This window comes from Pan paniscus, chromosome 20 (assembly GCF_029289425.2).
Source record: "Pan paniscus chromosome 20, NHGRI_mPanPan1-v2.0_pri, whole genome shotgun sequence".
In the NCBI taxonomy this organism is placed as follows: domain Eukaryota; kingdom Metazoa; phylum Chordata; class Mammalia; order Primates; family Hominidae; genus Pan; species Pan paniscus.
This window is the reverse complement of record NC_073269.2, coordinates 26,139,794-26,211,882: the sequence shown is the minus strand read 5'-3', so window position 1 is coordinate 26,211,882 and position 72,089 is coordinate 26,139,794. Positions and strand designations below refer to the sequence as shown.

At 41.0% G+C, this 72,089-nt stretch overlaps 1 protein-coding gene and 2 long non-coding RNA genes across 6 annotated transcripts; 1 reads left to right on the top strand and 2 right to left on the bottom strand.

Annotated features, from left to right (window-relative positions):
• Positions 1 to 12,342: 12,342 nt before the first annotated feature.
• Positions 12,343 to 16,548, bottom strand: LOC134729615 (uncharacterized). Its single transcript, XR_010110866.1, has 2 exons — positions 16,421 to 16,548; positions 12,343 to 15,464 (listed from the first exon to the last, which is right to left on the bottom strand). It is a non-coding gene; the product is annotated as an uncharacterized LOC134729615 (long non-coding RNA).
• A 2,200-nt stretch (positions 16,549 to 18,748) lies between these two features.
• Positions 18,749 to 30,851, top strand: LOC129394786 (uncharacterized). Its single transcript, XR_008622153.2, has 2 exons — positions 18,749 to 18,853; positions 27,134 to 30,851. It is a non-coding gene; the product is annotated as an uncharacterized LOC129394786 (long non-coding RNA).
• Positions 29,789 to 67,830, bottom strand: ZNF429 (zinc finger protein 429). 4 transcript variants are annotated; one of them, XM_034945659.3, is made up of 4 exons: positions 67,555 to 67,828; positions 43,466 to 43,592; positions 42,566 to 42,661; positions 29,789 to 34,169 (listed from the first exon to the last, which is right to left on the bottom strand). In XM_034945659.3, exons 1-4 carry the CDS (start codon positions 67,555 to 67,557, stop codon positions 32,371 to 32,373), a joined length of 2,025 nt encoding a protein of 674 aa, XP_034801550.2. In that variant the 5' UTR covers positions 67,558 to 67,828; the 3' UTR covers positions 29,789 to 32,370. The 4 variants fall into 4 exon arrangements, with proteins under 4 accessions (XP_034801550.2, XP_063456141.1, XP_034801551.2 ...); XM_063600071.1 differs by lacking the exon at positions 67,555 to 67,828 and adding an exon at positions 67,249 to 67,338; XM_063600072.1 differs by lacking the exon at positions 29,789 to 34,169 and adding an exon at positions 37,088 to 37,439 and having other exon boundaries at positions 67,555 to 67,823.
• Between the last annotated feature and the right edge of the window lie 4,259 nt (positions 67,831 to 72,089).

Sequence of the window (72,089 nt, the reverse complement as noted above, 5' to 3'; positions counted from 1 at the left end):
TGGCCAAGAACGCACCCCTCTGTGCAGAACTAAAATTGCTTTGCTAGGAATCCTTTGTTCGAGTGTTCAATTTCCTTAGGATTTTGAGCGTTATTCCTAACAGGAAGAAAAGGGATATTCAGGCCTTTCACAGACCTGACAACAGAGCTGCACTTCAATGTGGCAGGTATTGACCATGTGTGGCTCCTGGGTGCCTGGAATGTGGCTGGTCTGAGCTGCAATTTGCAAGAAAGGTAAAATGCAGAGTTAGTTTCAAAGATTTAGTTCCATAAATATAAATATATACAACATATAGATAAAAATATATATAATATGGATAAAAATACATAGTATAATGCAATATATAGATACATAATTATATGTTATATATAAATATATAACTCATAATTATACATTGCTCACATATTAAAATAATATTTTGGATATATTGCTTTAATTAAATTGTTACAACAGACGGATGCGGTGTCTCACGCTTGTAATCTCAACACTTTGGGGGGCCGAGGTGGGCGTATCATGAGGTCAGGAGATCCAGCCATCCTGGCTAACACGGTGAAACGTTTCTCTACGAAAAATACAAAACATTAGCCAGGCATGGTGGCGGGCGCCTGTAGTCCCAGCTACTCGGGGGACTGAAGCAGGAGAATGGCGTGAACTTGGGAGGCGGAGCTTTCAGTCAGCCGAGATCGCGTCACTGCACTCCAGCCTGGTCGACAGAGCGACTCCGTATCAAAAAACAAAAACAAAGACAAAAAATCTCATGCTGCCTTCTCAAAGCCAGGAAGGTTATAAAACCTGAAATTTCAAAATCGTTATTATTATATTATTTTCATTTGTGAATAGCCATACAGTATATTATTTATAAATGCATATAACCTTATACACAAGATTACATGCAAACACCCTCTGGGGTGGGCCTGGCTCAGCTCAGGGAGGAAGCCCTTTCTGAGCGGGCTGCTGCTTAGGCGGTCACTCTTTCTTCATTCAGCCCAGCGTTTGGTCACATCTTCTGTCAATCACGATCTGAGGAGGCGGGGATTTAAGCGTTATCCAATCAGCAACACTGGGCTGGAAACCCTCCAATCAGGCAGGCAGCTGGATCGGGCAGGACAGCTTCCGGAATATGGGGGCCTTTGTCTCCGGCTGCAGCTGGAGCTCTACATCTAGTCTTCAGAGGCCCAGTCTCCGTGACTTTGTGACCTGCAGGTATTGGGAGATCCACAGCTAAGATGCCAGGACCCCCTGGAAGCCTAGAAATGGTGAGAGTGCCGGGTCCGACATCCTGAGAAAAGGGAAGGAGTTGATTGGAACTGGTGGCAAGCGGCTGTGTTGGGACTCGGGTCTCCCGTCAGTCAGCTCCACAGTCTGCGCCCCGAGTTCTCCTTGCCCAACTCAGCCTTAGTCCTCTTCAGCCATAGCATGGTGGCTGTGCTGACAGCAGGACCCTGGGCTGAAGGGGTGGGTTGCCCCTCCACACCTGTGGGTGTTTCTTGTTAGGTGGAACAAGAGACTTGGAAAAGAAAAAGACACAGAGACAAAGTATAGAGAAAGAAATAAGGGGACCCAGGGAACCAGCGTTCAGCATATGGAGGATCCCGCCAGCCTCTGAGTTCCCTTAGTAGTTATTGATCATTCGTGGGTGTTTCTCCAAGAGGGGGATGTGTCAGGGTCAGAAGACAATAGTGGGGAGAGGGTCAGCAGACAAACACGTGAACAAAGGTCTTTGCATCATAGACAAGGTAAAGGATTAAGTGCTGTGCTTTTAGATATGCATACACATAAACATCTCAATGCTTTACAAAGCAATATTGCTGCCCCCATGTCCCACCTCCAGCCCTAAGGCGGTTTTTCCCTATCTCAGTAGATGGAACGTACAATTGGGTTTTATACCGAGGCATTCCATTGTCCAGGGACGGGCAGGAGACAGATGCCTTCCTCTTGTCTCAACTGCAAGAGGCATGCCTTCCTCTTATACTAATCCTCCTCAGCACAGACCCTTTATTGGTGTCGGGCCGGGGGTCGGTCAGGTCTTTCCCTTCCCACGAGGCCATATTTCAGACTATCACATGGGGAGAAACCTTGGACAATACCTGGCTTTCCTAGGCAGAGGTCCCTGCGGCCTTCCGCAGTGTTTGTGTCCCTGGGTACTTGAGATTAGGGAGTGGTGATGACTCTTATCTGTTTAACAAAGCACATCTTGCACAACCCTTAATCCATTTAACCCTGAGTTTGACACAGCACATGTTCCAGAGAGCACAGGGTTGGGGGTAAGATTATAGATTAACAGCATCTCAAGGCAGAAGAATTTGTCTTAGTACAGAACAAAATGGAGTCTCCTATGTCTACTTTCTACACAGACACAGTAACAATCTGATCTCTCTTGCTTTTCCCCACACTGGGCGTCCTGTCTTTTCCCCACACTGCGTCCAGGCGCAGTGACCCAGTGACGGTCCCCTGGCCTGGAGGCCTCTCTGGGCAGCTCTGCAGCCACAGCGCCTTGTCTCTGGCCAATTGTGCAGGGACCACAGGAGGGTAGTTAGGGGAGAATCCCGACTCGGGTGAGGGTTCATGAATGGGAAGAGTTTTGGTCGGTGGGGTTCCTAGTCCCTCTTTTCATCTATTAAAAATTTATGGAGTCACCGCAAAAATATTAAAGAATTTAATCAAAGAGTGGCTCAAAAATTGTAGAGTACCCAGCTATGGGTTTTAGTTTGTGGTTCATGGGAGGAACTTGAAGGAAAGACTTTTTTATAAGGTCCATGTTAAAAAAAAAAAAAAATTCAATAATCGGTTAGGTACAGTTACGTACTTTTTTTTGTTTTTTTTTTGAGACAGTTTTGCTCTGTCACCCAGGCTGAAGTGCAGTGGCGCGATCTCGGCTCACTGCAACCTCTCGGTGTCAAGCGATTCTCCTGCCTCAACCTCCCGAGTAGCTGGGACTACAGGCAGTCACGTACTTTCTTAATTTCCACTTTGAGTGTGTAAATTTTCTGGTTATGTAATCAGAGCTTAATTGGCCATTTATAGTTAGTTGGTTAAGCCTAAATTTTGTTTTCCCCAATGCAATTTACAAACATTTACAAAAAAAATATATACGTTTGAGCATACACACTCCACAGGAGACTGATTTTTTTTTCCCCTGAATTTTTTAAATGTGTCCCAAGTGCGGTCTCAAGTCTACCCCTCATCCCCCATTCCTCCAGCCTAACTTGGGCTTGAAGTAAAATACTAAATTTCCAGTTCCTTCTGACAATCCCAAATGCCAGCCTCCTTTCCCTAGTGCACATTGTCATCTATTTGTCCTCTAGTGTATATTTTCAATACTGTATTTTTTTTTACAAACCATTGGATGGCACATTTTAAAAGATTCGTTTTCTGTTTGTAAATATTTCCCATGAGAAGAAAGCAAAGAATAACCCCTGACACTGTGTTGTGTAAAATCTCTGTGCCTCTTTTCCTTTTACCTTCCCTAGGCAGAGAGATCTTACCAGAATGCTTTGGGGTAAAGGTTTTTTTTTGGTGGGGGGAAGCTTTATTGGGTGATGTGTCCTCAACCACCCTTTAGTTTTTTCTTGGTCATCGGTTTCAGTACTGTCTGTGAATAAACCATTATATCAGCCATGGCTATGTCTGCTAGAGTGTCTAGGGAATCTCAGGTCCTGGGTCATTTTCTTTCATAGGACAGCCTGACGTATGGAGTGTAGCCTCTCAAGGAAGCAGATGGATGCACTGGGGCTGAGAGAAATCTCCTGGTGTGCTCTTCCTTTAAAAAAGTAACCCCTTGAGACATTAACATTGTTTTCACCCAACCCAGCTTTCATATCTTGGTGACACATTGCTTGTCAGCCAATCAGAGGCTGGTATTAAGGGGAAAACAGAAATAATTTCTGTCCCCTAGATTCTCTAAGATTTGTGAAAGAAAAAATAGTATCCCCCCTAAAAAAAAACAAAAGAAAACCTGACCCCAGAGAGATGCTGCAAAAATTTCCGAAAGTAAAACCTGGGACACTCACTGGAACATAGTGCAGTGTCTCCTGAGAGGTTAGTCATTGAGCAGTTAAGTGAGCAGGCTGGGGTGGGAGAATCTCTCACGTGATTGGATGACCTGACTTGACACATGAGTCAGACATATCTGTTTTTTAATCAGCACTGCTACTCCCTGGGTTCGTCACCTTGAAAAGATTTGTTCACTTATATTGATTTCAATTTCTTAAACTGTAAATTGCATTTTATTAGTAGAGCTTGAAAGGTTCAAAAACATTTACAAAGGGCATAAAAGTGGTGGGTTTCAAAAAATATTAATATCTAATCATATATTTCGTATGTTAAAAATTCTTACTTACCTTTTTCTTTCCCAGAGAGAGTTTAGGAATTTTCTCAGGTGTGTTTTCTGTAGGTGATTTCAAACAGAATTCCAAGGCTCAGCTTTTAGAATGCTACCAAGGAAAATAATAGGGAAAATCTCCTTCGATTTTGGCTGTAGAAAATGAATACATTTCCACGAGGAAATATTGTAGATAATTGGTGAGTTACATAAATTTATAAAACATTAGTTACTCTTTCTGCAGGGTAAATTTCTGAGAGTGAATATCTCTGTTCTGTATCCTGTTATCTTGATTTCTGAGTTTCATACTAAATTTCATGAGATGAAACTTGGTACCTCCTAGAAGTTTTTCCCTATGACTAATTGTTTACTACATTATTTTTAATAGAAATAATACAATAATAAATTTATTATCTGAAAGAAATAGATACTTTTGCTGTTCTTATTGAGGTATAAAATGTAGGCCAGGTGCGATGGCTCATGCCTGTAATCCCAGCACTTTGAGAGGCCAAGGCGGGCAGATCACGAGGTCAGGAGTTCGAGACCAGCCTGGCCAACATAGTGAAACCCGTCTCTACGTAAAATACAAAGTTAGCCAAGTGTGGTGGCATGCACCTGTAGTCCCAGCTACTCAGGAGGCTGAGGAGGCAGGAGAATCACTTGAACCCAGGAGGCAGAGTTTGCGTTGAGCCAAGACTGTGCCATTGCACTACAGCCTGGGTGACAAAGTGAGACTCTGTCTCAAAAAAAAAAAAAAAAAAATGTAAGCACCTTATAATTTATTTTCCATATGTGAACACTGTGTTTGAGTAATTTTACTGAATTTTTCAAACACTTAGTTTCAAAAATCAAGTGTATAACTCTGACATGGAAATTAAAGCCTGAGCCCAGTGACTCCAAGAAAAAGCTAATATTGAGCCTGCAAAAGGAGGTTATTAAAGGCCCAGTTAGTTCTCTCTGGGGAACCTCCCCTTCAGAAGTCCCAGCCTGCTCAGCCCAGCTATAAAAGAAGACTTAATCCTGAGGGAAGCTACAGAGCCCTGGAAAGCTGGGGACCCACAGGCAGATGCTAGTAAGGTTAAGATAAAAGGAGACTGGGAGAATATTACCAAAGATGAACTTGTTACTGTTTTGAGGCAGTTTCTTGACTTTTAAAAATAAAGTTGGATTTATGTAAGAAAATTCAGTGTACAAAGGAGCATTGCAACAGGAGGAAGTACCAACTATAAGATCTTTAAGGATTGCAAAGTTTAGGCAGACAAGGGCTTTCTTCATAGGGAGGAGCAAACAAGATTAGAAAGAAGTTGGGAGGGCAATGGCAAGTGGAGGGTAAAAAAATCAGATTTTAGATCAGAGAATATTTTTCCCTGAAGTCAGCATGTTCTTAGGAGGGATATAAAATGAAGTTTTATGTTGACTCAAAGTGAAGGTAGCTCAAAGTTCAGGAATCTGTGGGAAGGAGATAAACTTAACTGAAGTTTGCTTTATAAGTGTTTTATTTTGACCACTGAGGACAAATTCGCCTCCTCTTTTTTTTTTTTTAAGATGGAGTTTTGCTCCTGTTGCCCAGGCTGGAAATGCTATCGCGTGATCTTGGCTCACTGCAACCTCCCCATCCCAGGTTCAAGCAATTCTCCTGCCTCAGCCTCCCGACTAGCTGGGATTACAGGCATGCGCCACCACGCCTGGCTAATTTTGTATTTTTAGTAGAGATGGGGATTCTCCATGTTGGCCAGGCTCATCTCAAACTCCCAACCTGAGGTGATCCACCCGCCTTGGCCTCCCAAAGTGCTGGGATTACAGGTGTGAGCCACTGTGTCTGGCACCTTTTTTTTGAGGACAAGAAGAAAATGTGCAGAGTCTGTGTCTGGCTATGTGATAGGTAAGAAAAGAGAGCACCATCTAAGTCATAATGGGAAGGCTGTTTCTTTCCATAAGCTGTTCCTGGAGCACACGATGGATGGATAATTTTATTAATCACAGCTATTTTCTAGGATTATGTATAAGCTTCATTTTTTCCCAGCTCTTTTTTTGGTCCTATATGTTTTTTCCATTTGACTTTTTCTGGGTTGTGGCTTTTACAATAAACTGGTAAACTTGCTGAGTTCTGTGAGTAGCTCTATCAAATTATTGAACTTCAGGGAGCTTATGGGAGTTCTGAATTTTTAAACAGTAGCTTACAAGCACAGATGGGCCCAAGGGGTTTGTGATTGGCATCTGCTGTGAGGTCAATGTATTGAGACTAAGCCTGGAATCAGGTTCTGCGCTGACTCTGGGTAGGGTCAGAATTCAAATGTTAGACAATTAGTTGGTGTTGCAGAATTGCTTGGTGTACAGCTAACTCTACAGATTTGGTGACAGAGAAAAGATATGGAATCCTGGCTTGGACTAATCGCTCGGTGTCTGGGAATGGGAGGCTCTGCTCTCCTGTACACAGGCTGTCACGCTGCCCATTGTCCTGTGATTCTAGGTCTCCTCCCAGAGTGAGAGAGGATGAAAACTTAAGGAGCTCTGATGACAGTCCCCCTTTTCCCACAGCTGCCACTACAGTATTCCCACCCACTCATAAACATACCCACTAGACATTGACATGTCCACACCCCTCCCCGGACTAGACACCACCATCACGAACTTCACCATGGCATTTTTCATTCTAGTGTTTCTTGCCAAAAACCCACAAAAGTGTCTATAAGTCTGGCATATCCCCACACCCAGACACTGAATCTGCAGCAGAAACCTGTTTTCTCCACCTAGGGTTCTGGGCCACCTGTTCATAACCTCATCAGTCTACATGGACCCAGAAATAGCACAAACCAGTTCTTCTACCTACATTAGACTCTCCCCACTAATGGAGTTTTTACTTTTTAATGTTTATTTTTGGTTCAGGGGTACATGTGCAAGTTTATTATATAGATAAAACTGTCATGGAAATTTGGTATAGATTATTTTATCACTGAAGTACTAAGCATAGTACCCAACAGGTATTTTTTCTGATCTTTATCCTTCCACTCTCTACTCCAAACTGGGCCTCAGTGTCTGTTCCTCTCTTTGTGTCCATGGTTTCCTTTTCTTTTTCTTTTTCTTTTTTTTTTTTTTTTAAGACAGATTCTTGCTCTGTCACCCAGGCTGGAGTGCAATGGTGCCATCTCGACTCACTGCAACCTTGGCCTCCTGGGTTCAAGTGATTATTCTGCCTCAGCCTCTCAAGTAGCTGGGATTACAGGCATGCACCACCATGCACGGCTAATTTTTGTATTTGTAGTAGAGATGAGGTTTTGCCATCTTGGCCAGGCTGGTCTTGAACTCCTGACCTCTGGTGATCTGCCCACTTTGGCCTCCCAAAGTGCTGGGATTACAGGTGTGAGCCACCGTGCCCAGCCTGTGTCCATGTTTCCTTTTCTTTTTTTTTTTCTTTTTCTTTTCTTTTTTTTTTGAGACAGAGTCTCACTCTGTCTCCCAGGCTGGAGTGCAGTGGCACGATGATCTCGGCTCACTGCAAGCTCCGCCCCCCGGGTTCACGCCATTCTCCTGCCTCAGCCTCCTGAATAGCCTCCCGAATAGGCGCCTGCCACCATGCCCAGCTATTTTTTTTTTTGTATTTTTTTTTAGTAGAGACGAGGTTTCACTGTGTTAGCCAGGTTGCTCTTGATCTCCTGACCTCGTGATCCACCTGCCTCAGCCTCCCAAAGTGCTGGGATTACAGGCGTGAGCCACCGCGCCTGGCCTCATGTTTTCTTGTTATTATCTCTTAACTTATAAATAAGAACATGCGTTTGGTTTTCTCTTTCTGTATTAGTTTTCTAAGGATAATGGGCTTCAGCTCTGTTCATGTTGCTGCAAATGACATAATCTTGTTCTTTTTTTATGGCCACATAGTATTCCATGATGTTTATGTACCATATTTTCTTTTAAATATTTTATTTTATTTTGAGGGGAGACCCAGGCTGGAGTCTGGGCGCCAACTGTCCTGTGATGGGCACAATCTTGGCTCACTGAAGCCTCAACATCTTGCATTTAAGCAATCCTCCTACCTCAGCTCTCCAACTAGCTGGGGCTACAGGTGCACGCCACCACGACTGGCTAATTTTTCTTTCTGTATTTTTTGTAGACCAACAAATGTTGCCTTGGTTGGTCTCAAACTCCAACTTAGGCAATCCATCTGTTTTGACCTCCCACATTCTGGAATTATAAGCATGAGCCACTTTGCCCAGCCATATCATATTTTCTTTATCCAGTCTGCCATTTTTGATGAGCATGTTGATTCCATGTCTTTGCTATTGTGAATAGTGCCACAGTGAACATGCATGTGCATGTGTCTATGACAGAATAACTTATATTTCTTTGGGCATATACCCAATTACGAGGTTGCTGGGTCAAATGGTAATTCTGTCTTTAATTCTGTGAGGAATCACCACACTGCTTTTCACGATGGTTGAACTAATTTACACTCCCACCAGCAGTGTATAAGCATTCCCTTTTCTCCACAACCTTGCCAGCATCTGTCATTTTTTAACTTTTGAGTAATAGCCATTCTGACTGGTGTGAGAAAGTATTTTGCTGTGGTTTTTCTTTGCGTATCTCTACTGATTGGTGATGAGCATTTTTTCATATGCTTTTAGCCACACACATGTCTTTTTTTAAAAAGCATCTGTTCAGGCCAGACGTGGTGGCTCATGCCTGTAATCCCAGCACTTTGGGAGGCCGAGGCAGGTGGATCACGATGTCAAGAGTTCAAGACCAGCCTGGCCAACATGGTGAAACCCTGTCTCTACTAAAAATACAAAAATTAGCTGGGCATGGTGGTGCATGGCTGTAATCCCAGCTACTCCGAAAGCTGAGGCAGGAGAATTGCTTGAACCGGCACCCGGGAGGCGGAGGTTGCAGTGAGCTGAGATAGCGCCACTGCACTCCAGCCTGGGAGACGGAGCAAGACTCCGTCTCAAAAAAAAAAAGATCTGTTTGTGTCCTTTGCCTACTTTTTAATAAGTTTTTTTAAGTTCATGGATTCTGGATATTAGATCTTTGTCAGAAGCATAGATTGCAAATATTTTCTTTTATTCTGTAGGATGCCTGTTTACTCTGTTGATAGTTTCTTTTGCTGTGAAAAAGCTCTTCAGTTTAATAAGGTTCCATCTGTCAATTTTTGCTTTTGTTGCAATTGCTTTTGGTATCTTCTTCATAAAATATCTGCCAGTTTCTATGTCTGGAATGGTATTATTTAGGTTACCTTCCAGGGAATTTTTTTTTTTTTTTTTTTTTTTTTTTGAGATGGAGTCTCACTCTGTCACCCAGGCTGGAGTGCAATGGCGCAATCTCAGCACACTGCAACCTCTGCCTCCCTGGTTCAAGCAATTCTTCAGCCTCAGCCTCCTGAGTAGCTGGGATTACAGGTGCCTACCACCACTCCCGGCTAATTTTTATATTTTTAGTATAGACACAGTTTCGCCATGTTGGCCAGGCTGGTTGCGAACTCCTGACCTCAGGTGATCCGCCTGCCTTGACCTTCCAAAGTGCTGGGATTACATGCGTGAGCCCCACACCTGGCCTATTTTTTTTTTTTTATAATTTTAAATTTTACATTTAAGTCTTTAGTTTATCTTGAGTTGATTTTTGTATGTGGTGTAAGGAAGCGGTCCATTTTCAGTCTTCTACATAGTGCTAGCTAGTTATCCCAGCACCATTTATTAAATAGAGAATTCTTCACACATTCCTCTCATCAGCTTTGTCAAAAATCACATGGTTGTAAATGGGTGGCATTTCTGAGCTCTCTCTATCACATTGGTCTATAAGTCTGCTTTTGTACCAGTACCATGCTGCTTTGGGTTTCTATAGCCTTGTAATATAGTTTGAAGTCAGGTAATGTAATGCCTCTAGTTTCGTTCTTTTTGCTTAGGATTGGTTGGCTATTTGGGGTTTTGTTTGTTGGTTTGTTCCATGTAAATTTTAAAATAGTGTTTGTTAGTTCTGTTCAGAATGTTTTGGTAGTTTGATAGGAATAGCATTAAATCTGTAAATTTCTGACCACACTCTCCACAATGTCTGTAGAAATATATTCGCTAAACACGAACTTTTCAGTCAGCTGGGTTAAGAGCTTCTGAGCAGTAGACATTGTCTCCTCACAACAGGAGGGGACAATGGATGTTCCAGAAGAAGGTGTTGATTATGCCAGTGTGGCTGTTCTCAGTGCCCTGGTGTCCCCCAAGTTTCCTGCAGTCCTGAGGCCAGCAGCTTAAGCAGCAGCAGTAGGAGCCCATCTTAGGCCGGGCTCCTAGGGTCCACCTCAGGTGCATGTCTCCATGCCAGCAGGTGGAATGTGGTGGCATCATGGGGCAGGGAGAGAGCTGCACACAGGGCTGGGCTGCCACAGGCTCAGCAGAAACAGTAAAATAATCAAGTGCTGCACACTACACCTTTGCCCACTACTGCTGCCACCACCTATAATGTTTAAATAAACATCTTTTAGAGGGCTCATGTAATCCTTTATCAAGATAAGAACTCCCTGGCGGGGCATGGTGGCTTATGCCTGTAATCCCAGCACTTTGGAGGCAGAGGTGGGCGGGTCACCTGAGGTCAGGAGTTTGAGACAAGCCTGGCCAACATGGTAAAACTCCGTCTCTACTAAAAATACAAAAAATAGCCAGGTGTGATTGCCAGCACCTGTAATCCCAACTACTTGGGAGACTGAGGCAGGATAATCGCTGGAACACAGGAGGCAGAGGCTGCAGGGAGCTGAGATTGAATTAAATTCTTTTTTTTTTTTTTTTTTTTTTTGAGATGGAGTCTCACTCTGTCACCCAGGCTGGAGTCCAGTGGCATGATCTCGGCTCACTGCAACCTCTGCTTCCTGGGTTCAAGTGATTCTCCTCAGCCCCCTGAGTAGCTGGGATTACAGCCATGCACCACCATGCCTGGCTAATTTTTGTATTTTTAGTAGAGATGGGGTTTCATCATGTTGGCCAGCCTGGTCTTGCACTCCTGACCTCAAGTGATCCACCCGCCTCAGCCTTCCAAATTGCTAGGATTACAGGTGTGAACCACCATGCCCAGCCTGAATTTAATTCTTTTAATTAGAATGCTTTCAAAATTTCTCAGTGTGGAATATTCAAAGCCAAACTTATAATATCCTCAGGAAGCCTTATACCTAGAAGTTAGATGGAGTTGTCAGAAAGAGGAGTTGTCTAAACCACTAATCAATAAATTTTTAAGTATAAAATAAAATCTTAACTAGTGAATCAACAAAAAAAATCAAGTTCATACTAACAATAAAAGTTAAGAAAGTTGATGGATGGCATATATTGATTGGTAAAAGTTTTAGACACTGAAAGCTCCAAGGCCAGTAGAATATCTAGGGTAGGTGCAGTGGCTTATGCCTGTATCCCAGCACTTTGGGAGGCCAAGGCAGTCGAATCACCTGGGGCAAATCACCTAAAGTCGGGAGTTCAAGACCAGCCTGACCAACATGGAGAAACCCCTTCTCTACTAAAAATACAAAAATATAGCCAGGTGTGGTGATGCATGCCTGTAATCCTACTACTTGGGAGGCTGAGGCAGGAGAATCACTTGGACTGGGGAGGTGGAGGTTGTGATGAGCTGAGATCGCACCATTGAGCTCTGGCCTAGGCAACAAAAGTGAAACTGCATCTTAAAAAAAGAAAAAAAGAAAAAAGAATATTCTTGATCACCCAGTTAGAGCAGGTAGTCAGATAGTAATGAGTGGGGTAAGGTAGAGACCCTGGGAATGTGCCCCAGGAATGTCAGGTGATTATCAGGTGGTCAGCTCAGGATTGACAAATGGTCTCAGCTGGTACCAGGGAGGGGGAAACCTCCTAAACACAGAACACATCCTGAGCTCAGGGGCAGCAGCTGTTTCATAAAATCTCAAATATTGGGCAAGACACCCAAGCATGCACACTGAGAGGCCAAATATTGGAGTTTAACTGGTATATGACGTTTCTCTGGCACTTGATCTCTCAAGTCACACCCTTGGTTCTTTCCCAAGGGTACTTTTTTTCCTTTCAACAACCCCCCACTTATGCTTCAAACCCACTCTTCATCTCTGGGCTGGATTATTTCTTTTGAGAATGGAAGAACCAAAATCACTGCAAACCTATATGGACCAGCCATTAGTAACACAGTAACGGTGATGAATGATTTATTTTTTATTGCTGGCAATTTATTAACTTCTCCAAATTAAAAATAAAAACTGATTTACATTTGAGAGTCTATTGTTTATTATATGAAGCTTTTCATGTCTTCAGAAATAATTGTCAATTCTTTTTCCAAGGATTAACAATTAACAGGTAGTTGTAACAACATTGCTGTGTTTATATCTCTTCAGATTATTAGATGCGAATAAGTTTTTATAAACAGAATTCTCTGAGGTAGAATTTCTCATATTTTGCAGCCCACAAATCAACATATCCCAAGATAGCTGTGAATTTGGGAACTGCAAGAACTGAGTTCAGATTTGTTCACCCTGGAAATTACAGAGGCAACTTTGCTACCCTTTAACCTTCTGTTGAAGGGCCACTGAGAAGCTGTTAATTTCAACCTGCAAGAGTTTTACCATTTTAGGGTTAGCACTGAAAATAAGAAAAAGGCAATTTTCTTATATTCACCCTATGTAATTAAGTGATAGTAATAGTTACCAAAACAAAGCAAAATGTGAATGGTGACTATTCAGACCATCTGCTCTATCTTCTCTGGATTCCCTGAAGTTTCTAGATTTCTTTTTGAATTCAATAGTATTATGATGTTAATTCTGTGCTTTTGCAATCTACAATATGAGTTCCAGCCAGGAAGTAGAGTTGAAGTTTTTTGTTTGTTTGTTTGTTTTTAATTTGTTTGTTTGTTTGTTTGTTTGAGATGGGGTCTCACTCTGTCACCAGGCTGGAGTGCAGTTGTGTAATCTTGGCTCACTGCAACTTCCACCTCCTAAGTTCAAGTGATTCTCCTGCCTCAGCCTCCCGAGTAGCTGGGACTACAGGCTCCCGCCACCATGCCCAGCTAATTTTTTGCATTTTTGTAGAGACGGGGTTTCATCATGTTAGCCAGGATGGTCTCAATCTCCTGACCTCGTGATCCACCCGCCTCGGCCTCCCAAAGTGCTGGGATTACAGGCATGAGCTACCGCGCCAGGCCTAGAGTTGAAGTTTTTTGAACTAATCACTGTTGGTAAAGCCTTTCCCTCCTGCACAATTTTTAAAGGTAGATTTGGCCAGGCATGGTGGCTCATGCATGTAATCCCAGCAATTTGGGAGGCTGAGGCAGGTGGATCACTTGAGGTCAGGAGTTCAAGACCAGCCTGGTCAACATGGTGAAACCCCATCTCTACTAAAAATATAAAAAGTACTTGGGTGTGGTGGCAGACGCTTTTAATCCCAGCTACTTGGGAGGCTGATGCAAGAGGATCCCTTGAACCTGGGAGGCAGAGGTTGCAGTGAGCTGAGATCATGCCACTGCACTCCAGCCTGGGTGACAGAGCGAGACTACACCTCAAAAAAAAAAAAAAAAAAAGGTAGTTTTGATCAGTGATTAGTGCTACCCTGCCAGAAATGTGCAGTTTAAAGACAAGTAAATGAATTGGCTAAAAGCATAACTACTAAGTAGTGAGGTCACAGCAGGATCACTGCTGATTCCATTTTCTCCCTTCGGATATTTTCAAGCCTTCATACTCTGTTTCAATGTAACATTAAGAGCATATAACCTGAAGAACAATTCATGTTTCAGCTGTTTCTAGAAGTTATACTTCATTATTGGAGCAGGGGAAAGCAATTTGAAAAGTGTTATTAATTAGCCAATTTAATCTAAATTTCGCCAGAAACTCTTTAAATTCCAAATATAGGGTCCACTTGCTATGCAAATTTAGATCGTTGTTCTTATTATAATCTAGGCAAAGATGTACAAAAAAAAGAAGATAGCAGCTATTTGGATGAAATAAAAATAAAAGATGATTTGGGGGACAGGGTCAAGAGGGCCGAATAAACAGTTCCAGTCTGCAGCTCCCAGCGAGACCCATGCAGAAGACAGGTGATTTCTGCATTTCCAACTGAGGTACCCAGTTCATCTAACTGGGACTGGTTAGGCAGTGGGTACAACCCATGGAGGGCGAGCAGAAGCAGGGTGGGGCATCGCTTCACCCACGAAGTGCAAGGAGCTGGGGGACCTCCCTCCCCCAGCCAAGGGAAGCTGTGAGGAACTGTGCTACCCGGCCAGGTTACTATCCTTTTCCCATGATTTTTGCAATCTGCACATCAGGGGATTCCCTGGTGTGCCTACACCAGCACAGCCCTGGGTTTCAAGCACAAAACTGGGTGGCTATTTGGGCAGACACCAAGCTAGCTGCAGGAGTTTTGTTTTGTTGTTGTTGTTTGTTTGTTTTGTACCACAGTGGCATCTGGAACCCCAGCAAGACAGAACCCTTTACTCCCCTAGAAAGGGGCTGAAGCCAGGGAGCCACGTGGTCTCGCTCAGCAGGTCCCAATCCCATGAAGCTCAGCAAGCTAAGAACCACTGGCTTGAAATTCTCACTGACAGCACAGCAGTCTGAAGTTGACTTGGGACGATCGAGCTTGGTGGGGGGAGGGGCATCCCCCATTACTGAGGCTTTAGTAGGCAGTTTTCTAGTGCTAAGGAGGCTGGGAGGATTTGTGGGCTGCCAAAATATGGCCAGACTGCTTCTCTAGATTCCTCCTCGCTGGGCAGGGCATCTCGGATGGAAAGGAGACAGCCCCAGTCAGGGGCTTACAGACAAAATCCCCATCTCCCTGGGACAGAGCACCTGGGGGAAGGGGTGGCTGTGGGCACAGCTTCCATAGATTTAATCCTGACTGCTGGCTCTGAAGAGAGCAGGTGACCCTGACAAGAGGGATTCTCCCAGCACAGCACATCAGCTCTGCTAAGGGACAGACTGCCTCCTCAAGTTGGTCCCTGACCCCTGTGCCTCCTGACTGGGAGAGACTTCCCAACAGGGGTCGATAGAAACCTCATACAGGAGAGCTCCGGTTGGCATCAGGCTGGTGCCCCTCTGTGATGAAGCTTCCAGAGGAAGGAGCAGGGAGCAATTTTTGCCATTCTACAGCCTCTATTTGTGATTCCCAGGTGAACAGGGTCTGGAGTGGACCTCTAGCAAGCTGCAACAGACCTGCAGAAGAGAGGCCTGTTAGAAGAAAAACTAACAAACAGAAAGCAACAACATCAACATCAACATAAAGGACCACCACACAAAAACCCCATCCAATGTCATCAGCCTCAAAGATCAAAGGTAGATAAGTCCATGAAGATGAGTAAAAACCAGTGCAAAAACACTGAAAATTCAAAAAATGAGAATGCCTCTTCTCCTTCAAATGATCACAACCCCTCTCCAGCAAGGGCACAAAACTGGATGGAGCAGGCTGGGTGCAGTGGCTTAAGCCTGTAATCCCAGAACTTTGGGAGGCCAAGGCTGAGGCAGGTGGATCACTTGAGGTCAGGAGTTCAAGAGCAGCCTGACCAAGATGGTAAAACCCTGTCTCTACTAAAATACAAAAATTAGCTGGGTACGATGGCAGGTGCCTGTAATCCCAGTTAATTGGGAGGCTGAGGCAGGAGAATTGCTTGAACCCAGGTGGCAGAGGATGCAGTAAGCCAAGACTGCACCACTGCAATCCAGCCTGGGCGACAGAGCGAGACTCTGTCTCAAAAAAAACAAACAAACAAAAACTGGACGGAGAATGAGATTGACGAATTGACAGAAGTAGGCTTCAAAAGGTGGGTAATAACAAACTCCTCTGAGCTAAAGGAGCATGCTCTAACTCAATGCAAGGAAGCTAAGAACCTTGACAAAAGGTTAGAGGAATTGCTAACTAGAATAATCAGTTTAGACAGGAACATAAATGACCTGATGGAGCTGAAAAACACAGCATGAGAACTCTGCGAAGCATACACAAGTATCAATAGCCAAATCAATCACGCGGAAGAAAGGATATGAGACTGGAGATTAACTCAATAGAATAAGTCGTGAAGACAACATTAGAGAAAAAATAACAAAAAGGAATGAACAAAGCCTCCAAGAAAGATGGGAGTATGTGAAAAAACCAAACCTATGATTGATTGGTGTACCTGAAAGTGATGTGGATAGTATCCAGAAGTTCCCCAACCTAGAAAGACAAGCCAACATTCAAATTCAGGAAATAAAAAGAACACCACTAAGACACTCCTCGAGAAGAGCAACCCCAAGACACAAAATCATCAGATTCTCCAAGGTTGAAATGAAGGAAAAAATGTTAAGGGCAGCCAGAGAGAAAGGCCAGGTTACCTACAAAGGGAAGTCTATCAGACTAATAGCGGAACACTCTGTAGAAACACTAAAAGACAGAAGAGAGTAGGAGCCAATATTCAATATTCTTTTTTGTTTGTTTGAGACAGAGTTTTGATTATTGCTCAGGCTGGGGTGCAATGGCACGATCTTGGCTCACCATAACCTCCAACTCCTGGGTTCAAGCGATTCTCCTGCCTTAGCTTCACGAGTAGCTGAAATTACAGGCGCACGCCACCACGCCCGGTTTTTGGGCTCACGCCTGTAATCCCAGCACTTTGGGAGGCCAAGGAGGGTGGATCACCTGAGATTGGGAGTTCAAGACCAACCTGGCCAACATGGTGAAATCCTATCTCTACTAAAAATACAAAAATCAGCTGGGCATGGTGGCAGGCATCTATAATCCCACCTATTCTGGAGGCTGAGGCAGGAGAATCACTTGAACCTGACAGGCAGGGGTTGCAGTGAGCCAAGATCATGCCACTGCACTCCAGCCTGGGCAACAGAGCGAGACTCCATCTCAAAAAAAAAAAAAAAAAAAGCAAAGAAAAGAATTTTCAACCCAGAATTTCATATCCAGCCAAACTAAGCTTCGTATGCAAAGGAGAAATAAAATCCTTTACAGACGAGCAAATGCTGAGGGATTTTGTCACCACCAGGCCTCCCTTAGAAGAGGTCCTGAAGGAAGCACTAAATATGGAAAGGAAAAACCGGTACCAGCCACTGCAAAAACACATCGAACTATAAAGTCCAATGACACTATGAAGAAACTGCATCAACTAATGTGCAATATAACCAGTTAGCATCATGATGACAGGATCAAATTCACACATAACAATATTAATTTTATATGTAAATGGGCTAAATGCCCCAATTAAAAGACACAGGCTGGCAAATTGGATAAAGGGTCAAGACTGCGCTGTATGCAGGAGACCTATCTCACATGCAGAGAGACACATAGGCTCAAAATAAAGGGATGGAGGAATATTTACTTACCAAGCAAACGGAAAGAAAAAAAAAAAGCAGGGATTGCAATCCTAGTCTCTGATAAAACAGACTTTAAACCAACAAAGATCAAAAAAGACAAAGAAGGGCATTACATAATGGTAAAGGGATCAATGCAACAAGAAGAGCTAACTATCCTTAATATATATGCAGCCAATACAGGAGCCCCCAGATTGATAAAACAAGTTCTTAGTAACTTACAAAGAAACTTAGATGCCCACACAATAATAGTGGGAGACTTTAACACCCCAGTGTCAATATTAGACAGATAACAAGATGGAAAATTAACAAGGATATTCAGGACTTCAACTCAGCTCTGGACCAAACGAACCTAATAGACATCTACAGAACTCTCCACCCCAAATCAACAGAATATACATTCTTCTCAGTGCCACATAGCACTTATTCTGAAATCAACCACATAATTGGAAGTAAAACACTCCTCAGCAAATGCAAAAGAACTGAAATCATAACAAACAGTCTATCAGATGACAGTGCAATCAAATTAGAACTCAGGATTAAGAAATTCACTCCAAACTGCACAACTACATGGAAATTGAACAATCTGCTGCTGAATGACTACTGGGTAAATAATGAAATTAAGGCAGAAATACCAGTGCCTGCGATTGCAGGCGCACGCCGCCACGCCTGACTGGTTTTCGTATTTTTTTGGTGGAGACGGGGTTTCGCTGTGTTGGCCGGGCTGGTCTCCAGCTCCTAACCGCGAGTGATCCACCAGCCTCAGCCCCCCGAGGTGCCGGGATTGCAGACGGAGTCTCGTTCACTCAGTGCTCAATGGTGCCCAGGCTGCAGTGCAGTGGCGTGATCTCGACTCGCTACAACCTCCACCTCCCAGCCGCCTGCCTTGGCCTCCCAAAGTGCCGAGATTGCAGCCTCTGCCCGGCCGCCACCCCGTCTGGGAAGTGAGGAGCGTCTCTGCCTGGCCGCCCATCGTCTGGGATGTGAGGAGCCCCTCTGCCTGGCTGCCCAGCCTGGGAAGTGAGGAATGCCTCTTCCCAGCTGCCATCCCATCTAGGAAGTGAGGAGCGTCTCTGCCCGGCCGCCCATCGTCTGAGATGTGGGGAGCACCTCTGCCCCACCGCCCCATCTGGGATGTGAGGAGTGCCTCTGCCCGGCCACGACCCCGTCTGGGAGGTGAGGAGCGTCTCTGCCTGGCCGCCCCGTCTGAGAAGTGAGGAGCCCCTCCGCCCGGCAGCCGCCCCGTCTGAAAAGTGAGGTGCCCCTACGCCCGGCAGCCACCCGGTCTGGGAAGTGAGGAGCGTCTCCGCCTGGCAGCCACCCCATCCGGGAGGGAGGTGGGGGTCAGCCCCCGCCCGGCCAGCCGCCCCATCCGGGAGGCAGGTGGGGGTCAGCCCCCGCCCGGCCAGCCGCCCCGTCCGGGAGGGAGGTGGGGGGACAGCCCCCGCCTGGCCAGCCGCCCCGTCCAGGAGGGAGGTGGGGGGGCCAGCCCCCGCCTGGCCAGCCACCCCGTCCGGGAGGTGGGGGGTGCCTCTGCCCGGTCGCCCCTTCTGGGAAGTGAGGAGCCCCTCTGCCCGGCCACCACCCCGTCTGGGAGGTGTACCCAACAGCTCATTGAGAACGGGTCATGATGACAATGGCAGTTTTGTGGAATAGAAAAGGGGGAAAGGTGGGGAAAAGATTGAGAAATCGGATGGTTGTTGTGTCTGTGTAGAAAAGAGTAGTCATAGAAGACTTCATTTTGTTCTGTACTAAGAAAAATTCTTCTGCCTTGGGATCCTGTTGATCTATGACCTTACCCCCAACCCTGTGCTCTCTGAAACATGTGCTGTGTCCACTCAGGGTTAAATGGATTAAGGGCGGTGCAAGATGTGCTTTGTTAAACAGATGCTTGAAGGCAGCATGCTCGTTAAAGAGTCATCACCACTCCCTAATCTCAAGTACCCAGGGACACAAACACTGCGGAAGGCCGCAGGGTCCTCTGCCTAGGAAAACCAGAGACCTTTGTTCACTTGTTTATCTGCTGACCTTCCCTCCACTATTGTCCTATGACCCTGCCAAATCCCCCTCTGCGAGAAACACCCAAGAATGATCAGTAAAAATAAAAATAAAAAAATTAAGGCAGAAATAAAGAAGTTCCTTGAAAGCAATGAGAACAAAGAGACAAAGTACCAGAATCTCTGGAACACAGCTAAAGCAGTGTTAAGAGGAAAATTATTGCACCAAATGCCCACATCAGAAAGCTGAAAGGATCTAAAATCAACACCCTAACATCACAATTAAAAGAACTAGAGAAGCAAGAACAAACAAATTCAAAAGCTAGCAGAACACAAGAAATAACTAAGATTAGAGTAGAACTGAAGGAGATAGAGACACAAAAAACCCTTCAAAAAATCAATGAATCCAGGAGCTGTTTTTTGAAAACATAGACTGCCAGCTAGACTAATAAAGAAAAGGGAGAAGAATCAAATAGACACAATAAAAATGATAAATAGGATATCACCACTGATCTGACAGAAATACAAACTACCATCAGAGAATACTATAAACACCTCTATGCAAATAAACTAGAAAATTTAGGAAAAAATGGATAAATTCCTGGACACATACACACACCCTCCCAAGACTAAACCAGGAAGAAGTCAAATCCCTGAATAGACCAATAACAAGTTCTGAAATTGAGGCAGTAATTAATAGCCTACCAACCAAAAAAAGCCCAGGACCACATGGATTCACAGCCAAATTCTAAAAGAGATACAAAGAGGAGCTGGTATCATTCCTTCTGAAACTATTCCAAACAATGGAAGAAGAGGGACTCCTTCCTAACTCATTTTATGAGGCCAGCATCATCCTGATTCCAAAACCTGGCAGAGACACAACAGAAAAAGAAAATTTCAGGCCAATATCCCTGAATAACATTGAAGTGAAAATCCTCAATAAAATATTGGCAAACCAATTCCAGCAGCGCATCAAAAAGCTTATCCACCATGACCAAGTCGGCTTCATCCCTGGGATGCAAGGCTGGTTCAACATATGCAAATCAATAAAATAATCCACCACATAAACAGAACCAATGACAAAAAACACATGATTATCTCAATAGATGCAGAAAAGACTGTTGATAAAATTCAACACCCCTTCATGCTAAAAACTCTCAATAAACTAGGTATTGATGGAACATATCTCAAAATAATAAGAGCTATTTATGACAAATCCATAGCCAATATCATACTGAATGGACAAAAGGTGGAAGCATTCACTTTGAAAACTGGCACAAGACAAGGATGCCATCTCCCACAACTCTTTCGTTTTTTGAGACAGAGTTTCACTCTTGTTTCCCAGGCTAGAGTGCAATGGCATGATCTCGGCTCACCACAACCTCTGCCTCCTGGGTGCAAGTGATTCTCCTGCCTCAGCCTCCCGAGTAGCTGGGATTACAGGCATATGACAACATGCCTGGCTAATTTTGTATTTTTAGTAGAGACAGAGTTTCTCCATGTTGGTCAGGCTGGTCTTGCACTCTCAACCTCAGGTGATCCACCCGCCTTGGCCTCCCAAAATGCTGGGATTACATGAGTGAGCCACTGCACCTGGCTCCTCCACTCTTATTCAACATAGTATTGGAAGTTTTGGCCAGGGCAATCAGGCAAGAGAAATAAATAAGGGGTATTCAAATAGGAAGAGAGGAAGTAAGCTTGTCTCTGTTTGCAGATGACATGATTGTATATTTAGAAAACCCCATCATCTCCACCCAAAAGCTCCTTGAGCTGATAAGTAACTTCAGGAAAATCTCAGGATACAAAATCAATGTGTAAAAATCACAAGCATTTGGCTGGTCATGGTGGCTCATGCCTGTAATCCCAGCACTTTGGGAGGCTGAGGCAGGTGGATCATCTGAGGTCAGGAGTTCAAGACCAGCCTGGCTAACATGGCAAAACCCCATGTCTACTAAAAATACAAAAATTAGCTGGGCATGGACGCATGTGCCTTTAGTCCCAGCTACTCGGGAGGCTGAGGCAACAGAATCGCTTTAACCCAGGAGGCAGAGGTTGCAGTGAGCCAAGATCATGCCACTGCACTACAGCCTGGGTAACAGAGTGAGACTCTGTCTCAAAAAAAAAAAAAAAAAATCACAAGCATTTCTATACACCAGCAATACACAAGCAGAGGGCCAAATCATGAGTGAACTCCTATTCACAATTGCTACAAAGAGAATAAAATACCTAGGAATACAACTTACAAGGGACGTGAAGGACCTCTTCAAGAAGAACTACAAAACACTGCTCATGGAAATAAGAGAGGACACAAACAAATGGGAAAAAATTCCATGCTCATGGATAGGAAGAATCAATATCATGAAAATGGCCATACTGCCCGAAGTAATTTATGACTCATTGCTATTCCCATCAAGCTACCATTGACTTTCTTCACAGAATTAGAAAAAAACTACTTTAAATTTCATATGGAACCAAAAAACGAATCTGTATAGTCAAGACAATTTTATGCAGAAAGAACAAAGCTGGAGTCATCACGTCACCTGACTTCAAACTATACTACAAGGATACAGTAACCAAAACAGCATGGTACTGTTACCAAAACAGATATATAGACCAATGGAACAGAACAGAGACCTCAGAAATAACACCACACATCTATAACCATCTTATCTGCCACAACCTTGACAAAAACAAGCAATGGGGAAAGGATTCCCTTGTTAATAAATGGTGCTGGGAAAGCTGGCTAGCCATATGCAGAAAACAGAAACTGTACCCCTTCCTTATAACTTATACAAAAATATACTCAAGAAAATTTAGAGACTTAAATGTAAAACCCCAAACCACAAAAACACTAGAAGAAAACCTAGGTAGTACCATTCAGAATATAGGTATGGGCAAAGACTTCATTACTAAAACACAAAAGCAACTGCAACAAACGCCAAAATTGACAAATGGGATCTAATCAAACTAAAGAGCTTCTGCACAGCAAAAGAAACTATCATCAGAGTGAACAGGCAACCTACAGAATGGGAGAAAAATTTCGCAAGATACTCATCTGACAAAGGTCTAATATCCAGAATATACAAGGAACTTAAAAAAATTTATAAGAAAAAAACAACCCCATCAAAAAGTGGGCAAAGGATATAAAGAGACATTTCTCAAAAGACATTTATGTGGCCAAAAAACGTATGAAAAAAAGCTTATCATCACTAGTCGTTAGAGAAATGCAAATCAAACCACAATGAGATACTATCTCATGCCAGTTAGAATGGCAATTATTAAAAAGTCAGGAAACAACAGATGCTTGTGAGGCTGTGGAGAAATGCTTTTACACTGTTGGTAGGACTGTAAATTAGTTCAACCATTGTGGAAGACAAGGTGGCAATCCTTAAGAATCTAGAACCAGAAATACCATTCGACCAAGCAATCCCATTACTGGGTATGTACCCAAAGGATTATAAATCATTATACTATAAACACACATGCACACATATGTTTATAGCAGAACTCTTTACAGTAGCAAAGACTTGGAACCAACCCAAATGTCCATCAATGATAGACTGGATAAGAAAATGTGGCACATATACACCACAGAATACTATGCAGCCATAAAAAAGAATGAGTTCATGTCCTTTGCAGGGGCATGGATGAAATTGGAAGCCATAATTCTCAGCAAACTAACACAGGAACAGAAAATCAAACACCACATTTTCTCACTCATAAGTGGGAACTGAACGATGAGAACACATGGAGACAGGAAGGGGAACATCACATACTGGGGCTTGTCAGGGTGTGGGGGGCAATGGGAGGGAGAGCATTAGGACAAATACCTAATTCATGTGGGGCTTAAAACCTAGATGATGTGTTGATAGGTGCAGCAAACCACCATGGCACATGTATACCTATGTAACAAACCTACATGTTTTGCACATGTATCACAGAAATTAAAAAATTTAAAAACATAAAAAATAAAATCATCTATATATTTTTATACATATATATATATATATATACACCACGATTTGAACCCCGTTGAAGACCAATTTTACACAAAAGTCCCCTAATTAACATTGTTTCTAGGATATAAAAACTTGTGCATACATTGAGGACATTTTGCAGAAACAAAAATCCTTACAAAACTCTGTTAATTCCAATATTACAGTTTGAAATTAGCCTGCACTGACAATAACTTAAAATAAGTAAACAAAATTTCCAAACTTAGTAATAAAATATAAAAGTAATTTTAAAAAACTGAAGCAAAGATAATTGTTATAAAGACAGTACCATATATCCTACATAATAGAGTATTTCTAGTTGTAGTTTTTTTTGTTTGTTTTTTGTTTTTGTTTTTTTGAGACAGAGTCTCACTCTGTCTCCCAGGCTGCAGTGCAGTGGTGCTATCTTGGCTCACTGCAACCTCCACTTCCCAGGTTTAAGCAGCTCTCCTGCCTCAGCCTCTCAAGTAGCTGGGACTACAGGCGCATGCCACCATGCCTGGCTAATTTTTATATTTTTAGTAGAGCTGTGGTTTCACTATGTTGGTCCAGCACCAGCTGGACCGCAGGTGATCCACCTCAAACTCCTGACCGCAGGTGATCCACCCAACTCAGCCTCCCAAAGTGTTAAGATAACAAATGTGAGCCACCGCACCTGTCCTGTATATTTCTTTAATTTGAAAACTGTCAAAGATGTCTACACTCAAAGAAAAATCTGGAATAGTCTTCATATTCTCTATCCAAGGCTTCTTTGAAGAGCTCAACAATAGGATGTGTGTTGCCTTCCATTTATATAGCAAAGATGGAAGCAAAAAAAAATGGCAAAAAGTAGAATATTCAGAAGAATATTGAAATACTAAAACTAGGAAACTTTTCAGAAATAATTTGGGTTTTTGCCTACTTGAGGTCACAACTTACCTGATTAATATTTTCTGTGTGTCTGTGTGTGTGTCCATATGACTGAGTTCTTATAGCCTTAGTACCCTTTTAAATTGACAAATGGTCAATTTAAAATTCCTTAAATTGCATTCAGGAAAATAAAAAATTTAGGCTTGGAGGCTGGGCGTGGTGGCTCACGCCTGTAATCCCAGCACTTTCGGAGGTGGAGGTGGGCAGATCACTTTAGGTCAGGAGTTCGAAACCAGCCTGGCAAACATGGTGAAACCCATTTCTACTAAAAATCCAAAAAATAGCCAGGCATGGTAGCTCACACCTGTAGTCACAGCTACTCGGGAGGCTGAGGCAGGAGAATCGCTTGAACCCCGGAGGCAGAGGTTGCAGTGAGCCAAGATTGCACCACTGCACTCCAGCCTGGGCAACAGAGCTAGACTCCATCTCAAAAAAAAAAAAAAAAAAAAAGGGCTTAGAGGCTTTAATTCGCTTAATATTTCCAGAATCTGCATAATGCGCCTCACAGAATATTCCAGGAAAACATTTTTATTAGAATCTACTAAAATTTCTAAATAGATTCTTTAGGGATTGGATTTTAAGAAATATTTGTCAGGCATGGTGGCTCACGCCTGTAATCCCAGCACTTTGGGAGGCCGAGGCGGGCGGATCAGGAGGTCAGGAGATGGAGACCACGGTGAAACCCCGTCTCTACTAAAAAAAAATACAAAAAAATTAGCCGGGCGCGGTGGCAGGCGCTTGTAGTCCCAGCTAGTCGGGAGGCTGAGGCAGGAGAATGGCGTGAACCTGAGAGGCGGAGCTTGCAGTGAGCCGAGATTGCGCCACTGCACTCCAGCCTGGGCGACAGAGTGAGACTCTATCTCAAAAAAACAACAAAAAAAACAAAAAACAAGAAATATTTAATACTCTAGGTAGATACCTGAAATACTGTAAAACTCAATACATTCATTCTTCCAGAGTGTTCCTAGCATTTATAAGATGTCCAGAATAATATTTGTAGAAAATAAGCCTAACTGTATTTAGAAATGTATGTAGAAAATTATGGTATTTTGCTAAGCAGGTATATTCAGGATAAATGCATTACAAAATTCTTGCTGGGCACAGTGGCTCATGCCTGTAATCCCAGCACTTTGGGAGGCCAAGGCGGGCAGATCACTTGAGGTCAGGAGTTTGAGACCTGTCTGGCCAACATGGTGAAACTCCATCTCTACTAAATATACACAAATAAGCTGGGTGTGGTAGCGCATGCCTGTAATCCCAGCTACTCAGAAAGCTGAGGTAGGAGAATCACTTGAACCCAGGAGATGAAGGCTGCATTGATCCGAGGTTGCACCACTACACTCCAGTCTGGGTGACAGTGAGCGTCTCAAAAAAACAAACAAACAAAAAAATCTATGAATTTGTTTTAAACTATATGGTGAAATCGACTCCTAATTTTTATCTTTTTTTTTTTTTTTTTTTTTTTTGAGATGCAGTTTCACTCTTGTTGCTCAGGCTGGAGTGCAATGGCATGATCTCCACTCACCACAACCTCTGCCTCCCGGGTTCAAGCGATTCTCCTGCCTCAGCCTCCCGAGTGACTGGCATTACAGGCATGAGCCACTACACCCAGCTAATTTTTGTATTTTTAGTAAAGACAGGGTTTCTCTGTCAGGCTGCTCTTGAAATCCCAACCTCAGGTGATCCTCCCACCTCAGCCTCCCAAAGTGCTGGGATTATAGGCATGAGGCATTGCGCCTGGCCTAATTTTTACTTTTTAGATACATAAACTAGTCGACACATAAACTATTTTAAATTTGTTCCCCTTTATTAGTCCTTTCAGTTTGTTATGTTTGGTACTAGAACATCCAGTTTCACAGCATCTGCTGCTTTGGGGGCTCTCAATTTGCTCATTCATTCATTCATTCATTCAGAGAAGTTTTGCTCGTCGCCCAGTTTGGAGGGCAATGGAGTGATCTCGGCTCACTGCAACCTCCTCCTCCCAGGTTCAAACGATTCACCTGCCTCAGCCTCCCAAGTAGCTGGGATTACAGGAATGCACCACACACCCAGCTAATTTTTGTATTTTTAGTAGAGACGGGGTTTCACCATGCTGACCAGGCTGGTCTTGGGACTCCTGACTTCAGGTGATCCACCCGCCTCGGCCTCCCAAACTGCTGAGATTACAGGCCTGAGCCACCGTGCCTGGCCGCAGTTTTTTATACAGCCTAGTTCTTCTCCCCCTCTCAGTTTTTAAATCGTTCTTTCTCCATTTGAACCTAAACCATATAAGCTCTACAAATTACCCTTCAATACTAACATACACTTGAGAACCACTTTTCTGTCAACTTCCCTTCCCCATCCCTCTAGTAATTTGGAATACTAATAGTGTAATTTTTACCTAAAACTGTAGTCAGTAAACGCTGCAAAGTGGTTAACTATCGTTCACTACAGATCCAAGCAGTATACATTGATTTTATCAACTAGTTAATACAAATTTCTTTAATAATTATTGCAGTCCATATTAGTCCATTTTATGTCTAATGCTAAGTCTTGCTGAAATACCTCCTCTTAACTTACACTTGCCCTAAAATATTTTTCATTTGTTTAAAAAACTTTAAATTATCTCTGGGTTACATTTTTTTCCCTGCAGATGTCTCTCCTGCTGATCACCTTCCTCCTCCTCTAATTTGCTGTCTCTCTGGACAATGTGAAGTTTGACCTGAGCTCCCCTCCTCACACCCTGTATGCATGTTCTGTCTCTGGGTCTTCTGCTGTTGTGTTCCGCTCTCGTTTTGCTTGCTGACTCCACAGAGAGTTTGTGTCCTGGTGTCCACAAAGAGTGCACGTCGAGGTCAGGAGCTCGAGACCAGCCTGACCAACATGGTGAAACCCATCTCTACAAAAAATACAAAAATTAGCTGGGTGTGGTGGTGAGCACCTGTAATCCCAGCTACTTGGGAGGCTGAGGCAGGAGAATTGTTGAACTGGGGAGGTGGAGGATGCAGTGAGTCAAGATCATGCCACTGAACTCCAGCCTTGGCAATACAGCGAGACTCCATCTCAAAAGGGGAAAAAAAAATCTAATTTCAAAGATGGTTCCTGGCCAGGTATGGTGGCTCACGCATGTAATCCTAGCACTTTCAGAAGACAAGGTGGGTGGATCACTTGGGGTCAGGAGTTCAAGACTGGCCTGGCCAACATGGTGAAACCCCATCTCTACTAAAAATACAAAAATTAGGTGGATGTGATGGCGCAGGCCCATAATCCCAGCTACTTGGGAGGCTGAAACAGGAGAAGCACTTGAACCCAGGAGGTGAAGGTTGCAGTGAGCCAAGATATTGCCAGTGCACTCCAGCCTGGGCAACAGAGCAAGACTTCATCTCAAAAAAACAAAAACAAAGAAACAAACAAAAAAATGGAATACAAAATGATAGTTTCTAACAAAATTGATATTTACCACACTTTGTGTAAGAATCTAATAGATTTTTCCAGCCAGGCACAGTGACTCAATCCTGCAATCCCAGCACTTTGGGAGGCTGAGGCGGGCAGATCATCTGAGGTCAGGAGTTTAGACCAGCCTGGCCAACAGGCTGAAACCCCATCTCTACTAAAATACAGAAATTAACCAGGCGTGGTTGCGGGTGCTTGTAATCCCAGCTATTCAGGAGATTGCGGCAACATAGGAGGCAGAGGTTGCAGTGAGTCAAGACTGCATCACTGCACTCCAGCCTGGGTGACAAGAGCAAGACTCCATCTCAAAAAAAAAAAAATACATAAAGATTTTTCTTTTACAGACAAACAATGCTAAGTGATGTAATTCTCTCACCCAGGAAAAACGTGTGCCTCTTATTTTATCAATCCAAAAGTTATATTGATAAGCAAATTCCCCAGTTAAAACCACTTTTTCAGTGCATTAAAAAATAAACTTTCAGCCAGGTGTGGTGGCTCACTCCTGCAATCCCAACACTTTGGGAGGCCAAGTCACTTTGCGCGAATCACCTGAGGTCGGGAGTTTGAGACTAGCCAGACCAACATGGAGAAACCCCGTCTCTACTAAAAATACAAAATTAGCCAGGCGTGGTGGTGCATACCTGTAATCCCAACTACTGAGGAAGCTGAGGCAGGAGAATCGCTTGAACCCGGGAGGTGGAAGTTGTAGTGAGCAGAGATCGTGCCACTGCACTCCAGCCTGGGCAACAAGAGTGAAACTCCATCTCAAACAAAACAAAACAAAACAAAACAAAACTTTCTCATTAGAACCTTCAAAGTACCATGTGAAATGAAGACAACAGTGAGAAAACTGTTGCCATAACACAGTAAAAGAAGTACTGTAGTTCACTGTAATGCATACAACCTTGGAATACACATAAGACAAACAAAACAGGATAAGAAACAAGAGAAGCAAAATTTCTCTTTAAATTCATTAAGAGTCAGCTTTGCAGCCTGGACAAAAATGCCTTCGCCACATGAAGATTTCTTCACCATGGATATTTTTCATCTCTGACTTGAAAATACAAACTAACTCCAGCAGGAATATTTATGGCTTATTACGGAGCGTCTGTGACACAGGAGGAACTTTCATATTTGTTTGCTACATTTATATATAAAAACATCCTCATGACTTATGAAGTCTCCCTAGTACTTACCTGAACAAATTGACTCAATTAATAAATTTACTTGTCACTTATAAAAGTGAAAAGAAGCAATAATTTTTTAAAAATGCTTATATAGGGTTCTCCAGTTAATAAAATGGAATGCCCTAACTAAATAAAATGTAAATACACTATTTTAAAATTATATCTAAAAATTATCTTGTGTGCATTACTCAATTTTATAAAATTTATTATAATCTCTGACCAGCTCACATAATGAATACTTCATAAACTATACAACAAAAAATATATAAAACGCACAAAAAAATTAAGGGCCTAGCATGAGTACCAGGCAAATAAGTACAGAGAATTTGCATGGGGAGATTCTGAACTATAGCCATAAAATTTTACAGTAATAAAAGAGTATAGATTTGCTTTCAGCATTTTTGAGGTTTTTTGTTTTCTAGTATATTAGCAACCTTAATAAAATGATTCTTTTTGTTCCAATATTACTCTTTTCTTCAAAAAAATTAGGGGTATTCACACAAAGACACTTAATAACTGTATAATTTTCTTACATCTAAGATTTATCTTTACAGCCACACATGTGTACATTTAACTCTATGTAAATCAAAACTAAGTCTGTGTGTGTTTGCAGGCAGAGAGGCCAAATGTTCAAATAAAAATATATTACAAATAATTGAAAATATCTATTTAAGACTCAGAAATGAGTTTATTTATACTTATATATAAATTTTTATACCACAAAAATAACCATGCAGTCAATAGCAATTTAATTGTACACTTTAAAATAACTAAAAGTGCATAATTGAGTTGTTTGTAAAAGATAAATGTTACAAGTAATGGCTACATAATTTACCCTGATGTAATTGATGTAATTATTACATATTGTATGCCTGTATCAAAATATGCCAGATTTGCATAAATATATACACATATTATGTACCCACAAAAAAATAAGAAAAAAATTTAAATATCAAAAAAAGGATAAATATTTAACCTATGGGAACAATATTAACTTATCTGCCAGTTAAAGCTACTGGCAAAAGAGATTACTAGAGATGCTATTCCACTATGTTACTAAATAGCATACTGCTACCTTCATTTAGCTACACCCTTGAGTAACGTGGGATAGGTTAAAGTTGATAGCATAATAATGCTTCATTAAATGCACAATAGTCTTAACATGGTAAAAAATAAAATCAAATTTACACATAGTTTAAAAATTTTGAAATATACTGCATTTTATAATATAAAAGCTCAATCACTAAAATGATTTACAATTTTATTATAAATTCGCTTTTAACTAAAAAATATTTTCTATCACTATAATACAGAGGCATATTACTCTGAACATCGACCTCATACATCACTCAATAAGTTAACCACAAAGAGCCTCTCCACTTAGATTTTCATCAAGCATCTTACATTTTAATGTCCTTACTTTTTTACAGAAGAGGCCATAATTTCCACCTAATGAGTCTATATGTGATGCAGCAATAATTGATCACATGCTTTCACATGTGAATAGGAACAATGAAACAGCATGAAGTAATTTGATACTTGAATTATATCATAATTTGCTTTTCAAAAATTTTATATATATACATATTTTTAAAAGCATACTTTGGGCTGGGTGCAGTGGCTCATGGCTGCAATCCCAGCACTCTGGGAGGCCAAGGTGGGCAGATCACTTGAGATGAAGAGTTTGAGACCACCCTGGACAAAATGGTGAAATCTCATCTCTACTAAAAATACAAAAAAAAAAAAAAAAAAATTAGCCAGACATGCTGGTGTATGCCTGTATTCCCAGCTACTCAGGAGGCTGTGGCAGGAGAACTGCTTGAACCTAAAGGTCGAAGTTGGCAGCAAGCTGAAATCGTGCCACTGAACTCCAACATAGGCAACAAAGTGAGACTCCATCTCAAAAAAATAAATAAATAAAAAGTACACTTTGAATATAACTTTGCAAAATATCTTCCACTCTTTTAAAAGTTATATACAAATAATTTAACAACTTTAGTTTTAGATTATTTTCTATACTCAGCACTTTAGTGTAATGTCTCAAGTGTTTGTGTCTTAGTTGTTTCTACTGTAAATTCTGATATTCATGTAGACTTTTCTATGTATTAAATATCATATTCTATGTATTTAATACATGTATTCAATATCATACATATCTATGTATGATATTTATGTAGACTTTTTAAATTCAATTTTGAATTAAATATTTTTATACATATGGCCATATGCAAAAATATATGTTAATATAAACTCTCCAGTGTTTTCTGAGGTATAGTTTTTGGGGAAAAAAAAGTTTTTCCAAATTTATTACACTTGCTGGATTTTTCTCCAATATAAATTTCTGATGTTGAACAAAGTTGGTGCAACTGCTTCAGGGTTTTCCTCTAGTATAAAATGTGTATAACAAGATCTGTGATACAAGTAAATGCACTATAACCCTCTTTACATTTGTAATGTTTTTCCTCAGACTAGTCTCATTCACTTTAAAGGATGATATTTTCTACAAGATTGTTTGACAGTAATTGCACTTACAATGCTCTTATTAAGTATCAACTCTCTGTTGTTAAGATGTGAACAGATTTTAATGGCTTTTCCACATTTTTTAAATTTGTATACCTTTTTTCAGGTATAAATGCTTTTCTATGCAATAAGATGTGAGCATTGGTTAAAACGAGTTTTGCCACATTCTACACATTTGTAAGGTTTCTCTCTACTATGAATTTTCTTTTTATTTATTTATATATTTTTTAGACAGAGTCTTGTTTTGTCATCCAGGCTGGAGTGTAGTGGCGTGATCTCAGCTCACTGCTACCTCTGGCTCCCAGGTTCAAGCAATTCTCCTGCCTCAGCCTCCCAAGTAGCTAGGACTACAGGCATGTGCCACCACATCCAGCTAATTTTTGTATTTTTAGTAGAGATGGGGTTTTACCATGTTGACCAGGCTGGTCTTGAACTCCTGACCTCGTGATCCACCCGCCTTGGCCTCCCAAAGTGCTGGGATTACAGGCATGAGCCACCATACCTGGCCTATGAATTTTTTCTTTTTTTTTCTTTTTGAGATGGAGCCTGGCTCTGTCACCCAGGCTGGAGTGCAGTGGTGTGATCTTGGCTCAGTGCAAGCTCCACCTCCGGGTTCAGGCCATTCTCCTGCCTCAGCCTCCCGAGTAGGTGGGACTACAAGTGCCCACCACCACGCCTGGCTAATTTTTTTTTTTTTTTGTATTTTTAGTAGAGACGGGGTTTCACCATGTTAGCCAGGATGGTCTCGATCTCCTGACCTTGTGATCCGCCCACCTCGGCCTCCCAAAGTGCTGGGATTACAGGCATGAGCCACCACACCCATCCTATGAATTTTCTTATGTTGAGTAAGTCTTGAAGACCGGGTAAAAGCTTTGGCACATTCTTCACATTTGTAAGGTTTCTCTCTAGTATGAATTTTCTTATGTTGAGTAAGTCTTGAGGACCGATTAAAAGCTTTGCCACATTCTTCACATTTGTAGGGTTTCTCTCCACTATGAATTTTCTTATGACTACTAAGGTTTGAGGAGTGGGTAAAAGCTTTGTCACATTGTTTACATTTGTAGGGTTTCTCTCCAGTATGAATTTTCTTATGTTGAGTAAGTCTTGAGGACCGGTTAAAAGCTTTGCCACATTCTTCACATTTGTAAGGTTTCTCTCCAGTATGAATTTTCTTATGTTGAGTAAGTCTTGAGGACAGGATAAAAGCTTTGCCACATTCTTCACATTTGTAGGGTTTCTCTCCAGTATGAATTTTTTTATGACTGTTAAGGTTTGAGGACTGCTTAAAGGCTTTGCCACATTCTTCACATTTGTAGGGTTTCTCTCCAGTATGAATTCTCCTATGGCTAGTAAGGTGTGAGGACCGGTTAAAAGCTTTGCCACATTCGTTACATTTATAGGGTTTCTCTTCAGTATGAATTCTCTTATGTCTAGTAAGTGTAGAGGAATAGGTAAAAACTTTGCCACATTCTTCACAATTGTAGGGTTTCTCTCCAGTATGAATTTTCTTGTCTTGAGTAAGTGTTGAGGAACAGGTAAAAACTCTGCCACATTTTTCAAATTTGTAGGGTTTCTCTCCAGTATGAATTTTTTTATGTCGAGTAAGTCTTGAAGACTGGTTAAAAGCTTTGCCACATTCTTCACATTTGTAGGGCTTCTCTCCAGTATGAATTACCTTATGTTTAGTAAGAGTTGAAGACCAGTTAAAGGCTTTGCCACATTCTTCACATTTGTAGGGTTTCTCACCAGTATGTATTCTCTTATGGCTAGTAAGGGTTGAGGACCGGTTAAAGGCTTTGCCACATTCTTTACATTTGTAGGGTTTCTCTTCAGTATGAATTATCTTATGTTTAGTAAAGGTTGAGGATATGCTAAAGGTTTTGCCACATTCATCACATTTGTAGGGCTTCTCTCCAGAATGAATTCTCTTATGGGTAGTAAGGGTTGAGTACCTGCTAAAGGCTTTGCCACATTCTTTACATTTGTAGGGTTTCTCTCCAGTATGAATTCTCTTATGGTTAGTAAGGGTTGAGTAGTGGTTAAATGCTTTGCCACATTCTTCACATCTGTAGTGTTTCTCACCAACATAAATTCTCTTATGGTTAGTAAGGGCTGAGGATTGATTAAAGGCATTGCCAAATTCTTTACATCTGTAGGTATTCTCTCTAATATGAATTTTCTTATGTTGAGTTAGTTGTGAAAGCATGCAAAATGGTTTGCCACATTTTTTACACTGGAAAGGTTTCTTTCCAGTATGTCTTGTCTTGTGTCTATCTGCATTTGAAAATGCATAAAAGACTTTTACATATATATCACAGTGATACATTTTGCTCTGGGTAAGTGTCAAACATTGGTTAAGTCCATTATAACCTCCTTTGTATAGCTTACAATCACCTACAGTTTTATAGCCTTTTCTTAATTGTAAGTTCTCATGTCCACGTTTATCGTATCTCCTCAGTGTCACTTTTTGGAAAGAATCTTTTATGTCTTGCTCTGGCCAAAAGTCTTCAGCAAAATGAGAACACACAACTAAAATAAAATTAAAACAACAAATTACTTCACTTACTAGACTCAGATATATATACGTCACAAACAAAACCTCTAAAGTTATAAAAACTACGTAAGCAACACAGCATAGCAAAATACCAGATTCTAATTTCTTCATAAACATATAAATATAACAAAGACATACTAACCAAAATATATTAGTGGATAATTTATCAATAAGTTATATGTGTGCAACGCCCCAGGTGAGTACAATGCAAAGAGTCACATAGAATGAAAAACATTTCTGTTACGGTTACCCAACACAGCTCTTCCTGTTCCCCAATAAAACACAGTGCCTTTGGAAGTAAATTGCCAGCTCCTGGTTTTGTTTTTAAAAGACAAGAAATATATTGGCACATACATCTTTATTTCTGGCTTCTAGGATATTACCAGATGCTGGATTTAGCTTCCCACAACATAAACTGCTGAAAGAAATGGTGGTATACTTTGGTCAGGCACGGTGGCTCATGCCTGTAATCCCAGCACTTTGGACGCCAAGGCGGGCAGATCATAAAGTCAGGAGTTCGAAACCAGCCTGGCCAACATGGTGAAACCCTGTCTCTACTAAAAATACAAAAAATTAGCTGGGCATGATGGCAGGCACCTATAATCCCAGCTACTCAGAAGGCTGAGGCAGGAGAATCACTTGAACCCAGAAAGTGGAGGTTGCAGTGAGCTGAGACCGTACCACTGCACTCCAGCCTGGGCAACAGAGTAAGACTCTGTCTCAAAAAAAGAAAAAGAAGGAAAGAAAGAAAGAAAGAAGAAAGAAGGAAAGAAAGAAAGAAGAAAGAAAGAAAGAAAAGAAAAGAAAGAAAGAAGAAAAGAAAAGAAAAGAAAGAAAGAAAGAAGGAAGGAAAGAAATGGTGGTATACTTCACAATGAGAGTTTGAGTCTGCTGAGACCAAAGGTAAATGTTACAGGAGTGGAGTGACTGCAGTACCACAGACAGGGAACAGGTGTAGCAAGTGATTACTGACTATTAGGATGATACATGAATACACTTCTTTAAAAAATAAAAACAAAGTTTCAGACAAGACACATCCTAACTACATATTTGAAAGACTGCCAGAATCTCTAACCAAGACAACTGATTTCAGACTATGCCAGGAAAAAGCTGCATTATCAAGATTGTGAGAGATAGCTTTTTTTAAATGTCCAAATCTCAAAGATTACAATGTATACAAAATATTAGGGCACCATGGCCCCATCAAAAAATTTATAAAATTTTTAGAAAGCAAAACCATTAAAAAATAGAGATGTAGAGATCATTTTTTAAAATTTAAGATAAATTGAATAACACTAAATGAGTAAAATAGGAATATAATCTACTACTGAAAATCAGAAAAATGATAACAAAAATATTAAAATTATCACAAAAACAAAATTGTGGAGATAAAAAATAAATAACTGAAAAATTATAAAAGTAAAAAAATATTAAAATGAAGCTCAATGAAGTAGGATACACACAGAAGATATTTATAACAAAACATATATAAGCACAATTGTAAAAGTCACAGACAAGAGAATCTTGGAAGCTGCAAGACAAAAGTGATGTGTCACTTATAAGCATAGTCTCATATAATAATCAGTGAATTTGTCAGCAACAATATTGCAGGTCAGAAGTAAACTGTGTGGTATTCTCAAAGTTCTGGGGGGAAAAAACAGCTGTTAAGTGAATATAATACAGTCAGCAAAACTGTCCTACCAAATACAAATTAAAACACATTCCAAAATAATCAAATCCTGAGAAAATATATTGGCACGGTATATACTCTACATATACCCTATATATCAAAGATGCTGAAAGGAGTTCCTGCTGCTGAAAATAACATGATACAAGAAAACAACACATAATCATATAAAAATACCTAACTTTCTGGGAATGATATGCACATACACAAAAATCAACTTCCTTAAAATTCTTTATTCTATTTATTTCCTTAGAATTATTCCTTAGAATATTTTTATTCCTTAGAATTATCATAATGGTGTACAAAACATTTTAAATTATTATCTAAAAGTTGAAAGATAAAAGCATAGAAATTATTCTAGAAATCTGTTAATGAATATACAACATAAAAAGATAATTAGTAACATGAATAACAAAGTTGAGGGCCGATGTAATGAGGAAGAATTTTTGTATGTAACTGAAGTTAATGTTTTACCAAATTAAAATATAGTTTTATCGTTGAGAGGTTTTAGGTAATACCCAAGGTACCACAAATAACGCATCTGTGTAGACAGACACACACAAACACAAAAAGAAAGAAGTGAAAGCATATATCAATACAAAAATTAAAAAGATACAAAGCAAAATAGAAAGAGAAAATGATGGACAAAGATACAAAAATCAAAAACAATAAAACAACATTAGTGTTTTTCTTTCAGAAAATTATTTAAATATATATAAATTTAACTTTCCAATCAAGAGACATATTTTCAATAAAGGGATTTATACAAAAAATTTTAAAAATCAAGATCCATCTTGCCTTTCTACAAGAGTCAGTGAAGATCTAATGATAAAAAAAGACTGAAAGTGGCAAGATGGAAATAGAAATTTCATGTAAATATTAGCCAAATGAGAGAAGTCAAAATAATATCACACAAGCTACTGTGATATTTTATATATAAAATATACTTAAAGTTTATTTCAAAAACTGTCATATTTTATAAAATGTACTTGAAGTTAAAACTCCAAAGAGACAAAAAACAACATTAAACAATACTAGATTCATTCACTGGGAACCTATGACAAATTTGTACATGTGTGTGTCTGTGTGCATGTGTGTATCTCACCTTAGGTTCCCAATATGTACAGCAAATACTGACAGAATTGAAGAAACACATAGAAACCAATATAATTAGCATAGGATATTTCTATACCCCACCTCCTGTAATAATAAGACAAGATAGAACATTAGTAAGGGAACAGAGGACTTCAAGGTAATATAAAATTATTATTTCTAACAGAGGTATAGAGACCACTCCTAAACAACATCAGGATACACACCCTTCTCAATTGCTCATATAAAATTTTTCTTGCTAGATCACCTGTTAGGCTAAAAAAGAAGTCTTAACACATTTTTTAAAACTGAAATCTTACGGATTACTTTCTATGACCAAAACGGAATGAGAGTATACAACAACAATAGAAAAAACTTAAAAAATCACAAATATATAGGAATTAGGTTACAGTGAGCCGAGATCATGCCACTGCACTCCAGCCTGGGTGACAGAGTGAGACTCCATCTCAAAAAAAAAAAAAAAAAAGTAATTAAGCAACACACTCTTGAGCTCTTGAGCATGCTTAGTTCAAAGGTTTAAATAACTAATATTGTGAAGACATTCATACTACTCAATGTAAATTTACAGATTTAATGCAATGTTTTCCAATTTCTCAAATAGAAACAGCAACCCCCAAAGTATAAGAAATATCAAGAGACAGACAACAAAATACCCAACGATCTTTAAAAAAGGAACAAGAATTACAGTTCTTGATTTCAAAACACATTACAAAGCTACAGAGTTAAAACAAATTGGCATGAGTATCAATGTGAAAAAGTAGACTAATCAAATAGAATGCAGCACATATATAAACATATATAAACTTTCACATATATGTTCATATGAAGAGTCATTTTCACACCCATTATATTGTAACATCGTTATTAAAGCCAATGGGCTGAACCAATGCAAATTTCTGTCAGCAAATTATTCAGTAGATATAATTTGAAATATAAAAATACTAAAATATCACCCACGTTTGAGGAAGCAGGAAATATTCTAACAACCATAAAGATAACAACCATAAAGATAAAGCTCAATGACATTATGTAAAATGAAATGAGCCAGCCACTTTGGAGAACATAAACATTCAAACCATTATTATAGAACAACTAGGCTTAACAGACTCCAACAAAACTTTCCAGCTGAGGCCGGGCATGGTGGCTCACGCCTGTAATCCTAGCACTTTGGGAGGCTGAGGCAGGTGAATCACAAGGTCAGGAGATCGAGACCATCCTGGCTAACATGGTGAAACCCCATCTCTACTAAAAAAAAAAAAAAGAAAAAACACAAAAAATTAGCCAGGCGTGGTGGTGGATGCCTGTAGTCCCAGCTACTCGGGAGGCTGAGGCAGGAGAATGGCGTGAACCCGGGAGGCGGAGCCTGCAGTGAGCCGAGATCACGCCACTGCACTCCAGCCTGGGCGACAGAGCGAGACTCCGTCTCAAAAAAAAAACAAACAAACGAACAAAAAAAAAAACACAAAAAAAACAACTTTCCAGCTGAAAGCAAGAGATTCTCTCCAGTCAAAAGCAAAATATCCTTATTTGCACCTGGTGTATTCTGTTAGGACACAAATCAAGTCTTACTAAATTTAGGAATATTGGCTGGGTACAGTGGGTCATGCCTTTAATCCCAACACATTAGACACCAAGGTGGAAGGATCACTTAGAGCCAGAAGTTTGAGACCAGGCCTGGGCAACATAGTGAAATCCTGTCCCCACAAATAATTAAAAACTGCACTAGCCAGACATGGTAGTGCATGTCTGTAGTCAGGAGGCTGAGATGGAAGGATCACTTGAGCCCAGGAGGTTGAGGCTGCGTTGAGCCAAAATCATGCCACTGTACTCCAACCTGGGTGACAGAGTAAGCTCCTGTCTCAAAACAACAAATAAAATTTAAAAGACCAAAATTACACACTGTGTTTTCTGGCCAAAACTAAATAAAACTAGGAACTAAAAGCAAAAGTAAAACTGGAAAATCCAAAAATATATGAAAATTAAAACATGCTCTTCAACATTTTCTTGCTTAGGGGTCAAAAATTTAATTTTTCAAATATGTCAATACAACATACAGTGATAAACACATTTAATATAATCCCTAAACAATCCCAATAGCACAGTTTTTTACAGAAATATTGTTTAAAATTGTAAAATTTGATCATAAACTATAGCCAAACACCCATGAAAAAGAACAAAGAGGCATTATACTTTTTGATTTCAAAACATATTAAAAGCTACAGTAACAAAAACAATGTGGTACTGACAAGACAGATGAAAGATGAAAGAATAGAATACACAGCACAGAAATATACCCTTCTGTATATGATCTGTTGTGTGCCATGAGCACACAACAGAGAAAAGAAAATCTCTTTAAAAAATAATATTGGAAACTGGATATCAATACAGCCTAGCCAACATGGGGAAACCCCATCTCTACTAAAAATACAAAAAAATTAGCCAGGTGTGGTGGCATACACCTGTAATCCCAGCTACTTGGGAGGTTGAGGCAGAAGAATTGCTTGAACCCGGGAAACAGAGGTTGCAGTGAGCTGAGACTGCACCAGTACACTCCAGCCTGGGCAACAGAGCAAGACTCCGTATTGAAAAAAAACAAAAGAAACACTGGTAAAATAAAGTTGGGTCCTTTCCTTGAACCATATACAAAAAACATTTTAAATAAAATACTTGGACATTAAAAAAAAAAAGAACCACTAACAAATCCCTTAGAAAAAAATATAGAAGAAACACATGACATTGGACTTGGCCGCAGTTTCTTAGATACAACATTAAATGTATGAGCAAGAAAGAAAATAGAAAAATTTAACTGCACCAAAAAATTTCTGCACATCAGAGAAAACGTTCAATACAGTGAAAATGTCTCTTAGGAAATGGATGAAAATGTATGCAAATCACATGTGATATGATTTAATATTCAGAATATATAAACACCTCTTGAAACTAAACAATAAAGTTGAATAATGTGATTTTAAAATGGGAAAACAATTGAACTAAATTTTCATCAAAAAAGACGCACAACTGGAAAAAAAGCATTTAAGAACACAAGATCACTAATTTGTAGAGATATGCATGAAAATAACAATGAAAACCAAAATCACCTCACATCCATTAAGAATGGCAACTGTAAATTTTTTTAAAAACACCAAAGCTGTTGATGATGCAATGAAAATGAAACCCATGTTTATTGTGGAAAACAAGAATGCAGCCATTACTTTAAAATGTTATGTTTCTCAAATACTTAAAAATGAAAAAAAAAAAAATTTGGACCGGGCAAGGTGGATCATGCCTGTAATCCTAGCACTTTGAGAGGCCGAGGCAGGCAGATCACCTGTCAGGAGTTCAAGACCAGCCTGGCCAACATGGTGAAACCCTGTCTCTACTAAAAATACAAAATTAGCCAGGTGTGGTGGCACACGCCTGTAGTCCCAGCTACTTGGGAGGCTGAGGTTGGAGAATCGCTTGAACCTGGGAGGCCGAGGTTGCAGTGAACCAAGACTGCACCACTGCACTCCAGCCTGGGTGACAAAGCGAGACCCCCGTCTCCAAAAAAAAAAAAAAAAAAATCCTCTCACATAGAGGCATCTTCTGTCTTATGCTTTTATATTTTTTAAGGATTCTATTTTCCCCTCAGTGATCTTTGTTCAAGCTTACAGTGAGCCAAAACCCTCTTCATGGCATATAATATACTGCATAATGTGACTGCTTTTTCATTGTTTTGGGGGACAAACAAGTATCTGCCTAATTTTGAAAAACTCTTTGTTAAACTACTTTTTAGATTCTCTTTTTGTATTATGTCTAAAATGTTTGAGAGTAGTGGTTTCTGTTCCAGTAGTGTTTTTTTGTTAATTTTTCTGCACATTCCACTATGTTTGTATTACTATAGTGTTGAAATATAGTTTGACATTATAAAGTATGATGTTCTTTTGCTTTGTTCTTTTTCCTCAAGATTGCTTTGGCTAGTCAAAGTTTATTGTAGTTTCATGTAAATTTTAAAATTGCATTTCTGTGAAAAAAAAAAACACTGAAATTTTCATTGGGAATTCACTGAATCTATAGATCACTTTGAATAATATGGCACTTCAAAAATATTTATTGTTTCAATCCATAGATATAAAATATTTTAAAATTTACGTCTTTTTAAATTTCTTTCATTGATATATTTTTAATTGTAAATACTTTTTACCTCCTTGGTTAAATTTGTTTTCAGAAATTTATTATTCTAATGCTATTGTAAATAAGATTGTTTTCTTCCTCTCTTCTATCAGATAGTTTAAGTGTATGGAACCATAACTTAGACTTGTATGTTAATTTTGTATGTTTCTAATATACTAAGGGCATTTACTAGTTTAGACAGGTTTTAATGTACTGTTTATGGTTTTTTAAATGTCAGATTACATAATCTACAAACAGCAACTTTTTACTTGTCTTCAATTTCAATGCTTTTTTTTTTTTTTTTCTTTTTTTGAGACAGAGTCTCATTCCATCACCCAGGCTGGAGTGCAGTGGCATGAGCTTGGCTCACTGCAACCTCCGCCTCCTAGGTTCAAGCAATTCTCCCTGCCTCAGTCTCCCAAGCAGCTAGGATTACAGGTGCCTGCCACCACGCTCAGCTAATTTTTGTATTTTTTAGTAGAGACAGGGTTTTGCCAAGTTGGCCAGGCTGGTCTGGAACTCCTGACCTCAGGTGATCCAGCTGCCTTGGCCTCCCGAAGTGCTGGGATTATAGACATGAGCCACCGTGCTCAGCCTATTTTCTATTTTTTGACTAATATTTATGCCACATACTTCCAGTACTATATTAAAATAGAGGCATTAACAATGGGTACAATACAGTTTTGCATTGGTGTCTGTGAATGTGAAGAAGCAAACACCTCTTCAATTTTTTATAAACTGGCCTCAGGAGGTAAGCCTCTTTTGTTGGGTCCCCAGGGTGCTGAGATGCCCTATGGATTTGTAATAGAGAGGGGTTGTAGCTTGGTCACAAGGCTGCGGGGTCTGTACTAGGGTCCACCTTTAGTTGGCTTGTTACAAGGGGTTTTGGTAGTTGTTAATCCCCATTTTATTTTTCAACAGAATGAATATTCTTCAGGACTTTGCTCTGTAGGGCAGTCACCAAGACGGGTGTTTTTTTTGTTTGTTTGTTTTTTTTTGAGATGGAGTTTCGCTCTTGTTGCCCAGGCTGGAGTGCAATGATGTGATCTCAGCTCACTGCAACCTCTGCCTCCCAGATTCAAGCGATTCTCCTGCCTCAGCCTCCTGAGAAGCTGGGATTGCAGGCATGTGACACCACGCCCAGTGAACTTTTGTACTGTTAGTAGAGATGCAGTTTCATGATGTTGGCCAGGCTGGTCTCAAATGCCTGACCCCAGGTGATCCGCCCACCTCAGCCTCCCAAAGTGCTGGGATTACACGTGTGAACCACTGTGCCAGGCTGAAAGTTTTTTAGAACACAGTTTTTCAGAAAATATTTTCTTTGAAACATAGCTTCCCAAATCACATTGTAAGGACTGGCTTTCTTATTGGCCTTGGGACCTCTCATCTGTGTTGTCTGTTGTGTTCACTCTCACCTACCTGGGGGTTCATCCACCATTTCATGTCGCTTCATCTTGCAGGGTTCTTTTTCTTTCTCTAGACAAGTGATTAGGTCTGGCTTAGAAACAGCAATACCTGTTTTATTAAAAGTAAAGAAGATGAATCTTGCTTATATTCTGTAACTACCAATTTGGTAATGTGCTCAGTAAAGAGGATGTAATACAATATTCTAGTAAATTAATGCCCAAATGCCAATTTATAAGAGAAATTTCTAAATCTTTAGAAAATATTTTAAATTTTTAGGTTCTTAATTTCATTGCCCAGTACTACTTAATAAAAAATCGATTGTGACAATTAGATTTTAAGGTGTGGGCAACAATATTTTAGGCCACCAAATTCCTGAAATTATCACTAATCAAGAGTACATAATACAAATCAGCTCAGGAATATGGAAAGTTCAGGTGAAGATAAAACATCTTGAAGAAATTCTTTTCTACATGAACAAATCCCCAAACTTTTTTTTTTTTTTTTTTGAGATGGAGTCTCGCTCTTTTGCCCAGGCTGGACTGCAGTGGTGCTATCTCCGCTCACTGCAAGCTCCTCCTCCCGGGTTCACGCCATTCTCCTGCCTCAGCCTCCCGAGTAGCTGGGACTACAGGTGCCTGCCACTGTGCCCAGCTAATTTTTTGTATTTTTAGTAGAGATGGGGTTTCACCGTGTTAGCCAGGATGGTCTCCTGACCTCGTGATCCACCCGCCTCGGCCTCCCAAAGTGCTGGGATTACAGGCGTGAGCCACGACACCCGGCCCCAAACTTTTCTTAAAAGCAGGAATCTGAAACTCATTTACGCAAAGCATAAATTACCAAAAAACATTCTACAAAGAGGAGAAATGAAACATTTAGGGTATATTAGGAATGTTGTACTGAAGTTATTCTCACCCAGGAAGACCAAGTTTCTGTAGTTCTCTAACATCACATTTCTATATAAGTTCTGTTGTGCTGTGTCCAGGCACTGCCACTCCTCCAGAGAGAATTCTATGGCCACATCTGTAAATGTCAATGGTCCCTGAAACACACACACACCAACAGAAGGAGAGAGAAAGAGAGAGAGAAATATATTGACCAAGTGCCCATGGGTAGAATTTTTTATTTAATTCAAGGTGAAATGAGAGAGTAAAGAGAACTGCTTCTGACTTATACAAGTGACTGAAATTATTCAATAAACTAATTTATAAACAGAAATGTTCTCTAATATATTCTCTAACTTTGAGAAAATAGTGGCATAAGATCCACAACATCAGTGTACACATGACATTTTTCTAAGTGATAAAGTATAAAATTAAGGGCATGAACACAAACATACATTTTTGAGTGCTATGTTTACATCTTACAGAATGAGTTGTGTATATTTTTCAGATCAAAAAGACATGTTGAGTTAGAATTTACCTCTCACATTTTAATGTGTTCAATGAACTGAAGATTTTGTTAATGCAGATTATTTTTTCAGAAAATCTGGAATAAAGTCTGAGTTGCTGAATTTCTAACAAGCTCACCAGTAATGCCAATGTTTTTGATCCAAAAAGAATATTTTGTCAAACATTCAGTAAATGAAGGAACCTGTGTTTTTCCCAGTTTTTTTGTCCTGTAAACAAAGATGAGAGCTTTCATTTTCCAAAGACAGATATATGCAAAGAAAACCTAAGGAAGAAGGGCAGCTGCCAGATTAAATGTGATGGCATCAGCTGCATAAAGATAGTTAATAATAAAGAAAAAATAATCAACTCTATAGTAAAACAGTCTGTCAGAGAGTTCTTTAACCAAGTGAATCATTAATATCAACTGCACTAGGACAAATTTTTATGATGTGCTGGTGCATACAGAAAGACATAGCCTCACTGATGTGATCTTGCTACCTAAAAGTAGATTACAGTCTGAATTTAACCATAAAGAAACATCAGTTTTATTCAAAGTTTAAGGTACTGATGACTCATGGGTTCTGTAATTTTTTTTTTTCTTTTTTTTGAGACGGAGTCTCACTCTGTCCCCCAGGCTGGAGTGTAATGGCACGATTTCGGCTCACTGCAACCTCCACCTCCTGGGTTCAAGCGATTCTCCTGCCTCAGCCTCCACAGTAGCTAGGATTACAGGCACCTGCCACCACGCCCGGCTAATTTTTGTATTTTTAGTAGAGATGGGGTTTCACCATGTTGGTCAGACAGGTTTTGAACTCCTGACCTCAAGTTATCCACCCACCGCGGCCTCCCAAAGTGTTAAGATTACAGGTGTGAGCCACTGCACCCAGTCAAGTGTTCTGTAATTTTTAGTAGTGATTTAAAGTAGTCTTTTTTTAGCACTCTAGAGAACAGGTACCTCCTAATATATATGTATTTTTTAGAACTTTCTGGGTGATAAATGCCATCCTGTTTAAATAAGCAATTTGAAATCCTGTTCTGCATAAAGCCAATGGAGAACACAGATGGAACCTCAACATTACATGTTCTCCATCTTTACTGAGGACCCCCACCTTTCCCTAATAGAAACCTTGAGTATCCACACCTCCTGTTTCACAGCCACAAGGGAACATTTTTAATATTGCAGATTAATTTATAATCTTGGTGAGAATTCTGCATGGCACATAAAAAGCTATGATGTAGAGAATGTAGAGAAAGATCTGGTATGTAGGAAGGAAATATTTTTCAGAGACCCTTGACTATCATAAGAATTTTAAAAAGTAGTTAAACTCATTAGGGAGGAAAAATACAAGTAGAGAAGTAAAGGCTTGCAAGTACTAAATGCATGACAGTCCAGGAGGCAGAGTGGACACAGCTCTTGATCTGGGACATGATTAGCTGAAAAATCGCCATTTATTCTTCTTTTTCCAATTTCTGTAAAATTCCTGCTCAGATGACATGCTCCAAACAAATCACACCTGCATCTTGAGACTATGCCTTTTAAAATGTCAACAGAACCTGTTTACCTGCTGCCACCACACCCACAGGCAGAAGAATCAAGACTTGCAAAAAAAGTCCACCCATTTCTGTTCTTAATAACAGACATTTAGGAACAATGCACTGTTCCATGGAGATACATTTCTTCTTTCCTGTCCTCAGGCGCCCTCCCCTGCCACAGACAACAGCAGTTTCTGCTACAATATTGGTAGTATGGACCGCACTGCCCCGTCCCTACTAAACCCAAACAAAACAGGCCCTGTAACCACCCTTTAGTGCAAAGGTGGAACTCTCATGAATGTGTCTTGAAGCTTTCATACTTGATTCTGGCCTCACCTTAGAATCACATGAGGCACTTAATTAAAACAACATGGATGCTTCTATGCAGAACCTGTTGAAAGGGCACAAGTAAACAGATTTTTGTAAATTGGCTGTGGAATTCTAATTAGAAACCCCGGCTGATAACCACTTGGCAAAGCATTGCCCCTCGAGCTGTAATGAGCTTATAAATCACTTGGTAATTTTGACCCCATTCTACATAATGTGATTCTGCAGGTCTGAAAAGGGTCCAAAATGAGTGTTTTAAACAAGTCCCATCGGTGCTGATGTAACTCCCCCTGGGCTCACCATTAGTATTAGTTAGACAAAGCAGGCACAGCACAGAGTCCCTTCCACTCAGGACTCTTGTCACAACACAAAAACTTCTGATACAAATGAAGACAACTCATCTGTACACTAAAGTATCATATTCTTTGCTGACTCTTTAAAGTTTACAGAACAGGTGGCCTACTTACTTAAAGAGCCAAAGTGGAATGGGCTCAGTCATGGCGGATGGGAGGCAGGACTAGACTGCAGCTCCGACTTGGACAGAGAAGTGTGTGGAGGTTCACAGTGTGAATTTTAGCTCCAGATTGACTGCAAGAACAAACTAGCAATCCCAAGAGGACCCACAGACCATCTGAAGGAAGCAGACTGCTCCTGCAGGACCTGAGAGACACCCCCAAGTGGGCTGATACAAGGTTGTCTGTCAGAAATTATTTATTTACAAAAAAAATTGATTATTAATTGGGTATACATCGTTAAGGTTTAGAGTATGGGTTATAGTGCACAGTGCAGCACTATTAAATTTATAGCCACTGGTGGCAATAGTAAACAGTTTCAAGAGATAACTACATAGTTCAAAGAGGAAAGACGTAATTGTGTTCTCACTTTAATGTCTCTCTGAGTTTGACAACTATTAGGTTGGTGCAAATGTAATTCTGGTTTTTGCCATTACATTAAAAGGTAAAACCACAATAACTTTTGCCCCGACCTAACAAGAGGATTTGCATTCCTCAGATAAAAGGTTTTCTGTTCTCACTGATATGTGGGAGCTAAACTACGAAAACACAAAGGCATAGGAATGGTACAATGGACTTTGGGGACTTTGGGGGAAGAGTGGGAGCAGGGCAAGGGATAGAAGACTACAAATGGGTGTAGTGTAAACTGCCTGGGTGATGGGTGCACGAAAATCTCACAAATCACCACCAAAGAACTTATGCATGTAACCAAATACCACCTGTACACCAGTGACTTATGGAAAAAAAAAAGTCAAAGTGAAGAAACCTCTCTTTTCATAACAGATTAAAGTAGCTTCTCAAAAACCTGAAAAAAAAAATAGTAAAATAAAGTTTACAGAACAAACAGAAGGCAGCAATGTCTGAATGAGTCTGCATTTGAAAAATAGCATATGCACAGGTACTAATGCAGTTTGTTAAGCAGGTACTATGTGCTCAAGAGTATGTTACAGAGCACTGTGCTGGGCATAACATACTGTGTGATTTCATCCTCATAACACCCTGGGAGTTGGTACTAAGTGTTTAATAATTCCCAGGATTTAGATAAAGGACGCAGAATTTTAATTTTTCTGTTTCTCTGTCATTGATTTTTAAAAAATAAAATGTATAGAATAAAAGCTAAATATAGACAGATGAGAGGAATACAGAAATTGAGAGTTTAATGTAGTTTAGAGGAATTTTTATTGTGTTTATATTTAATTTATTGTGACTTGTGGAGCAACTACTGGATCTGCAGGAATAGAAAACAAGTTGCTAAATGGAATGTCTTGGTAAGCACTGATTTTAATAAAAAATTAAAAATACATATTTTTCCACTTATCTGCTTTTGAGTTTCACGAAATCAGAGCACCAGCTCTAGAAAGGTAGCAAAATATACCACCCAAAACTCTGATCTCTTCTAATCAGTTCTGTGAGGCAAGGCTCCAGAGTGGGGCCAGACCAAAATAAGGCATCCAAAAAGGGTGAATCTGAACAGAACTGGGCCAAAGAGTGGACCCTGTGTAGAATTCTGTTCTCTATGCCAGTGGGGGTACTTCCAGTTCTGTTTTTCCTAGACTTACCTAAGAAAAACTTAAATTCCAGAGTTTGTGTAATTTTAATTTTTTTTAGCTACTGTCCTGTCAATTTTATAACATATACTAATAAGCAATTTAAGCAAATCTCTTAAGGTTTTCTAGGGTAATTTTATTAGAAGATAAATATATATTCTTAACAAGGTAAGAAAAATAGAAATAATAATAAAAATTCTTCTGTCCATAAATATCCCTTCAGCTGATGACATCAGAAGTTACAACAATGTAAAGAAAGTGGCCCAAATAAAGCCCAAGTTTTTTTGCACACACCTATTCATTGTACCAACCATATGATGCTTCATTCAACCATTTATCCAGTTGATAGTCTAAACCAAGAGTTTTTGGATGGTAGGGACCATGACTGCTTCATCTTTCTTCTAACGGTCATATTAATGAAGCAATTAGTTTATCTGCTTTGAGTCTCCAGACCTCCTCCTCGTCTTTTACCCAAAGTACCAGAAAACTAGAGAAACTCTCATCTGGGTACCAACCAAACATGTCTCTTGTATGAGGAAAGAAACAAACACAAGATGATTCATTTCTCTTACATTGAAACAGAAGCAGAATTAACCACTCTTATCATCCTGACACAGTTCTGCTCTGGACATCATCAAATGTCTGAAATATACCTAGCTAATTGAGAGAGGGTTCCCAGTGACCCTGTGCTGATGGCCCAATAATAAGAAAGGCAGAAGAGACTCAGGCTCATTCTAAATAGAAAATGGAACTGCCCTGGCAGAGCTCCAGAACCTGGATCACCTGTCCTGATTTGCTAGCTCTTGGGTAAGAGGAAGGACAAGAATACTCTACTCCAGTGTTCACTTTTTTTTTTTTTTTGAGATGGAGTCTCGCTCTGTCACCCAGGCTGGAGTGCAGTGGCATGATCTCAGCTCACTGTAACCTCTGCCTCCTAGGTTCAAGCGATTTTCCTGCCTTAGCCTCCTGAACAGCTGGGATTACAGGCATGTGCCACCACACTCGGCTAATTTTTGTATTTTTAGTAGAGATGGGGTTTCACCATGTTGGTCAGGCTGGTCTCCAACTCCTGACGTCGTGATCCGTCTGCCTTGGACTCCCAAAGTCCTGGGATTATAGGCGTGAGCCACCACGCCCGGCCCAGCATCACATTTTACAGGTAGGTATAGTTGTGTTATGGCTCTGGATACTTTGTGGCCTTGATCTCACTCCTACGATGCTTGTTTACACTTACTGAATCTGACGTTAGATTCTATTTATACCAGAAGCCTCTCACACAACTGAAGCAGGTCATTGGACAAGATCTGAAAAGCTCAAAGAGCCACACTCTCAAAAGATGTCTTTAAAATGCCCATGTTGACATCTCACAATGCAGAAGATGCCTCCTGTTAGTTTTCTTTACATTCTGAATCCAAAGTGTGGCCTTGTCTTATAAATCCCAAGAAGAGGCCTGACCTTATGTGCAGATCCTAGATGGGATCAACCTGGCTCTGCATCCTTGGGTATTAGAGCAAGCACACAACAATCAAAGGAGAGATCTCCTCATAGAGGCTGCTCTGGCACACTCTAGATTATATATCTATCCAGAAGGTAGAAGCTGAGGCAACATGAACAGAAGTAGGCAGTTTATTTGGGCCAAGCTTGAGGATTGTAAACTGCGGGCAAAGATTCAAGTTGCCTGGAATCTACACTTCAATTAGCAGCACTTACAAGTGGATTTGCAAAGGCAAAGAGAGAGGGACAGAGTGTGGCCTGATAAAAGGTTGTCTGCGAGAAATTCTTATTTATTTACAGAATTAACATTGATTACTGATTGAGTGTACGTCGTTAGGGTTTAGAGTATGGGCTATAGTGTCCAGTGTGGCACTATCAGTTTAATTTATAGCCACTGGTGGCAATAGTAAACAATTTCAAGAGATAACTATATGGTTCAAAGAGGAAAGAAAGACATAATTGTGTTCTCATTTTAATGTCTCTCTGAGTTTGACAACTATTAGGTTGGTGCAAATGTAATTGTGGTTTTTGCCATTACATTAAATGGTAAAACCGCAATAACTTTCGCCCCGACCTAAAAAGAGGATTTGCATTCCTCAGATAAAAGATTTTCTGTTTTCCAAATCTCATGACCTAGATTCAGAATTTCCAGCTGCAGATTTAGGTCCTGAATAGGTGGAGTAGCAGTAGCAGATGTTACCTGAACATTTGTGAGCAGTTTACCAAGAGGAGGAAGGGGAAAGTGGAGATTCTCATGTCCACATGTCTACTCAATGCACACGTGTTACTCTGATTTGGTTTCTTGGCTCCATGGTCTCTTAATCAGTTTCAGGTTTGAAGACACAAGAGTCATTGAAAGAGGTAAAATGGTTGATTTCCACCCTGTAACATTTGTACAAATCTAATCCCTCTAGAAGTGACTGTAGAGGACTATAGATAACAAAGAGACACGATTCTGCCTGCATATTTATGGGACAGTATACACTTTTTTTTTTTTTTTTGAGACAGAGTCTCACTCTGTTGCCCAGGCTAGAGTGCAATGGCATGATCTTGGCTCAATGCAACCTCTGCCTCCTGGGTTCAAGCAATTCTCCTGTCTCGGCCTCCAAGTAGCTGGGATTGCAGGCACCTGCCATCATGCCCGGCTAATTTTTGTATTTTTTTAGAGACGGGGTTTCACCATGTTGGCCAAGCTGGTCTCAAACTCCTGACCTCAAGGTGATCTGCCCATCTTGGCCTCCCAAAGTGCTGGGATTAGAGATGCCCAGTGACAGCATGCACTTTGCAGCACAACTGTGAGTTGACTGGAAGCCTGAGAGGAAAAGTACCCTCTAGAGTAAAGCCTGGCTGGCACCTAATATGTTTATATCATGTATGGTAATTCTAGATAGTGTTTGGAAAATATAATTAAAAGAAAAATTGTATCCAGCTGCAGAGAAACTCCATAATGATAGAACAAAAGAGTTTTTATACACATGTAAACCAGAATGTGACATGCACCACAGTCAATTTGCTTAAGAGACTGCAAAGACAGAAAAATAGTCATTATAATTAGTCCACAAGTGGAAGAACTTACAGCACCATGTCATACAGAGTTTATCCTAAATTCACCTGGTAATTTAAGAGGCCATCTGTGCATGCCAATGGGTTATAGTCAATGACAAAATAAACTTTTCCTATCTTCACGACAGGAGGTAATGTTCCAACTTAAAACCAGGTGGCTGCTGAAGGTAGGCTCTCACTCTCCTGCAGAAATGGCTGGATGGGGTGCTATCTTTTTGGCTATTTACATTTTAAAGCAATGGCTCCTCTACTCCCTAAGCACTGGGCTAGAGCACTCCTGCTTACCCTCTCCTGATGACGAGTGTCCTCTCGACTCCTACCATCTGCCACTGAAACACAGCTCACAGCACAGGGCTCACAGCTGGCAGCTCACATCATACATGAACCCCAATTGCCATAGCAGCACTCCAGTGCCACATCAGAGAGTAAAGCCTGAGCTGCATGAGGAGATCCTGTAGGCCTCCTGGGTAGAATTGTGCCTTCATAATAATGGGAATGGGAGCAGTGTTTCAGCCTCAGTTTCTAGTTATAATTGTGACATTAAAAAATACTGCTGGATTTCCAGGATAAGTGCAGATGCTCCAAGAGTTCTCACTGTGACAGCCCACCTAATTCACACAAACCACAGGATATTAATAGGCCTTCTGAAACAGACACCCAAAGCATGAGAGAGAAAAGCAGCTCTCCATCTCAGCAAGATTCTACTGAGAACAAACTAAGTTAAAAGCATCTTAAGAAGAAAACTCAGATTAGATACAAGATTGATCAAGTAGGCCAGAAAATATTCCCCTAAAAGGAATTTCTCTGAAAACACCCAAAATGCACAGCTATTGTCAGCATGAGAAACATGAGCATTATGAAGAAAAAGGGCACATTCTCAGTAGAATTTCATAAGGTTTTTCTTTCATGTCTGTTGCTCTTTTATCTCCTAGCCATCAAATGGGGGATCTATTGTGAAATACATGTGACAACTTCCACTAGAGCTTTTTGATAAGAACTGGAACCTGACTTTGTTTATATAGTGGAATGTATTTGAGATTGAAACATAGTTAACTGAAGAGCTATTATGGTTTTGGGTGGCCACATCACTCATCATGTTGATTTGTCCTGTAATAGCAGCATTCAAATTTAGTGAAATAAGACACTGAAACCATGCTCACATATAATTAGTCCTTTTGGGGAAATTAATGAGCATTTCAGACTAATATCTACTGTAACAATTTTGTAGTGAGTTTTCCTTTGATGTTAGATACAAATATCTATGTATAAATAATTTTTGTGTACTAGTCATGATGTCTGTAGAACTTTTAAAAATTGTCTGTAACCATAATTCAGTTAAAACACTTTATATTTCAAAAGTAAAAAGAACAATATTGAAGTGCCTATTTAAGGTATTCAAAGTAAATATTGTGGCCTTATATTCATACTATTATAGAAAATGCTATTAATATGAGTGCAGGTTGTTGACAAACACTACACATAATAACTATGTTAATTGTTCTGAAGTAATAAATAGAAACCAAAGTACAACTACAGATTCCACTTTTCAGTTTATACACTGAACTGCTCTTGCTTTTTCTGTGTAAGTACTTCGGACTGCAAATATCAGATAATTACCCTGGATAATCAGTTTTCTCTCAAAGGAACTTAGTATTTTCTAGTCTTTATTATCTTTGTGCTCAACTTTTGTGTACTCTTAAAATGAGCTTTAATCTAAACAACTCTGTGTCTACTTTACAAGACTAAAAATGAAAAAATAAAATAAAACCTTTCCCAAAGCAAAAACAAAGCAATGGTTATGAGGTCCTAGAGAAAGACAACCCTGAGTCAAAAAAAATGACAAATGGTTTATTTAGCTGTTACTATGATTTACATATATTTCCAAAAATCAGAGAAAAATATCTACATATAATCTAAATGCTTTAAGAAAAAAGAACAAAATATCTTCCATTATTTTCAGGTAGGAGAATAAAGCCTCTTATTTCTAATTTATATTTTCTCCTACAACAACCAAGTCTCTGGACATGTCCCTGAACCCTTGGACATCTGAATTTTAGTAGACACTGGATTCAGGTATCTAAGGTGTAGCCTTGGGCACCCTGTGTACACTTGAAAGAATGTTTATGAAGGAAAAAGCAGAAGAGAAAAAGGTGTTCTAAAAAAATCCATGGGTGTTAGCCGGGCGCAGTGGCTCACGCCTGTAATCCTAGCACTTTGGGAGGCTGAGGCAGGTGGACTGCCTGAGCTCAGGAGTTTGAGACCAGCCTGGCCAAGATGGTGAAACTTCATCTCTACTAAAATACAAACAAAAACCAGCCAAACATGGTGGCAGGTGCCTGTAATCCCAGTTACTCAGTAGGCTGAGGCACGAGAATTGCTTGAACCCAGGAGGTTGCAGTGAGCTGAGTTCATGCCACTGCACTCCAGCCCGGGCAAAAAAGTGAAACTGTCTCAAAAAAAAAAAAAAATTCATGGGTGCACATGAATACAGCAAGTTCTTAGAAGACCTATAAAGAGATGTAGATTCTGACACAATAGTAGGAGACTACAACACTCCGCAGACACTTAGATCACTGTGTTGTGGGAATTAGGAGACTGGAAAGACCGATAGGTAGAAAAGGAGGATTTTATTGAGTGCACTCAGACCCAGTGGATTAACATCCAGAGACTGGGCCAAGGACAAAGACAGCATTTAACTTTTACATACACTTCTAAAGAGGGTGGGCTAACTTGAAATAAGCCTACAGTGGCACAAAGCGTAGTGATGTGAAAGCAAGGATACAGAAACAGAACAAAAGTAGTTAATCATACTATGACAGGTTTATAACTCAGACTTATATATGACTCTTACTATGCGGCCCAGATGGCTGTTACCTAGGCTTGCTCTAGTGCCTTGCATGGGCTTATCTTATAACCTTCACTATGGTGCCTAGGTGGCTGCAATCCAGGCCTGCTCAGGTATCTCATGACCTTCACTGTGCTGCTTAAATGAAAAACAGGAATCATAAGAGAAAGGAAAATTTGTTTCTCTTCTCCCTATGTTGAGGGAATGCTGGGAGAGTCTCCAGAGCACATTCTTTCCAGCCCTGGCTTCTTAAATAGTGTTATCAAGACTTTTCCTGGATGTGGGCTGTGCCTGTTACTGCCTCTAGGATAAGTCAGCCTAATACAGGAAACCTTGTTTCTTTCTCTTTTTAATTTAATTTTATTTTCTTTAATTTCCCACCTTGAGGCAGAAAATTAACAGATATCAGAACCTAAACTCAACACTTGACCAAATCATTCTAATAAACATATATGAAACTCTTCATCTGAAACCAACATAGTATATATATCGTTCTCATCACCATGTGTCACATACTCTAAAATTGACCACGCAATCAGAAACACAACAATCCTCAGCAAATTCAATAATCCCAAAATCATACCAAATGCTCACTTAGACCACAACTTGATAAAGATAAAGATATAATACAGGGCTGGGCACGATGGCTCATGCCTGTAATCCCAGCACTTTGGAAGGCTGAGGTGGGCAGATCACGATGTCAGGAGATCGAGACTATCCTGGTTAACACAGTGAAACCCTTTCTCTACTAAAAATAAAAAAATAAAAATTTAGCTGGGCGTGGTGGCGCACATCTGTAGTCCCAGCTACTCAGGAGGCTGAGGCAGGAGAATCACTTGAACCCGGGAGGTGGAAGTTGCTGTGAGCCGAGATGGTGCCATGCACTCCAGCCTGGGCGACAGAGTAAGACTCCATCTCAAAAAAAGAAAAAAAAAGATATAATTCAGTACAAAGAAAAACACTTGAAAACATGCAATTACATGAAAATTAAACAATCTTCATCTGAATGACTTTTGGGTAAATAATGAAATTAAGGCACAAATCAAGAAGTTCTTTAAAACAAATGAGAACAGTGATACAACACACCAGAATCTCTCCAACACAGCTAATGTGAGGTTAAAAGGGGAATTTACAGCACTAAATGCTCACATCAAAAAGGTAGAAAGATCTCAATTTAACAACCTAACATCATAAATAAAAGTATAAGAGAAGCAAGAGCAAACCAGCCCCTGAGCTAGCAGAAGACAAGAAATAACCAAAATCAGATCAGAACTGAAGGAGATTTAGACATAAGAAGTCATACAAAAGATCAAGAAATCCAGGAGTTAAATCTTTTAAATAAATCAATAAGATAAACCACTAGCAAGTTTAGTGAAGTAAGAAGAGAAGATTCAAATAAACACAATAAGAAATGACAACGCCTGTAATCCCAGCACTTTGGGAGGCCGAGGTGGGTGGATCACAAGGTCAGGAGATAAGAGACCATCCTGGCTATACACTGTCTCTACTAAAAATATAAAAAAAAATTAGCCAGGCATGGTGGCAGGTGCCCGTAGTCCCAGCTACTCGGGAGGCAGACGCAGGTGAATGGCGTGAACCTGGGAGGCGGAGCTTGCAGTGAGCTGAGATCGAGCCACTGTACTCCAGCCTGGGTGACAGAGCAAGACTCCATATCAAAAAAAAAAAAAAAAAAAGAAATGACAAAAGGGTCATTACTACTGACCCCACAAAAATACAAATAACTACTGAAGTCTACTATAAACATCTCTATGCACACAAACTAAAAAAAAAAATCTAAAAGAAATGGATAAATTTCTGGGCAAATACATTCTCCCAATACCAAACAGAAAGAAACTGGAGCCCAGAACAGAACAATAACAAGCTCTAAAATTGAATTAGTAAATAGCCTACCAGCCAAAAAAAAGCCCAGGACCCACAGATTCACAGCTGAATTCTACTAGATGTACAAAGAAAAGCTGGTATTATACTTTCTAAAACTACTAAAAAAAATTGAGAAGAAACTCTTCCCCTGCTCATTATATAGTAACAGCATCATTCTGATACCAAAACCTGGCAAACATAAAACAAAAAAAAGAAAACTCAGGCAAAAATTCTTCATGAACACTGATGCAAAAATCCTCAATGAAATACTGTAAAATTGAATCCAGCAGCACATCAACAAGCTAATCTGCTATGATCAAGTAGGCTTTATCCCTGGGATGCAAGGTTGGTTCAACATACACAAGTCAATAAATGTGATTCATCACATAAACAGAACTAAAGACAAAAAACACAATATTATCTCAATAGACGTAGATAAAGCTTTCAATAAAATGTAACATTCTTCATGTTTAGAACCCTAAACAAACTAGGCATTGAAGGTACATACTTCAAAATAGTAAGATATCTGTGACAAATCAACAGCCAACCTGCTGAATGGACGCAAGCTGGAAGCATTTCTTCTTAAAAACTGGCACAAGAAAAGGATGACTTCTCTCACTACTTTTATTCAACATAGAATTGGAAGTCCTGGCTAGAGCAATCAGGCAAGAGAAATAAATAACAGGCATCCCAACAGGAAGAGAGGAAAGGAAACTAACCCTGTTTGCAGATGACATGATTCTATATCTAGAAAACCCTATAGTCTTGGTGCAAAAGCTCTTTAGACTGAAAAACAACTTCAGCAAAGTTTCAGGATACAAAATACATGTACAAAAATCAGCAGCATCTCTGCACATCAACAATATCCGAGCCAAAAACCAAATCAAAAACATAATTCCATTCACAACTGCCACAAAAAGAATAGAATATCTAGAAGTACAGCTAACTAGGGTGGTGAAAAATCTCTACGACAAGAACTACAAAACACTTCTTAAAGAAGTCAGAACTAACACAAACAAATCAAAAACTATTTTATGCTCAAGGACAGAAAAAAATCAGTATCATTAAAATAACCATACTGCTCAAAGAAATATACAGAAATAATGCCATTTCTATCAAACTACCAAAAACATTCTTAACACAACTAAAAACTGTTTTTAAATTCATATGGAACAACAAAAAAAGCCCAAAGAGCCAATGCAATCCTAAGCAAAAAGAACAAAGCGGCTGGGCATGGTGGCTCACACCTGTAATCCCAGCACTTTGGGAGGCTGAGGCGGGTGGATCACAAGGTCAGGAGATTGAAGCCATCCTGGCTAACACGGTGAAACCCCGTCCCTACTAAAAATACAATAATAATAATAATAATAATGATGATAGCAGAGCATAGTGGCACATGCTTGTAGTCCCAGCTACTTGGGGGGCTGAGGCAGGAGGATTGCTTGAACCCAGGAGGCAGAGGTTGCAGTGAGCCAAGATTGCTCCACTGCACTCCAGCCTGGGGAATTAAGCGAGACTAGGTCTCAATAAAATAAAAAAAATAAAAAAATTTAAAAAAACAAAAAAAAAACAAAGCTGGAGGCACTGTATCACTTTACCCCACTTCAAACTATATTGCAGGGTGATAGAAACCAAAGCAGCATGGTACTGGTACAAAAGCAGACTCATAGACCAATGCAACAGAATAGAGAGCCCAGAAATAATGCTGACACCTACGACCATCTGATATTTGACAAAGCTGACAAGAGGAACGTAAGAAGAATTTTCTGTTTAATAAATAGTGCTAGAATAACTAGCTAACATTATGTAGAAGACTGAAACAGCACGCCTTTCTTATACCATATACAAAAATATACTCAAGATTAAGTAAAGACTTAAAAAATACTGGAAGATGACCTAGGAAATACCATTCTAGACATAGGAACTGGCAAAGTTTTATGATGAAGATACCAAAAGCAATTGCAACAAAAGCAAAATTTGATGAATGCGACCTAATTAAAGAGCTTTTTCACAGCAAAAAAACAAAAAACAAAAAATACCACACACACAAAAAAATCAGAGTAAACAGACAATCTACAGAATAGAAGAAAATATTTGCAAACTATGCTTCTGACAAAGGTCTAATATCCAGAATTCAAAAGGAACTTAAACAAATTTACAAGAAAAAACAACCTTATTAAAAAGTAGGCAAAAAACATGAACAGATGCCATTCTAAAGAAGATATACATGTGGCTAACAAGTATTTGATGAGTATTTCTTTCTTATCACTAATCAGTAGAGAAATGCAAAGAAAAATCACAATGAGATACCATCTCACACCAGTCAGAATGGCTACTATAAAAAAGTAAAAAAAAAAAAAAAAAAAAAGGCCAGGCGCAGTGGCTCACAGTTGTAATCCCAGCACTTTGGGAGGCCAAGGCACGGGGATCACTTCAGGTCAGGAGTTCGAGACCAGTCTGGCCAACATGGAGAAACCCTGTCTCTACTAAAAATACAAAAATTAGACAAGCGTGGTGGTGCGCACCTGTAATCCCAGCTACTTGGGAGGCTGAGGCAGGAGAATCACTTGAATCTGGGAGGTGGAGGCTGCAGTGAGCGGGGATCACGCCACTGCACTCCAGCCTGGGTGACAGAGTGAGACACCATCTCAAAAAATAAAATGAAATAAAACAAAATAAAATAATTTAAAAAAATAAAAATATATATGGTGGCCAGGCACAGTGGCTCATGCCTGTAATCCCAGCACTTTGGGAGGCTGAGGTGGGCAGATCACTTGAGGTCAGGAGTTCGAGACAAGCCTGGCCAACATGGCAAAACCCCGTCTCTACTAAAAATACAAAAATTAGCTGGGTGTGGTGGTGCGTGCCTGTGATCCCAGCTACTTGGGAGGCTGAGGCAGGAGAAATCACTTGAATCTGGGAGGTGGAGGTTGCAGTGAGCCCAGATTGCAAAACTGCACTCCAGCCTGGGTAACAGACCTAGACTCCATCTCAAAAATAAAATAAATAAAAAATATATATGTGTGTGTGTGTATAAAATATATATGGTATATAAACATCACGGAATGCTGTGTGGTTATTTTAAAAAAAAAAGAACAAGATCATGTCCTTTGCAGCAACATGAATGGAGGTGAAGCCCATTATCCTCAGAAAACTAATGCAGAAAAAAGAAACCAAATGCATGTTCTCATTTATAAGAGCTAAATAACAAGCACACATGGACACAAAGAGAGGAACAACAAGCACTGAGGCCTAGTTGAGGGTGGAGGGTAGGAGGACAAAGAGAATAAGAAATACCTGTTTGATGCTATGCTTAGTACCTCAGTGACAAAATAATCTACACTAAACTTCCATGACAATTTTATCTATATGATAAACCTGCATGTGTACCCCTAGACCAAAAATAAAAGTTAAAAGGAAAAAACTTCATTAGTTGGGGGAGAGTGCTATGTAGGTGAAAAGACTGGTTTGTGCTACAGATAATGGCCCAGGTGGGGCTGTACTGATTTCTAGGTCCATGGAGGCAGATGAGATTACAAACAGGTGGCCCAGAACCCTAAGGTGGTGGAGAAAAACAGGTTGCTGCTGCAGATTGTGTCTGGGAGTAGGAATATTCCAGGAGACTTGTAGACACTTTTGTGCATTTCTGGGAAGGAACACTGGGATCAAAAATGCTGTGGTGAAGTTCCTGAGGGTGGTGCCTCATTCTGGGAGGGATGTGGACATGTCAATGTCTAGTGGGTGTGTATGTGAGTGGGTGGGAATCACGTGGTGGCAGCTGCAGGAAAAGGGAGTCTGTCATCAGAGATCGTTCCCTCTAAGTTTTCATCCTCTCTTACCCTAAGAGGACACCTGGAATCACAGGACAATGGGCAGTGTGAAAGCCTGTGTACAGGAGAGCAGAGCCTCCCATTTCCAGATACCAAGAGTTCTATTCCAGGACAGGCCTCTGTGATATCTTTCTTCTGGCACCAAATCTGTAGTTTGCTTAACACCAAGCAATTCTCCAACAGCAACTCAATGTCTAACATTTGAATTCTGACACCACCCAGAGTCAGCACAGACCCTGATTCAGGGCTTGGTCCCACAACTTTGTCCTTACTGGAGATGCCAGTCACAAACCCCATGGGCCCATCTATGCTTCTGAGCTACTGTTTAAAAATTCAGGACTTTCATAACCTCTATGAAGTTTAATAATTGGACAGAGCTACTCAGAGAACTCAGCAAACACTGTAGTTATGTTTACTGGTTTATTATAAAAGATAAAATCCAGGAGAAGTCAAATGGAAGAAATGTATAGGACAAAGAAAAGAGGTGGGAAAATAAAAAGCACGTGGATAATCCGAGAAAACAGCTGTGATTAATAAAATTCTCTATCCTTTGTGTGCCAGAAACAGTTTATGGAAAGAAACCCCATTCCCATTAAGACTAAGGGCTGGGTGCAGTGGCTCATGCCTGTAAACCCAGCACTTTTGGAGGCTGAGGCAGGTGAATCATGAGGTCAGGAGATCGAGACCATCCTGGCTAACATAGTGAAACCCCATCTCTACTGAAAAATAGAAAAAATTAGCCGGGCATGGTGGCAGGCGCCTATAGTCCCAGCTACTGGGAGGCTGAGGCAGGAGAATGGTGTGAACCCAGGAGGCGGAGCTTGCAGTAAGCCGAGATCACGCCACTGCACTCCAGCGTGCAAGACAGAGTGAGACTCCATCTCAAAAAAAAAAAAAAAAAAAAAGACTTAGATGGTGCTCTCTATTCTTACCTGTCACATAAGCCAGACATAGACTCTGCACATTTTCTTCTTGCTCTCATAAAAATGGTAGCTGAATTTGTCTTCAGTGGTAAAAATAAAATACTTTTGTCAGAGGCATTTAAACCAGAGCCTATTGGGCTGCATTCCCAAACAGTTAAGGCATTCTTTCCTCCTTTTTTTTTTTTTTTTGAGATGGAATCTTGCTCTGTCGCCCAGGCTGGAATGCGGTGGCGTGATCTCGGGTCACTGTAACCACCACCTTCCCGGTTCAAGTGATTCTCCTGCCTCTGTCTCCCAAGTAGCTGGGATTACAGGTGCCCGCCACCATGCCCAGCTAATTTTTATATATTTTTTTTTAGTAGAGATGGGGTTTCATCATGTTGGTCAGCCTGGTCTCGAACTCCTGACCTCAGGTGATCCACTCGCCTCAGCCTTCCAAAGTGCTGAAATTACCGCACATGGCCCACAGTTAAGGCATTCTAAGTTGCATAATAAGAGGTTGGCACAAGATACAGGTCATAAAGACCTTGCTGATAAAACAGACGGCAGTAAAGGAGCCAGCTAAAACCCACCAAAACCAAGATGGCCCTGAGAGTAACCTCTGATTGTCCTCACTGCCACACTCCCATCAGTGCCATAACAGTTTACAAATGCCAATGCAATATCAGGAAGTTACCCTGTATGGTCTAAAAAGGGGAGGCATGAATAATTCACCCCTTGTTTAGCATATAATCAAGAAATTACCGCTCTCCCTCTCCCTCTCCCCACGGTCTCCCTCTCCCTCTCTTTCCATGGTCTCCCTCTGATGCCGAGCCAAAGCTGGACTGTACTGCTGCCATCTCAGCTCACTGCAACCTCCCTGCCTGATTCTCCTGCCTCAGCCTGCCGAGTGCCTGCGATTGCAGGCGCACGCCGCCACGCCTGACTGGTTTTCGTATTTTTTTTGGTGGAGACGGGGTTTCGCTGTGTTGGCCGGGCTGGTCTCCAGCTCCTAACCGCGAGTGATCCGCCAGCCTCGGCCTCCTGAGGTGCCGGGATTGCAGATGGAGTCTCGTTCACTCAGTGCTCAATGGTGCCCAGGCTGCAGTGCAGTGGCGTGATCTCGGCTCGCTACAACCTCCACCTCCCAGCTGCCTGCCTTGGCCTCCCAAAGTGCCGAGATTGCATCCTCTGCCTGGCCGCCACCCCGTCTGGGAAGTGAGGAGCGTCTCTGCCTGGCCGCCCATCGTCTGGGATGTGAGGAGCCCCTCTGCCTGGCTGCCCAGTCTGGAAAGTGAGGAGCGTCTCTGCCCGGCCGCCATCCCATCTAGGAAGTGAGGAGCGCCTCTTCCCGGCCGCCATCCCATCTAGGAAGTGAGGAGCATCTCTGCCCGGCCGCCCATCATCTGAGATGTGGGGAGCACCTCTGCCCCACCGCCCCGTCTGGGATGTGAGGAGCGCCTCTGCCCGGCCACGACCCTGTCTAGGAGGTGAGGAGCGTCTCTGCCCAGCCGCCCAGTCTGAGAAGTGAGGAGACCCTCCGCCCGGCAGCCGCCCGTCTGAGAAGTGAGGAGCCCCTCCACCCGGCAGCCGCCCCATCTGGGCAGTGAGGAGCGTCTCCGCCCAGCAGCCACCCCATCCGGGAGGGAGGTGGGGGTCAGCCCCTGCCCGGCCAGCCGCCCCGTCCGGGAGGGAGGTGGGGGGTCAGCCCCCCGCCCGGCCAGCCGCCCCGTCCGGGAGGGAGGTGGCGGGGTCAGCCCCCGCCCGGCAAGCCGCCCCGTCCGGGAGGTGGGGGGCGCCTCTGCCCGGCCACCCCTACTGGGAAGTGAGGAGCCCCTCTGCCCGGCCACCACCCCGTCTGGGAGGTGTACCCAACAGCTCATTGAGAACGGGCCATGATGACAATGGCGGTTTTGTGGAATAGAAAAGGGGGAAAGGTGGGGAAAAGATTGAGAAATCGGATGGTTGCTGTGTCTGTGTAGAAAGAAGTAGACATGGGAGACTTTTCATTTTGTTCTGTACTAAGAAAAATTCTTCTGCATTGGGATCCTGTCGATCTATGACCTCACCCCCAACCCTGTGCTCTCTGAAACATATGCTGTGTCCACTCAGGGTAAAATGGATTAAGGGCGGTGCAAGATGTGCTTTGTTAAACAGATGCTTGAAGGCAGCATGCTCGTTAAAGAGTCATCACCACTCCCTAATCTCAAGTACCCAGGGACACAAACACTGCGGAAGGCCCCAGGGTCCTCTGCCTAGGAAAACCAGAGACCTTTGTTCACTTGTTTATCTGCTGACCTTCCCTCCACTATTGTCCTATGACCCTGCCAAATCCCCCTCTGCGAGAAACACCCAAGAATGATCAATAAAAAAAAAAGAAAAAAAGAAAAAAAAGAAATTACCATAAAGTGGTCAACCAGCAGCCCTCTGGGATGCTATGTCTGTGAAGTAGCAATTGTTTTATTCCTCTATTTTCTTAATAAACATGCTTCCACTTTACTCTATGAACTCACTCTAAATTCTTTCTTGCGTGAGATCAAAGAACCCTATCTTGGAGCCTGGATTGGGACCACTTTCCTGTACTTCCATATCAGACCTCGCTGAAATTTATCTCCTTCCCAGAGGTTCCTGGACTTTGGGCTGCCCTCCGTCTGAGCCAACATACAACCCCATTCTACTTCCCTTCTAAGAACATGCTGACCTCAGGATAAAACATTCTCTGATCTAGAATCTGATGTTTTTACCGTCCATTTGCCATTCCCCTCCCATCTTTTTTCTAATCTTGTTTGCTCACCCCTATGAAAGAAAGCCCTTGTCATCACCTGAGGTAAGGACTTCGAGACCAGCCTGGCCAACATGGTGAAACCCCGCCTCTACTAAAAATACAAATGTCAGCCGGGCATGGTCGCGGGCACCTGTAATCCCAGCTACCTGGAAGGCTGAGTAATGAGAATTGCTTGAACCCAGGAGGTGGAGGTTGCAGTAAGCAGAGATCGTGCCACTGCACTCCTGCCTGGGCAACAAGAGCAAGATTCCATCTCAAAAAAAAAAAAAATTATTAAAAAAAGAAAAGAAAGGCTTTGTCTGCCTAAACTTTGCAATCCTTAAAGCTCTTATGGTTGGTATTTCCTCCTGTTGCAATACTCCTTGGTAATTCAATTTTCTTTTTTTTATACAAATCTAACTTTGTTCTATTTTACAAAGTCTAAAAACTGTCTCAAAACAAGGACAACTTTATCTTCATTAAGATCCTCCCAGTTCCCTTCCACCTTAACTGTAACTGTATCTGCCTGTGGGCTCCCAGCTTTCCAGGGCTCTGTAGCTTCTCTCAGGATAAAGCCTCCTTCCATGGCTGGGGTGAGCAGGCAGGGACACCTGCAGGGGAGGCTCCCCAGAAAGAACTAACTGGATCTTAAATAACCTTCTTTTGCAGGCTCAATATTAGCCTTAGCTTGGAGTCACTGGGCTCAAGTTTTAATTTCCATGTCAGAGTTATTCACTTGGTCTTTGAAACTAAGTGTTCGAAAAATCCAGCAAAATTACTCAATGTTCATATAAAACAAGGCAATTTTACAATGCTTACATTTCATACCTCAATAAGAAAAGCAAAAGTATCTATTCCTTTATAAATGTATTATTTTATTATTTCCATTAAAAAATCATGTAGTAGGCCGGGCACGGTGGCTCATGCCTGTAATCCTAGCACTTTAGGAGGGGCAGATTGCCAGAGCTCAGGAGTTCGAGACAAGCCTGGGCAACACGGCGAAACCCTGTCTCTACTAAAATACAAAAATAGGCTGGCGCGACAGTGTGCGCCTGTAGTTCCAGCTACTCGGGAGGCTGAGGCAGGAGAATTGCTTGAACCCAGGAGGCAGAAGTTGCAGTGAGCCAAGATTGCACCACTGCACCCCAGCCTTCAGCAAGACTCCATTTCAAAAAAAAAAAATGTAGTAAACAATTAGTCATATGGGAACACTTCTAGGAGGTACCAAGTTTCATCTAAAAAATACAGCATTAAACTCTGAAATAAAGATAACAGGATATAGAACAGAGATATTCACTGTCAGAAATTTATCTGGCAAAAACAACTGATGTTTTCATGAATTCATGTAACTCACCTATTATCTACAACATTTTCTTCTGGAAATGCATTCATTTTCTACAGCCAAAATGGAAGAGATTTTTCCCTATTCTTTTCCTTGGTAGCATTCCAAAATCTAAGCCTTGGAATTCTGTTTGAAATCACCCAGCCATAAAAAAAAAAAGCCTGAGAAAATTTCTAAACTCACTCTAAGAAAGAAAAAGGTACATGAGAATTTTTAACAAAAAAAAAAAAGATAGATTTTTCTGAAACCCACCTCTTTTATGCCCTTTGTAAATATTTTCTTACCTTTCAAGCTCTACTAAAAAATTGCAATTTAGAGTTAAAAAACTGAAGTCAATATAAGTGAACAAATCTTTTCAAAGTGACAAACCCAGGGAGTGGCAGTGCTGATAAGAAAACAGATGTGTCCGACTCATGTGTCAAGTTCAATCACTTGAGAGATTCTCCTACCCATCCCGCTCACTTAAGTCACTTAAGTGCTCAATAACCACCCTCTCAGGAGACTGCTCTATGTTCCAGTAAGTGTCCCAAGTGCATTTTACTTTGCAATTTCTCGCCTCATCTCACCGGGGTCAGGGTTTCTTTTGTCTTTTGAGATATCACTTTTTTTTTTTTTTCAGATGGAGTTTCACTCGTGTTGCACAGGCTGGAGTGCAATGGCACGATCTCGGCTCACCGCAACCTCCGCCTCCCGAGTTCTTCTGCCTCAGCCTCCTGAGTAGCTGGGATTACAGGCATGCACCACCACGCCTGGTTAATTTTCTATTTTTAGTAGAGACGGAATTTCATCATGTTGGCTAGGCTGGTCTCGAACTCCTGACCTCAGGTGATCCGCCCACCTTGGCCTCCCAAAGTGCTGGGATTACAGGTGTGAGCCACCATGCCCGGCAGAGATACTAGTCTTTTTTCACAAATTGTAGAGAATCAAGGGGTCAGAAATTATTTGTTTTCAACTCAATACCAGCATTTGATTGGGTGACCAGCAATGTGGCCCAAAGAAAGGAAAGTCGGGCTGGGTGAACACAGTCTTAACATCTGAAGGGGTTAGCTTTTCAAACGAAAAGTACACCAGGAGATTCCTCTCAGCCCCAGGGAATCCACCTGCTCCCTTCAGAGGCTACACTCCATACCACAGGTTGTCCTATGGGAGAAAATGACCCAGGAATTAATATTCATTAGACAGTCTTGCAGACATAGCCATGACTGATATCTTGGTTTATTCACAGACAGTACTGGAACCCAGGACCAGGAAAAAAACTAAAGGGTGGCTGAGGACACATCACCCCACAAAAATTCCAAGAAAAACCTTGATGCCAAAACATTCTCATAAAATCTCTATGCCTAGAGAAGATAAAAGGAAAAGAGACAAAGATTTTTTTACAATACAGTGTCAGAAGATTATTCCTTGCTTTCTTCTTATGGAAAATATTTATAAACAGAAAACAAATCTTTTAAAATGTGCCATCCAATGCTTTGTCAAAAATGTTTAATTAAAATACAGTATCAAAAATGTACACTAAAGGACAAATAGTTAATAGTGTGAATTAGGGAGTGGGAGTTGGCATTTGGGATTGTCAGGAGGAAATGGAAATTTTGTATTTTACTGCAAGCCAGAGTTAGGCTGGAGGAATGGGGGGCGTGGGAGTAGACTTGAGACCCTGCTTAGGACACCTGTGAAAAATGCAGGGGAAGATCAGTTTTGTGTAGGGAGTGAAAATAGTTAAGTGCTAGGCAATTCGACTGAGGTGGCTGTAGTGCCTGAATTCCTACTTTTAAAAAATCTAACTCAAGCCGGGTGCCGTGGCTCACGCCTGTAATCCCAGCACTTTGGGAGGCCGAGATGGGCGGATCACCCGAGGTCGGGAGTTCAAGATAAGCCTGACCAACACGGAGAAACCCCGTCTCTACTAAAAATACAAAATTAGCCGGGCGTGGTGGTGCCTGCCTGTAATCCCAGCTACTCAGGAGGCTGAGGCAGGAGAATTACTTGAACACGGAGGCGGAGGTTGCAGTGAGCCGAAATCGCGCCACTGCAGTCCAGCTTGGGCAAGAAGAGCGAAACTCCGTCTCAAAAAAAAAAACAACTAACTCAAATGCTTTTTTTTTTTGTAAATTACTACACTGGGGAAAACAAATACAGGGTTAACTATTAACTGGAATTAAGCTCTGATTACATAACCAGGAAATTTTGTAAGCTGAAGATGGAAATTAAGAAACTACGTAACCCTACCTAACCAATAACTGAATTTGCGTTTTTGTACCATGCGCAAAGTCTTTCCTTCAAGCTCCTCCAAAGGACCACAAACTACATCCCACAGCTGGGTGCTTTACAATTTTAGAACCACTCTTTAATTAAATTCTTTAATATTTTGCAGTGACTCCCCCCCCTTTTTTTTTTTTTTTTTGTTTGAGATAGTCTCATTGTGTCAACCAGCCTGGAGTGCAATAGCACAATCTTGGTCTCCTGGGTTTAAGCGATTCTCGTGCCTCAGCCTCCCACATAGCTGGGATTACAGATGCCTGCCACCACACCCGGCTAATTTTTGTATTTTTAGCAGAGAGGCGGTTTCACCATGTTGGCCAGGCTGTTCTCGAATGCCGGACCTCAGTGACCTGCCCGCCTCCCAGCAAATTGCTGGGATTACAGGCATAAGCCACCGCGCCCGGCCACTCCCATAGATTTTTAATAGGAGAGAATGGGAACTGGGAACCCCACGGACCAAAGCTCTTCCCGCTCATGAACCCGCATCCCGAGTCACTATTCTCACCTGACGCCCCTCCCATGGTTCTTGCACAATCTGGGAGAGACTGCGGAATTGCGCGTGCAGAGCTCCCCAGACAGGGCTACACGTCAGGCACAGTCACTGCGGAGGGAAGACAGGACGCCCGGGGCCCGGCTGTCAGCACAGTCGCCATCTTATGGCTGAAGGGGACTGAAGCCGAGCTGGGCAAGGAGAATTCCGGGCGCAGATTGTGGAGCTGACTGCCGGGAGACCTAAGTCCGCCACGGCCACTTCCCACGGTTCCGACCAGCCCCTCCCCCTCTCTCGGGATGTCAGACTCGGCACTCTCACCATTTCTAGGCTTCCAGGGGGTCCTGGAGTCTTAGCCGTGTATCTCCCAATATCTGCGGGTCACAAGGCCACACAGGCTGGGCCTCTAAGAACAGAGGACACAGAAATGAAGACGAGACCTGGAGCTCTGGCTGCAGCGAGAGCCAAAAGCCCCGCCATATTCCGGAAACCGTCCTGTCCGCTCCAGCTGCGTGCCTGATTGGATAATGTTTAAGACCCGCCCTCTCAGGCCCTGAGTGACAGAGGGTGATCAGTTGCTGGGCAGAATGAAGCGTGACAGCCTAGCTGCAGCCTTTTCAGGCAGGCTTTCCTCCGAGCTGAGCCAGGCCCACCCTAGAGGGTGTTTGCATTGAACCTTGTGTGTAAGGTCATATGCATTTATAAATATACTATATGGCTAGTCACAAATGAAAAGAATATAATAACAATTACTTTTAAATTTTAGCTTTTATCACCTTCCTAGCTTCTGGTCCTTTGAGCAGGCAGCCTGAGATTTTAAAAAGGAGGCAGTCCTCTGAAATAAAATGTGAGCCACATGTGAATTTTTAATTTTCCAGTAGCCAAACTTTAAAAAGAAACATGAAACACGTGGAATTGATTGTAATAATGTAACTAACCCAATATGTTTAAAGTATTATCATTTTAATATGTGAGCAATGTGAAAGGAAAATATCTTGGGCCCCCAAAATTACTAAGGAAAACTCAAGCTGGGAACTAAAGGCCAATCAGAAACTCAAAAGAATTTGAGTCCACCTATCTGTGACCTGGAAGCTCCCTCCAGCTTCGTGTCTTCCTGCCTTTGCTTCAAGTTGTCCCACGTTTTCAGACTGAACCAATGTACTTCTTACATATATTGATTGATGTCTCATGTCTCCCTAAAATGTATAAAACCAATATGTTCCCTGACCACCTTGGGCAGGTGTCCTCAAGACTTCCTGAAACTATGTCATAGGCGTGTTCTCAACCTTGGCAAAATAAACTTTCTAAATTAACTGATGTCTCAGATTTTCTGGGGTCACAGCAATATGTAATTATTAAGGCACTATATATATTTTTGGAACTAAATCTTCGAAACCAACTCTGTATTTTACTTTTCTAGCAAATTGCAGTTCAGACCAGGCACATTCCAGGCACCCAGGAGCCACACATGGCCAACAGCCGCCACGTTGAAGTGCAGCTCTGATGTCAGGTGGGTGGAGGCCCTGAACATCCCTTTTCTGCCAGAGGTGAGGAGACAGCCTCTCTCTACTAACATCTATCTTCGGTTCTGAGGGTGGGACAGATAGTGGCCATAGCAAGGGCAGAGGGCAGCACAAATAAAATAACCACAGGTAGACCACTCTTTGCCACCTGTTGTCCACCTTTCATCCAGAGATCAGACAGTGAACAAAAAATTCTGGGGCCACAGGAGAAGAAAACTCTATGTCTTCGGGTCTGTCCACAGTCTTAACCTCTAACTTTAAGATATGAAGAAAATAAATTAAAGGCAAACTTATTTTGCTATTTGGCCTTGGCTCTAATGGTCAGGCTGTGGTTATCTGTTTTTTTCCTGTGGTGTGGGGTACTGTGTGAGTATAAGCACCAATCACACACATACATGTCTACCTGTATTTCTGCATTACTCAACATTGTCTTAGGAGACATCCAACTTCAAATCGGGAAAAAAAGAAAAGAAAAGTCAGTATCTTTAGGGTGTCCACTGTCAGAAGGTAACTAGTAATCAACCTGTCATTAAATCCTGGCATTCCATCTGCACAGGGTGCATGTATTAGTTAGCTATTGCAGCATAACAAACCATCCAAAACTTATTCGCTCGTAATTGAGATGGTCAGCCATTTAGGCTGGGCTCAACTGAGCTCCTTCAGACATGTATCATCAGCTGCCTTTTCACTATTTTTATTATTATTTGGGAAATTATTGTATTATTATTTATTATTATATTATTATTATTTGGGAAAATAGCTGTGGGATGATTTTAGAAAATCAAAGCTCAATAACACATTATTTATTTTCATCATAAAAAATTTGAGGCCGGGCGCGGTGGCTCACGCCTGTAATCCCAGTACTTTGGGAGGCCGAGGCGGGCGGATCACGAGGTCAGGAGATCGAGACCATCCTAGCTAACACCGTGAAACCCCGTCTCTACTAAAAATAGAAAAAATTAGCCGGGCGTGGTGGCGGGCGCCTGTAGTCCCAGCTACTCGGGAGGCTGAGGCAGGAGAATGGCGTGAACCCAGGAGGCGGAGCTTGCAGTGAGCTGAGATCGGGCCACTGCACTCCAGCCTGGGCGAAAGAGCAAGACTCCGTCCCAAAAAAAAAAAAAAAAAAAAAAAATTTGAAAATTTGTAAAAGAAGAAAACTTTAGAAAAATTAAATTTAACAGTTTAAATGAGCAAATCATGATTTGCAAATCGGGTAACCTATGGATCCAGAGTAGGCTCAGAGAGACTCCAACACAGCCACATGTTGGTAAAATTTTTATGAACCAGAAAAGCAAAATGACATACAGAAAATGGAAGTGAGGTACAGAAACAGCCAGATTTATTACAGCTTAAGATATGTGCTATTTGAACATTAAGTTTACTATGTAAAAAAAACAAAAAACAAAAAACAAATCCTATTAGCCAAAATTAAACATAAGAGGGAAGCTTTAGGCTACAACTAATTTAACAATTTCTCCCTTTTGTCATCTTCTCAAGTTTGAGACCAAAACTTTAGACATTAATATCACTTTGTCACCATCAAAAATGTACTTATTTAGACTCAAATCTCACTGTGAAACAGCAGAACTGTGGGTTTGTAAAGTGGAAATAAAAACTTCAGTTTATTATTTTGAAATTATTTTTATTTGTTTTTTAAAGTGTTAGAGTACAGGGGACCTCCTTGTGTTGAAATCTGCTATTTAGAGAAGAAAAACAAAACCTGGCCAGTTTTAGAATCTACCTGTTGCCTTAAATTTTTAGTTTAATTATGTCACATCCAGCATGAGTGACTCATTTTGGTTTGGTTTGTTTGGACCTAGTGCATAAGCTCAGTCCAGAATTATGGCCTCCAATAGTTTTCTTTAAAAAATTCCCCGTTTGGTTAAGTTCTTACATAGGTCACAGTGTAACCAAAACTCGGGGCTTTAGTGCCACTCTCAGTTTCCATTATTTTTGTTTTTTGTCCTTAGCATGTCATTCATAGGTTGTGCTGTCTTCATAGTCACATATGTCTTTGAGTTTCTGTCATTCCAGTTAAAGAGAGACCATTTGACATTCTACAGATGACTACATTCAAACGTTTACATCTTTTGAGAGAATACAGTGCAGTAGGAAGATTACCATTTTGAGTATCAGGAGGATAATACCAAGAGTTTGAAGCATGCTTTTTAGCCAGGGTCCCCATGAACAACCAATTAAAATTAAATAGATCAAATAGTTAGCTAGATAAATGATCTACTCATTTCATCTAATCAGCCTGTTCATGAATCATCTACAACTGCATCTCTGTAATACCGGCTGTAGTTCTCCATGGGCAACTATTAGCAACTGCACAGATATCTATTTATCCAGTAAGTAATCAAAAGAAATTATATTTAGCATAACTTTGTGAGAAAACTTAAAGTCTATTGTGTAAGCATAGTTTTTATGGTATAATCTGCTATAGAGCCCTATTGAGAGGGATAAATTTGTAACCATTGCCTCATTTACTCTAAACAGTGATACCCATTCAGAAGAGTAATGGCCTCCTGGCAATGCTCTTTAACCTATTCTGAATAAGTTCTTTTTAACTTATGAAATAGGTTAAGAGCAGTGGACCAATATTCTGTTTTTGATATTGTGAGAAAACAAATGTTTCATTAAAACTTCTCACCTACATTGGCCCTTCTTCTTTTACCTTTCAAGGAATAAGTTTCCTCATACATAATGTTGGCTGCAAAATTCTCTACATATAAGTATACCCCCATGAGTGCACACAAGAGACCACTTTTTAAAATTTCCGTGGTTTGTAGAACCATAAACAAACTGTGAACTAAGAGTGTCATGATAACGAGATGTCTTGATTTTTGATCTTGTGAAAAAAGCTATCTACATGGAGATGGCCATCTGCTTTTGAGGACAAACTTTCCTGGTTAGCTTTACCTTAAAATCTCCTATGGGTTTACAATTTCAAGAGTTTGGAGGGGCCCTTCTAAGTTGTGAGATTATCAATCCAATGTTCAAGGTCTTGAAGTCTTGCATCAGTGTAGGTGGCAGGCAGATTCAATCTCTGAGTTCTTGATTATAAAGGGTTTTACTCTCCTCAGTCAGTAGACTAGTAAAGGCTTTCCTCACCTGGTGAAAATGTGCTTTGCCATAATGCATTAAAGCCTTGTTGAATTTAGTAATGTTAGACTTTAGTAGCAGAAGACACATGAGGTTCTATTACGCACATAGGCCTTCTAATGACTATTTTATAAGGGCCAACATATTTTTTCCACTCTAAGTGAATCTGATTGTCATCAATCTGCAATTACAAAAGCAATCCAGTCAATTTAGTTAGCTTTGCTCAAT

What these genes read in the sequence shown, in the direction of transcription:
- ZNF429 (XM_034945659.3), bottom strand. An exon ending in CAGAAACTTGGTCTTCCTGG is followed by an intron (nt 42,662 to 43,465) that starts GTGAGAATAACT and finishes TTAATAAAACAG; the next exon opens with GTATTGCTGTTTCTAAGCCA. An exon ending in AATGGTGGATGAACCCCCAG is followed by an intron (nt 34,170 to 42,565) that starts GTAGGTGAGAGT and finishes ATTTTATTTTAG; the next exon opens with TTGTGTGTTCTCATTTTGCT.